Raw genomic sequence first — 72,089 nt, forward strand, 5'->3', positions numbered from 1 at the left:
ATATTTTATATTCACGTTTTCAATATGAGTTCTAATATAAGTTCAAAACGTTTTCACGCTAATATGAGTTATATGACTTCAAAAGGTGAATATAAGAAGTTATGTTTGAACAAAACAATAGGAATATAAGAAAACGTGTAGTGAAAGTGTTTTTTTTTTTTTTTTTAAAGATAAGATAATGATATGGAAAGGATAATGATAACAAAATAAGAAAACCAAATATAGGAAAGCAAATACTAAATGACAACTCAAAAAAGCAAACGTAATAGAGAGAATTCAATACGCATGAGGCGTTCTAAATAGAGGTCATAAAAGATACTTACATTTTTGTTGTTGACTACACTTCAAGTCTAAAGTCCAAATAGTTTGTTGGAGATGGAGGACAGAACACACGAAAATCTTTAAGATCAACACCCTAGTGCAAGTTCCTTGAAGTTATACCAAAATCTTGAAGATAAACACCCCAGTGCATATTCCTTAAAGTTTAAATACCAAAATCTTAAAGATAGGCACCCCAGTGCATGTTCCTTGAAGAAATATGTGAAAGAAACTAACGGTGAGGTTGAAATATAAGGGCTATTTTACACAAATATTTGATTTGTTTCTAGAAAATAAGAAGTTCTTCATGAATTAGAAAATCAAATAGAAAAGACCAAAGTATATTGACATACACATACCATTGAGCAACAGCAAATTTGAGTAGAGCAAATAGAAAAAATGATGATAATGGTGAAAAGAAGATTAACATAATTGAGAGAATTGGAGAACTGAAGAAGGAGCAATTTAAGTTTGAAAATCAATGTGAGTGTACCAGAAGTGTGGTCCTATTTTGTAGATAGTGTTTTACATGTGAGTTTTCATTTAGAAAAATGATCCAACCAAATTGTGGTGATACGGTTAGCAATTTGAAAACCAACAGGAGAGTAGTAGTGTCTAAATTTAAGGGATATGGATGAAAAGTTATAGTGATAGTTTTATTGTATGAAAAATAAAGAAGAAATTTTATAATTTTTTTTTTTTAAAAAAAATTGTTATAAAAAAAATGAAGAAGAATTGATTTGAAAAAAAAAAAAAACGTGAAGGGAGCATGAGTTAAAAACGTGAATTCAAAAGAGAAAAAAAAAAATTTTAAAAAGAGTAAAAAATAAAATAAAATAACCAACTTAGGGGAAGTTAGACATGGGTTTAAAAAAATGAAATAGATAACCAAAAAAAAAAAAGAAAAAAAAGAAAATGAAGGGATAAACCTTAATAAAAGGGTAGATAACTTTTTTGATAGAAACTTGAGTTTTTTTTTTTTTTTTACTAGGCTTTCTCTTTTTAATTTTCAAAAAGAAGTTAAGAAAATAGTTTAAATAAATTGTAATATATATCTATTTAGTTTTTTTTTTTTTTTTGGATAAACTTGAGGATGGTTTTTTTTTTAAAAATTGATTAGAAGATAACTTTTTTTAAAAGGAAAAAAAAAATAACAAACATTTAGTTGCTTTAAAGAAGTGGGTTAGTGGTAGAGTGATCCTATTTTGTAAGAAATGTTTTAAGTGAGAGTTGAAGATATATTCTTACTTTGTTATCCTCAAGTTTTGCCCCTACTTAAACGTGGACTGTAAGGGTATTTTGGAACACAAAAAGATCCGGTCCAAACAAGGGAAGCTCCTTAAATAATAGTATAGATATATATATATATATTAGAATCAATAGGTTGGAGTGGATGGAGTTAAACCCTAAATGTCTTCATTGTAAATACAAAGAAGTGTCAACCAGTTGAGTTATAAGGTTCTTGAAGGTTTGAAATAAACTGTGAGCTTGAGATAGTTCAAAATGGACTTGAACTAGTTGTGAAGTTTATATTTTTAGGTTGGCAACCATGAAAAAATGTAAAATTTTAGAACTTAGTTTGTCTAGTTGATTAGTGTTGAAATTATCTTTGGAACAAGACAAATGAAGTTTAGAACAAATGAAGACTCAAGTAATCAGAAAAGTGGACTACTGAAGACCAATTTTCCATTGTAGGCTTGACTAATCAAGACCCACTTATCTCGACTGATTGAGATTCATGCAGATTGTGGATCTAGTTTTCTACTTAGCTGTTTAATCTAGGGTTTTGATGGATTTTAATTATATACAAATACAAACCCTAGAGTACATTTTTGCACATTCAAGGGGGCAGTGTTCTCTACACAAATCTAGAGGTTTACTTATGCTTTTAGAACTACGAATACAACTAGGAGTGTCATGAGGCTAGCTTCAAAAAATGAACAAATATTACACGTTTATTTTGTAGCAAAAAAAATCTAAAAACACTTATATTGAGTCACATATCACAAAAGCAAATTCTATACAAAATATAATTATTTTCTTAATATTAACAATTATTCCAAATATAGAGGCACATCGAGTATCACAATATTAAATTGAAACATAAACCAAAGGATGCTTGACTCTCTTAAGGAATAAATAGGAATTGAGGAGTTTATGCAAGTATATTACAATTCTTGAATAAATCTGAAAATTCAATTTGCTAAAAGAAACATTTTAAACACCATTGGAAAATAGGAATTTGAATTTGAAATCACTTGGTTTTAGACAAATTTAAAGATCAAGAACTTTTTTAGAAAACTTACTTTGAAACTCAATTATTTTGGGAAAATAATTTAGTTTAATAATCATCTTTTAAATGAGATTCAGACGTTCAAAACGTTATTTACAATTTGAAGTTTCTCTTTAAAACATTATTTAAGAGTCGAAGTTTCTCTTTCAATGATGTAAAAAATCTTTTGATAAACTTTAGAAAATGTATGCTTAAAAACATAACTTTTGAGAACCTTTGACTTCTAGGAACCTAATGAACAAAATTGTGCATATTATGCATAATTACTTATAGCACTTAAATCACTCTAAAAGTCCAGCTGAAACATCCTCCAAATAGTCTCAAAACAATCTTAAATAGGACTTATAATCAACCATGAAAAATACTTAATATCCTCTACAAAAATTAAATCATATTCATGTTAAGGACATATTTTATGTAATTGGCTAATCCTTTGACAAAACGCACTTTACTTGTATTTGGGTAGATCTAGAATTTTTTTAATACTTCAAGAAACAAGGTTTCAAGATCAAGTGTTAAAGCCATGCAAGTCTATCTAAGAAACAAAGTGAAGAAGTGTCTGTCATTAAAGCTCGACAACTAGCATCTATCGAGCTTAAGAAGTTGTTCCAGCCTTGTGGCTCGACAGCTGCTCGACAGCATCTCGATAGATGCTATCTGTCAACGTTTATGAAAAACAAAATTTCAGATCTGTTTTGACTCCAATCCGTGATTATGCGTTTAGGGCTTCTTTTCTCACAACCCTAGACATATATAAGGCTTATTTTAGAGGTTGTCACATAAGAGAATAAGAGAATACAAGGAGAACATATGCAAAAGGTGACCGAAGCCTTATTTTCTCAAAAAGAAGCTATTGCGTCTTTGCGCCTTAGGGTTTTATAACCAAGTGCTTCTTGATCTTCAATGTTGATGAAGTGAAGAACTTTGCAGCCAACATTCTTCTTCCTCAAGTTGGTGAGTGAGTCACGTACTAAGATTCGTGCAAAGATGTTAGTCACGTACTGGGATCCGTGCATCAAAGGGTGGCATTTATATATTCAAGAGTTCAGAGATTCTGAAGCAGTAGAAGATTTCTGCTGTAAGTTCATCTACGGGGATTGTAGAGTCTAGGGACAAAGTTTTTGTACTAGATCTGAAACTTCTCTTTACTATAGTCAATTGTTTTTCCAGAAGGTTTTCCCCCAGGGTTTTTACTGTGAAACTAGTTGGTTTCATTGGTTTTCCTGGGTCATCATATCTTGTCTTATTTATTTTTCCGTTACACATGATTTTGACATGATATTGATGTTTGTTTATATTAACAAGTTTATTCATAATAAATCTAATTAACAACTTGGGTTTAAAACTTGTTAATTCTATCAACCGGGATCTAAATTTCCCATCAATTGAATTATACAAACTAACTCACTAAGGTTATACTTTACTAAACTAATAACACTTTTAATACTAAATTAAAGTTTCTCTAACTAATGATATTCTAACCAATAATATTCTCTTGCATTAATTGAAACTCATATTGCCATGAGGAAGGCATTAACCAAAATATCATTGACCTAGGATTTAATATAAAACCCCAAAGAAAACATTAAACCATCCAATATATATAACCAAAGAAAACATTAATTCATCCTAATATATATAATCAAAGAAACATCAACCGAACCTAATGTATATAACCAAAGAAAACTTTAATTATATTAAATAAAAATTACTTTAATTTAACCTAATGTATATAACCAAATAAAGACGTGGCAAATCTAATATGACTTAATATAAACATATCCGAAAGAAAACATGATGGCAAAATTCACTTGTTCTAGGGACGGACCGTGGCCAATTCTAGGATTTAATATATATACAGATATGTCTCCCAATGGGTTTAATAGCATATAACCTCAATGAAAAACGGAGGGCAATATCATTGACTTTTATATATATATATATATATGAAAGAAAAACGTGAGCTATATTCATGGATTAGAACTTGTAATTCCATGGCTCAATTCAAGAATATACGTAGTGGGCTGGGCAATTTAATGTAAAATTTTAAGTCATATTCTAGGAAAATCCCTTTTAAACAATCTCAATTGTGTGTTCTAAACTCCAAGGGAAAAATATATCTTCTAACCTCTTTAGTGATGAATCCCTTTCTATGAAAGCCTTAATTTATCTCTTCCTCTACCCTATACTTAAGACATTAGAGATGTGAACTTAGCAGGGTAGTGGACAGCAATTACTAACAAAAAGTATTTATGGCCCATCAATTATATATATATATAAAACCTCAAATAAAGATATGCGAGGTATTACAGTGAGAGTATTCCAATTATTATTTCAAAGAGTGCACCACATATTAGACCCTCAAGCTCCCGTAATGAGATTTTTGCTTTGATATCTACTAACTTATATTCTATAAAATATATATATATATATATATATATATACACGTACACATGCACAAACTTATAAACAGCATTACTTTATTCATCTTTAAATATTTAGTCGACAAAATATATAAAATCACTTGATATGTACTTGTGTAGAACTAGCTAACACCATAGTTAAATCTTAATACCTAGATAAGGCGTTAAAATATACCATTGGTGATAATTTTGAAATGTATAACTAAATTTGATTGTGTACTTTTTAAAAAAATAAAAAATAAAAAGAATCAATTTAAATGTAAACTAATAAAGTAACTTATACCAAATAAAAGCATCATCTCGGTCGAAAGATAAGGGCTATTTAGATTTGTAGTTTCCAACTCATAACTCTGTTTTTATCACTCATAACTCAAAATATGTGGGTCCCACGAAAAAAAGTCTATTTGGTTTTTGTTTCTATCACTCAATTTTCTGATTTTTGAGTGATGAGTTATGGAAACTAAAAATACCCAAAACTCAGTTTCAATAGCATTTTCGTAAATATATTCACATGGTGGCCCCCACTTTCTGTGTCCTGTCTCATCCTTCAGACCATCTCTTTTCTTTCTTTCTTTTTTTTTTTTTTTTCCTCTTCCTCTTCTCTTCCCAAGCCACTCTCTTCTCTCCATACCCATCTACCGCCCATCCTTCAAACCATCTCTTTTCCTCATTCTTTTCTGAGATCATCACGAATTTTTTTTTTTTCTTCGTTGTAAGCTTTTTTTTTGTCTCAACTTTGCAGCTCTTTCTTTCTTTCTTTCTTTTTTTTTTTTTTTTTTTTGTTCTTCATCACAGAAGGTATTTTGGTCTTCGCTGCACTCCATGACCGGGTAAGGATGGGTTTGGATTTGGATTTGGGGTTTCAAAATACAAACATGAATGGGTTTCAAAATACCCATTCCTTGAACACAACAGTTAGGGTTTCGGCGGTGGTGTCCCAGCCAAGATTGTGGACGAAGATCTTGCGGTGGGCCGGGTCCTCATCTGCCACCTTTCGGATCCGATCCACCACATCACAATGCTTATCCATCGCTTCGCGAAGTAGGTTTATAATCTGGTCCTTACTAAAAGGTTCCAAAAGGTTCTGTATCGGCTCGCCATTGTCATCGTCGTCGCCATCAACGCTAGCTGAGGTGGAGGTGGAATTAGCCGTCTGATTGACCGCATTTTGTTGTTGCTGTTGTTGTTTTTGTTATTGTGGTTGAAGTTGGGTTTGGGTTTGGGTTTTGGGAGAGCAACAAGGGTGAAAGGGAAATGAGAAAAGGGAAAAAGGTGGGTGGGCAGGCTAACAGCTTTGCTCTGACCAGGTTACAGCAATGGGCCCACAAACAATTGAAAATTTTGAGTAATGACAAGTTGAGTGATGGTGCCAAACAGACTTCATGTAGGGAGTTAAGGTATTTTAAATGATGAGTGATGAGTAATCAGTGACGAAAATTGAGTGAGGAGTGAGGAGTGATGAGTGATGAAAAAAAAATCCAAACAGGGCCTAAATCTTCATATCATTTCTGCTAAGACTCTTGGTGTTTCCAATAGGCTCAAGGTTCAAACTTCATATCTCTCCTCTCCCAGTGTAATTATCAAATTTATCCAAAAAAAAAAAAGTAAACATAGTCACAATCACATACATCCATATCACTTCGGCTTAATAGAGGATAGGTCATAGGATCTGAAAGTCATTGTTTCAATCCAACCTTTACGTCCATTTATTGTGATCCAATTTTATGCCATCATTTTCAGTGATATACTTATTACAACCCAATTTTTTGTACTGATTTTTCTTTTGGAAATCACTCAAACTAAACTAGAAGAACAAAGTTTAGCTACAACTTGGCCACAATCAACAATAGGAAAATAACTTGCATCTCTATCATGTTCATTACACATGACTTACTAAACCATACTTAAAGTGATTGTATACAATCATTTTAAGTGAGTCATGTCATATGCATTACACATTACATGGACACATGTCATCTTCTGAGTTTTTTTTTTTTTTTTTTTTCTGTAGCTAAACATTGTCCAAACCAGATATACCAGTTTCAACTTTCAACTAAATCTAAGTTTGCACTGTAATTATATAATAATAAAAACTGAAAATAAGAAATTAACTTGCAAGGAATTGTTGAAAAGAAATTTAATAACAAAGTTGTTATTGTTATAACTTGAACGACGAAAATCACATTTACCACCAATCCTACAGTAACACTAAGCAAAGCTTCTTCACCTTCTGAAAAGTGCTTCATCAAGTACTTGCAATTCTTTGAGACCCAACGAGCTTTGCCCTTCATGGACTAGGAAAGAAAGTACCAATATATTTTGAAAGATGGAATTGGGAATAAAACAGGACAATTAGTTACAATGAATTTGAAGTTTCTAATTATTTTTTTAAAAATGTATATTTGTTATTCAAAGGAAAGAATTAAGATTAGATATTAACAAATATTAATCTCAACGCCAAGTTTTCTAGCTGTATGTAAATGTTTTGTCGAGTTTTTCTTTAGTTAGTCTGTAATTGCCTATATTGCAACTTTGAACTAAAATTGTTATTGAGACATATACCAAAAGACTCCTATTTAGGTAAGGTCACAGCCAAGTTTCATTCATTTTATCAGATAAAATTGAGGAGTCTAATTAACCTTGACCTCATTCAAGGAATCAATGTTCCTCTGTACCTTTGATTATTCAAGTGGAAATGTGGAACTGGTTGGAGAATATAGATTGCTAATGATAATAAATATATAAATAAATAATAATAAGTCAGTACCTCATGAAACAATTACATGATGCGAAATATTATACAGTATTATGCAAAAATGAACAATCACAAATTCCTATTTAAATCTTTGCTTTTGTCATATGCTCATTATGTAATTCTACAAACAGGCACACCCTTTTCTTTCAAACTAATAATACAAAATATAAGAAAAGGTTAAAAAATGTTAAAGGACATATAATGCTGAAAACATCTCAAAAAATGACTCAGATTGTGTGTCAGCTTGATGACAAATAATAATAATAATAACAAAATAAAAATCCACATTTCTCCTAAGAGCCAAATTATAAGTTTGAGGCAAATTTTCTGAGATAATATCATAATACCATATAGATTTTAGACAGAAAGTTCAAATGAACCTTTGTAATGGTCATAGAAAATTTTTAAGGAAATTTGTATTGCTTGATAATTATACATTCCTAGGGTATTATTTTTACTCACTTTTAAAGAAAAAGGGAAAAATAAAATAAAATCATCAGATGTTTGTATTGGAATCAGTTATAGACATATTGGAATACGTTACATACCAAAAATCAATTGTTATATACAAATAAATATGAAAATAAGGGTTAAGGCCTCCTTGATCTGACAAAATGCTGTCCCAATAGATCAACTTATATTGGATCTTACAGCTTCAGATGGAAGGAGGCAACGGGGTCCACTAATCAATTGTATCACCAATGGGGTGAGCTAGTCACGAGATGCACTGTCCATAGCTGCAGACATATGGTTTAAAAATATGATCTGAGGTTCAAATCATCCTCGTCGTCATCGTCACTATCATCATAATTATCATCACCACCAGTTCTATCAGCAACATAGGTGTCATCGTCATCTCCACTAATATCAGATTCATCGTTAGTGTCTACATTGGAATAAACATCTGAAGTATGCCGAGAGTTCCAATCAGGAGGGAAAGTCTTCTGCAAGGCTTCTGTAAGCTCCCCACCTGTCCTTTCAATCTTGCGTAAGCACTTCGACCAGTGAACTGCAGTCCCCATATCAATAGTCAACCCAGATTCTATCATCTCTCTACAAATAGACAAAACTCCAGAATAAATGTAAGCTTCAGCAACAGTAGCCCTCGACAGCAAAGATGTCATCAGGCAATGATACACAGCTTTATCCGGCTTCAATCCAGCCAACTTCATCTGTTCAAAGCATTTTAAGGCCTTTTCTGGAAGAGACGCACGTGCCCAACCATGTATTAATGTGGTATAGGTTTTGACATTTGGCATCACCCCCAACGCTTCCATGTCTTCAATTGTTTTCATTGCTCTCTAAAAATTAAGACATACGATAATTAAAAGATGAACATAACAAAGGCATTTACATGGAAATGAAACCATTTGATTTTGTAGTTCCTGTACTGTCTAAAACCAAACTGAAATGGCATCAGCAACAGAAGAAGCAAACCAACAATTTTGGAGGTATACAAACAAGATCTTTTGGTGAGGAATTCTCAACATGTACAACTGAAATCATTTCATTTAATTTCTAACACTTATTCATAAATACATACACACTCAATAGGTTATGACCCATAGCCTCATCCTCTACCTTACTCTTATGGGAGGAGGAGATGCCATGAGCAAGAGCTTATTAACTAATGCATTTTGTTTTCTAACTAACACATAACAAACACAAAATCCATCTGACAGAACAAAATCCGACAAAATAAAATCAGCATTCATTTGACATGACATAACAAAAGAAAACAATGATACAAGACAAATAAAAGTTTGGTTTTGAAGAAAAATTCTAAAGACTACAATCAAAAAACAAATTATGTTATTCATAATGCTTTGTGAAAAAAAAAAATTTAATCTCCAAACACCAAATAAAATCCTTAAATAACATTTTAACGACAAAAAATGAACTGCAAAATGACAGTAAACTGATTTCATATGTTATAGAAATTAAAATGGAAGAATTTCTCTATCTTATAGGTTTCCAACTACCCCAAGAAATACTCTTCTTTTGTGATTTGGTAAGTTAATGATAGATATACATACCAGCATGTCTCCAGCCTTGCAACAAGCATTTATGAAGGACGTGTAAGTATGGATATCAGGTTGAACCCCTTCCTGTTTCATTTGTTGCATAAGGTCTGCAGCCTCCCAAACATCACCTCTTCGAGCCCATCTACAAAGGAAACAACAAAATTAGCATATAGGCAAGAAAGCAGACACAACATGACAAATTAAAAAGAGGAAGATTAAAAAATAATATGGTAAACTAAGTTGAAACCAGTTCAATCTATCTGTACATATACCCTGAACAATAAATTAGGAAAAGGAAGTTAAAAGAAAGATTAAAGTGATAACTTTTGCGTATATCCTAGCACTCCCAAGATTATATAGAACCCATACCCATCAATTAATATGTTATAAACAAAGGTGTTCCTTGGAATCTTTTGAGAGCTCATTTCTTTTGTCACTGCCAAAGCACTCTGCATTCTGCCTGACTTGCAACAAGCCTTCAGCAATGCCTCATACGTATACACATCAATCTCCAAACCTTCATTCCTCAATTTAGTAAAATACTCAAATGCTTTTCCAGTATCCCCTAATGATGCATAACCATGCATAATGGTTGTGTATGTATGCTCATTTGGAATTATGCCTGCCAGTGTCATCTCATCTAATATTTCAACAGCCTTATCCATCTGCAAGACAAACAAGATAAACAATTGCCTTGAAAGAGAAAAGGAGGCAAGCAAACTGAAAATAACATTTTAAGCAAGAACGAAAATAAAATTTCAGATAAAATAATCCAGGCAAGCTTCTAAATTGGTGGCGGGGGGTGGGGTAAGGAACCACAAAGAGTCCATAATGGAGCCATAAAAAAAAACTTTTTACAGCAAGTAATTTGTAGATGATACAGAGACAGAAAGAATCTACAAGAGTGGCAACGAATGACAATATAAATGGATATAAAGCATTAGCAACAAAAACAGTCAAACACAAAATTAAGCCCACCCAAGGAAACCAGTGGTGGGGAGAGAGAGAGAGAGAGCTTATTCCGCATTTTCAATGGATAAAAAGCAGCAGGAGTAAAATGGATTTATCCAAAGAAAAACATATAACAAACCTAAAATTGTCCTAGGAGAAACAAAGAAAGAAACAATGTATCACCAAACATTATTATTTTGGTAAATGAATCACTTCAAAATTTTGCTTGTAGGGTCTAGAATTAACTTATATTTAACAGGTCATTGAACTCCTGTAACATTGGCAAAAGATACATGATTAGGAGTGTGCATTTAGGTGCCTAGACACATAAATTTTATCATGGAGGCATGCATCATAAGCTCCTTTAACTTCAACAAACCAAGACACATAAATCAAAGATATGGCACAAGTGGTTATTGACCTTTTTTCTATCTCTTTTATTATTAAAGTATAATTTACCTTACGCTTCTCAACAAGGCCAAGAATCAAAGCATTGTAGGTATGCACAGTGGGAATGCATCCACTCATCCTCATCATATCAAAAACCTCTAGGGCTTTTCTCATTTCTCCTGCTCTTGCAAAACCATGTATAATGGGCATAAATGTACGCGTAGTAGGCCTATGCCTCTCCTTCTGCATTTCCTTGACAGTACGAATGGCTCGATCCATGTTACCCATCCCACAGAATGCACTGATGACGTTATTGTAGAGCACCACATCAGGCTTCAGTCCATCCTCAACCAAATCTTCAAAAATTGCAAATGCATTAGCCCAATCTTTTAACTTTAAAAATCCATTAATCAACATGGAGTAGGTCTTCATGTTATGTCTAATGCCAGATGATTCCATCATTTTGCTAACTTCCAAGGCTTTAGAAACCTTCCCAATCTGGAAGAGTGAAACACACCATTTTCAAAATAATGATTCAATAGTCAACTGTAAAGTATACCAAAAATGAGAATATAGATGTTTAATGACCATAAATGCATAAAATTTTAAAATATCTTGAAATTTGCAAGAAGAATTTTTGGCTAGTTCATAATTATTGAACCTAAACAATAAAACATCACACCTAAGTGGGGTCTTGGAGGGGGTGACTTGGATACAGTCTAGCCTCAATGCTTTTTTAGTGGCTGCTCTCCAAACTCAGAGCTGCACACTTGTGCTTCACAGCCAAAGCCACGACCATATCATTGCACTACATAATATCCCCAACAATGTATATTATACATGTGTATATCAGTGGGCGTGTAGCAAGCACATATGAGACATATTATTGGTCTCAACTACCTAATACCACAATTGTAATTGCCATACAGCTCAGCTCAACTTAAATTGAATTCTGCTAATGACACGTAGGACAAAGCAACCGTGTAAGTAGGGGTGACAAAATTGGACGACCGCAAATCCGACATGACACAATACGAAATTAGTAGGTTATGGGTTAAGTTTTAATGGGTTCGTGTCATATTCAGATGACTAACCCGTTTAATAAATGGGTTGGGTTAACGTTCAACATATGAAACTCGTTTAACCTGTTTAATCAAATGATATTTTACCAATATACCCTTCAAATTCTTAGTATATAAATTAATTAGTTGTTGTGATTTATTTTCTTCGACATATTGTGATTGATTATTTGTAATATTGAGATATGCTTTAGTTTTAAATGATTATTTGTGATACAGTTACTCGTTAGTTTTGAATTTTATATTAAAAATATTTATTTGCTTGTTTTTTCATAATTTTTTTTTATTTTGATAAAATCTAATAAATAAGTTGACAAGACTGACCTGTTTAATAAATGGGTTGTGTTAGAGTTGAGGAATCTTGACCCGTTTAATAAACATGTTAGGTTAGTGTTGACCCATATAGTTGGATACTCGTAAGTTGAAACGACACAAACTCAACACGCGAACACGAATTACCACCCCTATGTGTAAGATATGACACCCAATCTTGCAAGGAAATGTCTAGCCTTGTGCAAACACAATAAATTTTTAATAAAAATTTTTATTTATTAAAATCTTTAATTCCTAAGAAGAGTAATGCTCTTAATATTAAAGATTTTAGGCCCATTAGTCTGGTGAGCAGTATGTATAAACCATTATCTAAGGTTTTGGCTAATAAATTGAGGGCGGCATTGAACAATCTCATCTCCGAGTCTCAAAATTCCTTTGTTGGTGGGAGGCAAATTTTGGATTCAGTGCTCATTGCCAATGAATGCCTGGATAGCAGGTTGAAGAGCCGTGCACTGGGTGTGGTTTGCAAGCTTGACATTGAAAAAACCTATGATCATGTTAATTGGGATGCTTTGTTCTATCTATTGCATAGGATGGGTTTCGGGGTGAAATGGAGTGGGTGGATAAAGGCTTGTGTGACTTCAGTCCGGTTTTCAATCCTAGTGAATAGTTCCCCTGTAGGTTTCTTTGGAAGCTCTCGAACTTTGAGACAAGGTGATCATTTATCCCCTCTCCTTTTCCTTTTGATTATGGAGGTCATAAGCAGGATTCTGAGAAAAACTGAGGAATGTGGTCTGATTCATGGTTTTCATGTGGGACCAATGAACTCTTTTAGTGTGTGCATTTCTCATTTGTTGTTTGCGGACGACACTATTTTATTGTGATGCTTCTAGGGATCAATTGCTGTCTATAAGTTTGGCCTTATTGTGTTTTCAAGCTTTTACGAATTTGAAGGTTAATACAGGGGAAAGTGAGGTGAATAATCTGGATGCTTTGGCTAATATCCTTAGTTGCAGGGGGGCCATTTGCCTATGAAATACTTAGGAATGCCACTCGGTACATCGTTCAAGATAGCTTCTATTTGGAATCCCATTCTGGAGAAGATAGAGAAGAAATTATCATGATGGAAATGCATTTATTTATCCAAGAGTAGTAGGCTCACTTTATTGAAGAGCACTCTTTCTAGCCTTCCCTACTTATTTTTATCGTTATTTACTATTCCTATAGTTGTAGCTACTAGGCTGGAAAGAATCCAAAGAAACTTTTTATAGGGATCGTCTGAGGGGAGTTTCAAATACCCTTTGGTGGCATGAGACAAGGTTTGTTTACCTATTGAAATGGGAGGTTTGAAGATAAGAAATGTGGTGTCCTTTAATCAAGCTTTATTAGGGAAGTTGTTGTGGAGATACGGGCATGAAGTTACTCATCTTTGGTAGTGGGTCATATCCACTAAATATGGGGAGGGTCAAGGGGGTTGGAGTACTAAAGTTTGTAAGAGAACTCATGGGTGTGGTTTGTGGCGTATTAATGAAGGGTGGGAAAGCGTTTCTAAGCATTTTTCCTTTGTTGTGGGGGGTGATGATACCCAGATTTGTTTCTGGCTTGATAGATGGGTTGGGGTTGATCCCCTTAAAATCCACTATCCTGAGTTATTTGTGATTCCAGCTAATAAGGAAGCTTGTATTTATGATGTTGCGAGTCATCAAGAGGGGGATGATGTTAGATTTTGGAACTTGAGATTTTATAGGGATTTTGAAGACTGGGAGCTTGTTGCTTCTTTTTCTCTTCTTGATTTTATTCAAGTTCATCTTCCACGTGGAGTAGGCAGCGATTCTCTGTGTTGAGGTCTTAATGGAAATGGTAAGTTCGATACCCGTTCCTTTTATAATGAGTAAAGGGCAACTCCCAACTCTATCTTCCCTTGGAAGGGCATTTGGAAAGCAAAGGTTCCCAAAAGGGTGGCTTTTTTCTATGGACGGCAGCCCATGATCACATTCTTACATTGGATAATCTCATACTTAGAGGTCGCCATTTGGCAAATCAGTGTTGTATATGCCCGTGCAGTGGGAAATCTGTGGATCATCTCCTTATTCACTATCATATGGCGAATTCTTTATGGGTTTTTATGCTTCAGGCTTTCGATATTCAGTGGGTCTTGCCTAGCCCTATGGCGGAATTATTATTTGTTGGAATCATTGGCTTGGGAAACATGATTCAGATATTTGGAATTTAATTCCAAGCTATTTGATGTGGACTATATGGAAGGAGCATAATCGTCGGTCCTTTGAAAATTCAGAGGAGTCTTTGGTTGAGTTAATAGGCTTGTGCCAGAGAAGTATTTTTGATTGGTCTCGATGCTGGGGTTTTACAGAATGTTCTTCTATTGTTCAGTTTTTTTCTTCTCTTAGTTTAGTCTCTTGATTGTTTTCATTTGTGTTTTGTTTTGTGCTTTGCTGTGTTCATTCTCATGAACACATTGTATGTTTCTTTTTCAATTTTTCATCAATAATAATTCTTATATTACCTATCCAAAAAAAAAATTAAAACTTCACACAAATGACATCATTTACAGTGCTATCCTATGTTAATTTTCCCCTTCATATACCTTCTCCCTCTTTTAAACTATATGGTCACACCATAAACATATTGTTTCTCACCACACAAACAGGAGAGGCCTTTAAAAGAAACACAAAAACTTGAAGCCTAATAACAGACTAATGTAAAGTAATAAAGTTATACCTTAGTGTAAAGATTGATGAGACAGCCATAACTGATAACTGATGGTGTAAAGCCACATTCCTACAACAATTAGAGAGTGTCAGTGCACAAGACAAGACAACATAAGATAAGTTATGACTAATGACCTACACAGAGCAGATTCTGTATAGCAGACAGTAAAACATTAATGCCATGTTTGGAATTTTAGAGGAAAGGGAAGGAATAGTTATCCATTCTTTTCTGTGGATTTTAAAATAATAATAAAAACGAGAGGGGAGAGGAGGGGGTATCCCTCCCCTTATTTCGTTGTAGGGTGAAAATGAGAGGAGATGGTAAGATGTTATTTGAATTGACAACAAAGTGGGACAAATGATTTTGGTTTGATATTATTGAGATTTTATCAACCTGTTAAGCCTAAAAAATGAAGCACAGAGAATTCATTAAACATAGTCCCTCTAAATTCCCCCAATTCAAGGGAATTAAAAGAGGGGGTTTAAAGGGGAGGTACTCCAAATCCTCTCTAATCCTTTACCGATAGCCTAATGAAAACATCCATACAGGGGGGAGTGTAACCACCTACCTATTCTCCTCTCCCTTATACGAATCATATTGTTACAGTATTTCACTGGCTCAAAAGGCAGATGTCTTAAAGTTTTCAAGCAACAGACAATCTTAGAAGCTCATAAAGGGATAAATTGTATGCTACTCTTTTGTTTTTTATATGAGATGATTTCATTAATGAAAAAGAACATACAAAAGACAACGGGAGAACAGGTATTTGTCAGCAATATACCCCACATTCCTTTAATGCTCAAAATACAAAGAATTTAGGTGATCATACAAGCTAGACAGTATACTACCATCCACCGACAACCAAAAGAAAAGGGTTCCAACAGAGTGTGATTTTATCATCTCTAAAGAAAACTACTAACCATCAAAATTCCTGCCATTTCTCTCCTCTACACCTACCACATCAAGTATAATGGTACATTCCATGCACTGTTCAGGAAAGAACTTGACCTCCCCCTTGTAGAAATGCACATAATTTGTAGTCTACTCTGGTTCTTATGTTTTGAGTTTCTTAGTTTTAGTTATCTGCAGGGTTTACTTCAACATCATTAAGTTTTAAAATTTAAGGGAATTTAAAAAATAAAATAAAAATTTTTCCTCAACATGGGCTTAAGTGGTGGGCCTGGTGGCCTTTGGGATCACACATACCCTATATAAATCAGCTTAACTCTTGCAAATCTACAGAGATCATTCAAAAAAATTCAGTAGTTATGAAACTCCATTTGAAGAATGTATGATGCATGCTCAACCCTACATATGATGCACTAGCTAAAAGAATCAAGGTGTGATGCCTCACACATCGTCATCTTCTTCATTTTTCTTCTTTACTTAATCTTAAAACAGCCCTTAATTTCTTTGGATTTTAAGCAGAAAAAAAATTACTTCTATGACTCAATACTTTCCATATCACTAAGCCTCAACGATGATTGAGTTTTAGGTCTTAGATTCAATCCCATATGGGTGTGTGAAAAGTATCCATCTATTAGGGAAAGGGAAAACAAAAAAAAAAAAAAACCAAAATAATGCTTGAGAATTAGTAATAGGGATGAGTTCTATGATCCTTTATGAACGAACTAGGGTCAGCTATATAAATCTTTGCTCTCCATTAGCTCTCTATTCATCATATCCATTTTCTTTTTTTTGATAAGTCATCAAATCCTTTTTCACCACATTTAAACATGTTATCTTAGGCTCCCTCTTACTCTTTCACTTCTTCGAACTTGAATCATTTCTCTTTCTTGCCTGCGCAGCCACCAGTCTTCACTACACATGGCCGGACCATCTTAAGTGACTCACAGTCATCTTTTTCTCTATAAGAGCCACCCACCTTTGCAGGGATATCTTTCTTCTTAATTGCACATATTTTAATTACAACACTGACAATCCCCCTAAAATAATTGTTCTCCAGATTCCCCTGCAACAAATACTTTCAATTTCCAGCCATCATAACATCATTTTCAGTCCCAGTTAGAATTATTAACTCCACATTCACTCTTCCACCCTTCATAACTAAAGGGGGGAAATTTCTCCAGAGCCATCCCTCCATGTCATGCCTTGTATGCAGCATTGTCTATATTACCATTGCTGTCCTATTTCAGTTCGATTTCAAACACTATCCTAAGTCACTAGCCCTTCATGAATCTTTGAAGCTATCTAAGTCCTCATATTTAATTTATAGGTTAACCTTGTGCTGTAAAACCTTGATACCTGTAAATAATTTATTTACGACGAAAAAGCAAACAAACAAAAATCTAGAGCCATATGTATGTCAAGCTGAATCCAACACATCTACATGCATGCAGCATCACTTCAACAATAAGCTGAACATTGATGCTGTTATGATTCTTTTAGACAAAAGGGGAAATAACCATAAATAAATCCAGTGCACAGGATGTTCTCAAGCCAAAAGCAACATCACTTCTTCTAACTCTTGACAAACTTATGACAAGGGAACACACATGCAACATATATGTATGTGCACATGTGTGTGTATCACCCAAAACAAGAAAATTTGATCACCTATACTTTTACCTTTAGTCGCTCAAACACAACCAGACATTTCTTTTCATTCCCAACCATTGTGTAACCGTCCATCATAGTATGATATATATCAATAGGGGCATCTATGCCTGATTCTTCCATCTCCCTCACCAATGCCTCAGCTCGATCCATATTGCATGTTTGACTGAAAAGTTTACAACAAAAGAAAAGTAACATCATGAAATTGGAAAGAAAGAATTGCACTAGGCTCAAGGCAAACATCATTTTGAAGAAAACCTAGAAAAGAGAATGATATGCAAACTGCCAATGAGCTCTAGCTCAAATAAAATCTTCATCCCCTATAAGAACAAGGTAGAGAGTGATGTTGTGGGTTCAAGACATAGGAGTGTAGGTAACTTACCAATCAATTAACATAAAGAATGTTGTGCAAATAAATAATAAAGCCCGTATCCCAATGAGCATTAACTCAAATGGCTCCTCCTTGCCTTGTAAGAGCAAGACAGAGAGTAAGGTCGTGGGTTCCAGACCTACCTAACTTACCAATAAAAAATGATAACAATAAAGCCCTTACCCAAAGAGAGAGAGAGAGAGAGAAAGAATAAAACCAAGTAAAAGAACCCATGTAAAACAGATTATACATTTAATAACTTTCTCTTCTTTCAATTTATAGAACATGGTTTGTCAAGCACAGAATTCAAATAAAGAAAATGACTCAGAAAAGTTACAACAAACCTGAATTTAGAACACTCACCAGTGAGCATATATAATATTCCCATAAATGATTGCATTCAGAGTTGTATGTCTCTCTTTAGCCTCCTTGAACCAGTTATCTGCAGCTCTTCCAAAACAACATCAGAGAATGTTAGATTATAGAGATACAAAATTGCCTCCTCACACATAAGTCATTAATACAAACAATTCATGTCCTCAAAACAAAATGGATTAAAACCAAAGCATTACGGTTACACCAAGTTGCAGGTAAGGAAAAAAGGTCCAGTAAGGCCCAACAAAAGCTTTGCTTCAACCAAGGTCAGCACAACCAGTAAAGTGTGAGCTGTGCAAGAAGCACAAGCATTGCACTTCATTAATTGTAAATGTGCCTAAGAAATTTTCAACTATAGTCTACAATTTTTTTGCTTCACATCAATCCTTGTTTTATGCAGCATATGTTTGAGCAACTAGAGATCTTAAGGCATTGAGTGCACTATAGCCTTTAATAACAATAAAGAGCCACCACTCACAGTTGTACAGAAAGACAATAAAACTAAAAATGACTGTTACTTGAATCAAAAGTGGAACAGAAAACAAAAACATGAAAAATAAAAAATAAAAAACAAGGAACTCATATAAGGCTGCAGAATTCACACACACACACACAGAGCAAAAGAAAATCAAACAGCTGCAGATGAATCCTCCAACAGAACTAGACAACCCTAAAATCCTAAATGAGAAAGAGAAAATAGTGGAGATGAAACAAAGTGATTTACATTCACCAAAAGACTAATGGTCATTATCAAATTATAACATATATTTCTAGACAGACCAAAAACTCCTTTTTTTACAAGGACTAATAAAATCCATTATTCCAAATGCATTATCAATTTTTAATGGATCTGACATTAAAAAATGCAGTAATTTCTGTACTCCAGAGGTATTGGTTGGGTAAGAAGAGTGGCCCAGCAAGTTTATTACGCCCATTTAAGTGCCACCTCTGATATTATAAACAATTTTTTTTTTTAAGAGTAAATAAAGGTGACAAGTTTCTGCCACTCAACAATAACATCATTGCTTGCCTCCACATAGATCATTTTGATACACGTTTCTTTTTCTTCTTTTTTTTCTTTTTCTTAGGGGGAGAGGGGGAGGGTTATTTTTCCTAAATTTTCAATATTATATTTAAGTTGAGATGCAGTATGATTTCAAACAAGATTTAAATACTTAACCATCAAATAATTTAACACCTGAATTTCTAAGAATTGCTTCTTTAGTTCAGTTTTATTCTTTTTTTTTAAATATTATTAGCATAATTTCTAATGACTTACCATACCATTCTTCAAATATAGAGGTGTATCAAAAGAGATGACAAGGGAAAATTTTCAGTGACTATTGCAATAATAAAAGTCAGATAATGTAACCGCACACAATCAAACAGAGACTTTAAAATAAGTACTAATACGTTTTGTTTTTTTCTTTTTGGCTAAAGAATATTATATGGTCCACTTACTGAGCATTGCCAAGTTTTGCAAATCCCCCAACAATAATACTATAAGTCACCACACTCATTTCAATGCGCTCATCCTTCATTTTCCTGACACAAGATAATGCTTCTTCCATGTCTCTGCCAACTGCATAAGCATGAATAAGGCTGCATGACATAAACAACCTTTAATGTTGAAAGGAGGACATGAAAAATACATTACCCTAAAACTGTGGGAAAAAAAGATTATTTAATAATTAAAAAACATTTTATTAGATCTATTTGTAATATGCTTAATAAACAAATAAAACCTCAAACACTGCCATATATGTAGATTTTCAAAACACAAACTCAGTGGATCTTGGACCCAAAAACTCACCCTCCATCCCCTTATTATGGAAAGAGGAAGTCCTACTTGAGCTAGAGCACAATGGAATTTGGATATATTATAATAAAAAAATCCCAATATATACAAATCCTGAATCCTAGAAATTCTAACATGCTCTGCAGTTAAAGTGCTAGGCTGTACTAATGTCTTTTACTGAGCATGCTGAGCAAATATAGCATGCATCATCTAAATAATATGTACTTGTTCCAATCTAGAAAGGTGGCCGTCAGCTGATAAATTAAGAAACACAAGCTCGGCCAAATTCACAATGTTGCATCAAGAAATTTCAAAGCTTGGATACAGAATATTGAATCACAGATTATTACCTTGTGTAGACATGTGCACTTGGCTCTATTCCTCTTGCTCGCATACTCTCAAAAGTTTCACGTGCACGATACATATCCCCTCGCCTTGCATAATAAGTGACCAACAAGCCATACTCTCTTCTAGAAGGCTGATATGAATAAGAAAAAGAAAATAGGAAACAATCATATTGATGTAGACATGAATGAGTTAAAGCTATTAGTTTTTATTTGAGGAGGGTTGTTGGGGGGGGGGGGGGAGTAGGGGGGATGCAATCGTTCCACGGATTTGGATTTATTTAAAAAAGAATTAGTCATTCCTTGGATAAGTTCCACATGATAGGTCTGCATGTTTGTGTGTGGCATGGGAATACAATCTCAAGCAATAACTACAAAAAATTTCAATAATTGGGTCAGAAGAAAAGAATCAAAAGATGTTATCTATTTCAGGAACTTCTAGAATTCTGTTGGCCCATATACTCTTCTAGAACAAAACACTTCTAAAAACTATTGATTTTGATTTCTCTGAACTTGTTTATGTTAGATATAAATTATTACACTGATTATTGTAGCATTAAAAGTCAAGTAATTGCTCTTTGAATTTAAATTTTTAAAAAATATATTATGTTTTTGACCCAAAACATTAATTTGTTTGCCAAAAGATCCCTCCCAACAAGCCAACAACTCCATGACAGAATAAGGCATAACCCAGGCAACCCCATACACGCAGAAAATCAATGACTGCAATTCACAAGCCATATGTCTTTTACTCATAAAACACTAGTCCATAATGATCACACCACTTTTTCCACAAATTATATCTAATCAAGGTCTGTCCTAATGTCACATAGCACAAGAAGAAAGACAGCCTTGGAGTTGGAGATACAAAAACATTCCCAATGCTCTACTACTGTTGTAGCTACTCAAATACCCACCTAAAACTGCTCCACATCAATCTTACACAAGAGCCCCGGATTTCCAATTTTCAGATGACTATCCAAGAATTCAATGGCTATTAACATTGAGGTGAGGATTTATCTATCCTAAACAAATGCATTCTATGTGTTAGACACTATTCTGCCTAGTACTCCCTTCAACCATTTGCCAGCACCTTGGCCTATTTTATAAACACTGCCCACAAGACTATTAGGTCTAAAATCCTTCACACTTTGCCTAAATCTGAGAATTTATACCTAAACCCAATTATATCTATCCTAACCTCATCCTAACAGCAGTCAAAGAAGACTACAAGGGCCATGCTATAAAGTACCTGTCTCTAAAAATCAACACTATCCTTAATTTCTGCACCTACAAATCACATTCCCATCGATATTTTTTTATACATTCAAGTCAGGGACAGGTATTCGACTCCATTGAAAAAGCCAGGAAATGTCGTTTGATCTAGAGGTCATTGGCCACATTACCATCGATATAACAAGAAATACTCAATGCTGATAAGCCTTAATCTAGAGGCTCTCACAGTTAAAAAGAAAAAAATAAATTTTTTGATAAGTAAACTTCAATCAAATGAAATTTTAATTGCCTCTTGTACGATAACAATAGACTTTATCAGCTGAACTAGCTCAAAAAACTTTGTCTCGCCACACGTTTTTTCCTCGGCCTAAGTTTGTACACATTCTCTAAAGGAATTAATCATTCTTTCTCTTATCAAACTCACAATTCATCACATAAACCTCAAATGAGTCAAATATCACATACTTAAAATACAAAATGCATACAAATGAACTGTGTTGATGAGCTATACCTTCCTAATTCTCTCGAAAGACTGGACAACAGCCTGCCAATTCTCCGGCTCCGTCTCCAAAACCTTCCGGAAGCTCCTCCTCGAGCTCTCCCTATCTTCGTGCCAGTTAGACCGATACTCCACCCGGTCATCGCCCTCAATATACCGCGCTCTCTCCTCCGTTTTCTCCTTCAATCTCCTCCCATCATCCAATTTCACAGTCAACACTCTCCCATGGAACTCCACGCCATCGAACTCCACCGCCTTCATGGCCGACTTGGCCGCCATAGCATTGTTACCGCCATATATCACGAACCCAAAACCGGCAATTCGGTCGGTTTTGTTGTGAGACTTGATGAGAATGACGTTATTTATGGGGCCGAATTGCCGGAAAAACTCGGCCACCTCGTGCTTCTTTATCCAGTTAGGTAAGTTCCCCACGAAGATTTTATTTTCCTGGCGGAATTCCACTTCCTCGGGATTTGAATTCTGGGATTTGGCTTTCAGTGGTGGCGGTGGGGGTGGGGGTAAAGGCGGTGGTGGTGGCGGAGGTGGAGGTGGTGGGGGAGAGAGTTTGGAGGTGAGAGAGAGCTTGGTGGTGAGAGAGTGAGGAGTGGGGCTATGGGTGGGATTGCTGAGGTTTTTGAGAGGGTTAGAGGGGATTTTAGGAGTGGAGGAGGGCTGAGTTTTGTTGGGGCGGCGGATGTTGGAGGTGGTGGTGGTGGTGGGATTGTGAGAAGAGTTTGGTTTGAGGGAGAAAGAGATAGAAGTGGTGGTGGTGGAGGAGTGGTGGGTGGCGGTGAGGATGGTGGCGGGGAAGTGTGGGGTGGAGAGTGAAGAGAGCCCATCCATTATCGTTGGGAGTGGAGTGAGTAAAGACTGAAGAGTGATTTTTTGAAATTTTCGGTTGATTTTGTAGGCTCCTTATTTACGAACTCATTTTACACACTTCTCATGTCATGTGTTGTCTTTACTTTTAATAGCATCCGGTCCTTCAAATAAATTAAAAAAATAAAAATAAAAATAAAAAAATTTAAGAGCATCCCCATTGACTTTGCAAAAAAAAAAAATCTATTTTCACACACCAAAATGTTATTTATCTATTTTAATACATTATTATACCCTACACCACATTTCTTATTTTATCACATCACCCATTAAAATAATTTAAAAAACACACACACACACACACACATCACCACACCCGGTGGTGAAGCTAGAAAAATTTCTCAATGGGGGGCTAGAAGAGTAAATTAGAGCATCCACATCAGTTCCTTCATTTTACACATCCACTTTTACACTAAAAACCTACTTTTTCTATTTTACACATCCAATTTTACAAAACACCCACATCAGTTCATCTATCCTACCACCCTTTTTAATTAAATAATCAATTTTCTTTAATTTTTTATTATTTTCCCAACTACTTGATATAATTAGCGCGCTCTCTCTCCCTACTCATTTCTGATTTTTGCTCTCTCTCTCTATACGCATCTCTCCAACTCTCCCTCTCCCTCTGCCTCTACCTCTCGATCAACTCTCCCTCTCCCTCTCCCTCTCCCTCTCCGATCACGAGCTCAAATCAGCTCTCCCTCTCCGATCACGAGCTCAAATCACCTCTTCCTCTCCGATCCACGATCCGCGAGCTCTGATCACGATCCACGAGCTCCGATACGTGATCCGCAAGCTCCGATCACGATTCGCGAGCTCCGATCGGCAATCCGCGAGCTCCGATCCAGCGTCCGCGAGCTTTGATCCGCGTCCACGAGCTTCGATCCTCAATTCACGAGCTCCGATCTACGGCAAGACCCACGAGCTCCGACCAGTCAAGCACTGATCTGTGTTTGTATATGTCTGTGTTTTTTTTTTTTGAGCAAAGTGTATCTCTGTGTATATTGTGTTGAGAAAAAGATGAGAGAATTGAGTTTGTTGAGCACGGATCAGAGAGAGAAAAAAAAGGAGCGAACGTGAAAATAATAAAATATTGTATAAACGAGCTACAATAGCCGTGTGTATTTACACGGTTACTGTAGCTCGTGGATGGTTTTGCAAGATTTTACACAGTTTTAGTTCCACTGATGTAGGAGATTTTTTGCTCAAAATGTGTAAAATTGAGTAATTTTTATATTATACATGACTATCCACCAACTGATGTGGATGCTCTAACTAATGATTTGTATACATTGTTTAAAGAGAAAATTCAAAAGCCAGGGGAGGCCATGGCCCCCTAGCCACCCTTAGCTTCGCCTATGGTCCACATCCACGACAGAAGCTAGCCAACCACCATAATGACAACCCAAAACATGCCAACACCCAATCATCGAACGGCAGCTAGCCAGCCACCACAATAACCACCTATGGATGCCCTCAAAAATTAGATTTTTAGGTTTGGTCATACATTGGGTCCTTAGTGACATGACTTTTTATCTGCATGTATTTCTAGGATGAGGTGTGTGTGTGAGTCCCTTTTTCTTATTTATATTTTAGGAGTTGTTACCAACCATTGAGTTTGTATTAGGTGTGATCACCTAATTGTCTAATTCATTTTAAGTTACCTAATTAACTAAACTAACTTTAAGGGTTTATTAATTAAGGGAAACCAAAAGTCTCGAACCAAAAATCTTGGACTCGAAAGTTTGGTTACGTGTGGGGTGCTTAACACTTCCACAACGCCTATCCAAAGGATAGTAACTAATTTTAATTTATTTATAACGTTATCTTTTAAGTGAAGAAATAAGATCCTTGGCATTTTTTTTAGGTTCTCTTCAAACAATACACACACACATATATATCCATGTGAGTATTTATTTGCGTATAACATATCATGTAAATATATATTTCAAGGATTTATTTACAAGCAAAACATGTGAGATGTAAATATACATAGCATGTGAGAAATTTTTACCACGTTATAAGAAATAATATATACAATAGCAACTGAATATTTATTTACTATATAGTTAACATGTGTATATTACATATTAAACAAATACATGACAACGTAAAAATAAAAGAGCAAGGGGGTTGGACAAATAGTACCTTGTTGTTATTTACCACATTTTCTAATTTTATCATGCAAAAACAGAACACAATGGAAATTTGTTAGTGCCAAAAAAGAGGAGGGACAATGTAAGCTTGATTGGTGCCTATGGGTTTAATGAAATTGAACCATAGGCACAAATCTCTAAAGATACAATCCTAAGAAAAAGTTTTAAACAACAATGCATGAATTATTTTGAAAAGGGTTATTCTTTAGTAAATTCACATATTTTGTAAAAGAATTTTTTTTTTTTGAAAAAGTTTTTTATTTTTTAATTTGGAAAGGAAAGTTTTGGGAAGAGCATTTTTTTTAATGAGAAAAAGTCTTACTATTTTTTATAAAAGGAGAAAGTTTTACAAAACTAGTTTCATCATTTTTTTTTTTTTTTGTGAAAGAAAAGATTTCCTTTGAACAAGCAAATTTTGAAATAGGAAACAAATTTTCATTTTTTTAAAAAAAAAAAAGGTTTTTGAAGAGAATTTATTTTGAAAAAAGAAGTGCCATTTAAAAAAAAAAACGGGGGACTCTTGAAAATTCTAGGGCACTTAAAGTTTACTTTTAAGAAAATCGTTTTTGCAAATATACCAATTTTGAGAAGACAAAAGTGTCAATAATATATTTTGTCTGACCTCGATTCATACATCAAAACAAATGCCAAAATCTGAAGGAAAAAAAAAACAAAAAAGGGGTAAATTGCAAATTTCAAAGCCAAAAAAGGGTAACAAATAAACACAACATGATCGGATAGTGGATCAAAGGGTCACAACATTTAAAAATCATTTGATAGAAATTAAGACCAAAAACCCTAACCGGGTATGGTCAAAAGGTTGACTTTTTGATCCAATCCGATTGAGTTGAATTTTGGATTGTCTCGTAGGTCATATTTTTCCTTTTGAAAAAATAGTTCACAGGCAAAAATCAGTGTTAAAATTGATGAGATATCAACAAAATACCAAAACTCTAATTAAAAACTTCACTTTTTTAAGGTTAAACAAGATGTTTTTTGGACTAACTTTGTGCAAAAAACTATACTGTTTGGGCAAGAAACAAAGCGATCTGGTTGAACTAGCTTGAAGTATGAGGTCTCGACCACCTCTCACAAAAAGAGCTCGATGATATTTGCTATGGATTGGAATGAATAAATTGTTTAAGGAAACATGTCACAGAATTTCCTACACTGCATCACCTCCCTTCTGTACGCGATATCTTGATGATCGTAGCTCCAAATCTCACAAAGTTAGAACCCATGGAAACTAGACATCCAGAGCTTTCTATAGATATAAAGTTTGAAGAAAATGGAGCTCGGAAATACCTCCAAATAATCGCACAAATATCAGACCAGAAATTGGGAAGAAGACGAAATAGCCAACTTAGGTGTAAAAGTGGAAGGCTATATGATGGTGTACCAAAACACCATCACATTGGTACACCATCACATAGCCTCCAATATTTTTGGAATCTCTATAAATACCCTCCATTTTTTGTAACAAGTAAGAAGTTTTTGGGAGAAAAAAAATAGAAAAAAAAAGGATAGAAAAATACTAGAAAAAGCTATAAAAAAAAAACCCTAGAAAATTTTGAAAAAATATTTCTCTCTCCTCTCGTTAGGAAATCCACCACAAAAATTCAGCCTCCCTCGTCTTATTTGTAGTCTTTGTGGGTAAGATGTAGGGATGGGATAGTTTTTTAATAGGGAATAAATTCAATAAAGACTTGATGTAAACCCTTTGGTTTACACCAGCCAATAAAGACATGCCACATCAATTTTTTACTTAAAACTCATTGTAAAATAAATACATCCTAATACACCTAATAACATCTCAAAAATGCCATATTTCATGTTTCTAACAAGATGCGAAAAAAGTCCCTAAAATCTCATCTCCCTCCTCTGCACTTTCTCTTGGCCTTAACTCTCTCGCAGACCTTGAGCACAAAAGAGAAAGTAAAAGTGTCAGGGCGAGAAACCAAAGAAGAAAGCATGTCATTATAGTAAAGCTTCTGATAATGGAATTCCAAGCTTGTGTTTGAGGATTATCAATGTGATTGAAGAGAAGTTGTGCGTAGGACAAGGAGCTAGAAACCGAGACAGCACAAGAGTGGACGATTTTGGTGGAAATGGCGGGACGCGTGCAAGGATTTTTTGAAACCTTTGGGGACTGTTGCATTTGCAACAATTTAAGGATGGTGTCAGATTTTGATATGTCTCTTGTTCTCTTGTTTCTCTGTCACGATGTTGTTGAAACATGAAAAATGCTATGTCCAAAATATTTTTACAACACTTTCACAACAAATCCTAAGTGGTAAATTTTTACTAGTTGTTATTGTTGGGGCAAAAAAGTAATCTTAGTGTTAGATTCAAATTTGAACCAATAACAACTAACCATTTATAATTTGTTGTAAAAATATTATAGACGTAGAACCTCTCCTAAAACAATGAGATTTCAGTTTTTTTTTTTTTTTTTTTTTGGTTAGGAAACAATGGGATTTGGGTTTAAGTTTGTTATGAAATTGAAGATGTTGGTGAAAGTGTGTACGTGTAAGTTAGATTTGAGCTTATGAAAGGAACTAAAATAAGTTATTTAACAGTACATCAACATATAAAAGCTTAAAAAGATGTCAGCTTCAACATGACACTTGAAAAAAAAAAAGTGATGATAGGACATGAAAAAGACACAAGATGTACGTGAAAAACCCTAAAAAATTGATGAAAAACCACGATTTGAGCAAGAATGGAATGTTCTTGCTCTGTTTAGATCGTATTATGTGTGAAAAAAAGGTCAATCTTGTACAATAAGGTTGTTCTATCCTACCAACTTTCTACTCACTTCTACAAATATCTACTTGGGTTCTTACCCTCAAAATACAGCTACATGTTCCTCTTATAATCTGAGGAATATGGCTGAGTACAAGACAGGTGTCAAGCCATCATTTCTCTGGACCCTTCCACAGCTGTGATATTATCTGTTGAGTATAGAGGATAAAACTTGCACCAACGTGGCACTGGGACCCATGGGTAGGTGACTTTGCCTCTAATTGGGAAACCAGTCCTAGACATTGAGAAGGACATTAGAAGCATTGTGAGTGGTGCACGTGTCTCAGAAATGGTCCAGCATGTATTCAACCAATAAAGGGTGTCCTCATAACTTTGACCTTAGAAAGTCACTATCTCCCTTTTTGTGAGTGCTTAAGTACTATGACAGGTGCATATCTTACTTCCTTCCCAAGGCAGTCATGCCTTTGCATGGACCAAGAATAGGAGCCAACACTTCCTCTACCTTTGCTCATAGCCATTCCACGTGCAAGGTACAGATCCAACCACATATACATTATCTCATGCCTTAGTGGTGTTATGTACAAAGTGAGAGTTAATTGAGATGTTATTAGGTGTGGTAAGATGTATTTCTTATTAAGTAAAAAGTTGATACGGCAATCTATTATTGGACGTGTAAAACATGGGTTTTACACCCCATCCTTACCAAATTCTTATTCTTTTTAATAACTATACCAATCGCATTTCTCTCTACTTCTTCCTATGTAAACATCATCCATTTTTATATATGAATTTCCATTTGTTTACTTTGTCTCTTTACTTTGTCGCTTTAAATTCCCAGCGCTTTATTGTTATGATTGTGTATATTTATCTCTCTTTTTCTTAATGCTTATATTATTTGTTGTTGATTGTGATGTTATTGTTATGTTCCTAGATGGGTATTGAACCATCACCTAGGCCTAATATAGAAAGTACCCTGAGGGGAAGAAATCTTATTTCTTCTAAGCATCTAGAAACCTTTTATGTTCTTGCTCACATATTGTTATCCATTTATTTTAATGTTACCCCCCTTCCCCTTTACTTTAACGTCATCCAATTTAATATTTGCTAATCCCCATTCCCCTTTTATCTATTGCAATTTTTATTTCCCTTGTTCTATATATATATATATATATATATAGAGAGAGAGAGAGAGAGAGAGAGAGAGAGAGAGAGAGAGAGAGAGAGAGAGAGAGAGACTATCTCATCACCTAAGAAAAAGATTTTCTATCTATCCCTTATAAATAAATTTTAAACCTTAAGTAAAGTACAGTATAGGTATGTTGTCTTAAGGATGGTTGATGGCTTAAAACTCCTATCTCTTTTTGATGAAGGACCCATAAGACTTGAAAGAGATTAAAACTTATTTAAGAGAGATCTCTAAAAAAAAAAACTTTTTTTAATGAATCTTTACTTTTATTGTCATTTAAATTTCAACACTTTACATTTATTTGTCATTTAAATTTCCTAACAATTTTATTTTCTTGCACTTATTTACTTGTCTTTAAATTTATAGCACTATACTATTGTTGCTCTTTACTTTTTCTCATCAATAATATTGTCATAAATTAATTGCTTGGGTAAACAAATTCTTTAATATACTTTTCTAAGGAAATGATTTTTCAAAAAAAAAAAAGAGTTTTCTTCTCTCTCTCAAAAATTGTTTTAAAAAATAAAGCCTTTTCTTGAAAATCCTTCTCTAAACTCTTTTTTATTAAAAATGTTCTCTTTCCATTGAAAATGTTTTCAAAAATATTTTTTTTCCTTTTCTTTTAATCCGAAATTGAGGCAATTTTCCAAAAAAATAATAATAATAAAGCTTTCAAAAAAATGTTTTCCTTTACCACGTTGGAAATTTCTTCTTTTCAAAATATGTTGAGGGAAATCTTTTGAATGAGCAAAGTTGTAAAAAGAATATTTCTTTTTCTTCAAAGTCATGGGAAATTTTTGTTCAAATCTTTTCAAAAAGAAAACCCATGAATATTTTTTTTAATAACAAAAGAGCGTTTTCCAATCCCCTACTTTTGTAAAAATATTTTCCAAAATAAAGCTTTTTCCTCCCAATCTTTTTCTCAAACAAAATCATGTGATCTTTTAAAAGCTATACCCTTTTTCCTAAAGAAAATAACCCATGAATCTTTTTAAAACTCCCTTTTCTTTAGTCTTCTTAAAATTAATGTTTTTCTTTACCAAAAAAAAAAAATCTTTTTAGAAAACCTCAATTTCTCCCCCAAAAAAAAAAAAAAATCGGTTTCCCTTAGAAATTGACATTTTCCAAAAAATAAATTTTATAAAAAATGAAACTTATTTTCTTTTGCTAATTTTTTTTGTTCAAAAGAAATCTCTTCTTCCAAAAATGTTGAAAGTAGTTTTTTTTTTTTAAAACCACCTCTTCTCAAAAAAAAATCTTTCAAAAAATTGTGATCTTCCAAACGTTTCTTTGAAAAATAATTGGATTAACGTTTTCAAAAAAAAAAGAATTTCTTTTTAGAACTTGTCCATGCATTGTTATTTCAAAAGACTTGCTGCGATTTAAATAATGCTCCCAAGTGCGGGATTGTCATGAAATAATAACTTGGTAAGTCCGAGGTCAAATGCCCAAGGAAAAATGAATTGATTAACAAACTACAAGAGAATCAAACTAAAATAATAAAATATTAATTGAAGAGATTTTTTATGATTTAGTAAAGTTAATTTAAATTGAGAGAAAATAGCAATATATTAAGGTGCTAAGGTTTAGAGATCCACACACAACACATCTATTAGTAGTCCGAACAATATTTATTTTATAACTCAACTAAAATTTATATGAAGAATGGTCTTAGTCAGATAATTTAACAATAAGAACTCAAGAATTAATTGTCTAAGGTAATTTTATGAAATTGATTGATTTTTGGCAAAACAAAACTAGTGAATTAGTTCGTAGAGAATGTTAAGCATTTAACGTGCTCGGAATCTATGATAAATCAAAGGATTATATAGAACTAAACACTTTTCTAGATGAGTAAAACAATCAAAAACATAAAAATATAAGTATTAAAACCAATAAATAATTGTTAAGAACATACCAATAAATGATTGGGTTTTACCCCTTGCCTTAACAAGGCTTCTAGCAAGCCATAACACAAATAAAACTCTAAAAACTGTAAAAAAACTGTAAAGAAACTTTAAGAAAACCTAAATTATGTTCTACAACAACTCTCTCCTGAATTTTGCCCTAAAGAGTCCTTAAATAGGTCAAAGAATCCTATTACAAGTTGAAATCTCATTTGGAGAATATCTCAGGTTTTTAGGCTTTACTTAACCGACATTTTCAGCCCATTTAACTTCAGAGTTCGGACTTTTGGTAAACTAAAAACTTGTAGCCCTTTAAGTTAAATTTCGAGCCCAACTTGAATCATCTCAATTGGATATCTTAGCCAAAGGTTATGCTCCAAATACTAAGTGGTGCGCAGGCTGAAATCTTAATCCGAATTGGACTTGGATTTGATACAAATTTCCTTTGATTACTTGCTCCAATTGGACTCGAATTTGATTGGGTTGGCCTTCTTTGACTTTATCATGGACCTTGTAAAAGTAAAATCCATTAGCATTCTTCTTTGCTCAAATCCACTTATTTAATTTCATTATCCTACAAAAAGACAAATTCACTCATTAAAATTCAATTAAGCACAAAATTGATTATTAAGCATTATTCCAAAACCAACTATAAAATGCATGAATTAACTAAAAATATGTATGATAATGCTTTCTAATAATGATATAAATATGCAAAATTAAACTATTATCAAAACCTTTCCTTAGAATTGCATTTTTAAGGATTTATGTCTATGGTTCAATTCCATTGAACCCATAGGCACTAATATATTTCCATTATCATCTTTTTGGCACAATGAAAATGAGGAAAATTGTGGATGACAACAAGATGCAATCCTTCCAACTCTCTTTTTATTTTCATGTTGTAATTTATCTAATTTCTTCACAAATTAGAGTGCAAGGTTTGTACATTCAATAGCCAAGCTTTTTTTAAAAATGTACAAAATTTTATATATTCAACGTACACAATTTTTCAATGAATGTACACAATTTATATGTTCCATATACACAATTCTGTATATTTAACAAACATAACTTTTTGATTTGTGGACATTTTTCTTCACGAATCTTGAGAGTGTAAGGTTTATACATTCAAGAATTTGCTAGATTTAGAACCGCTATGGAATAAGGTAGAGGCAAAACAACTAAGTCCAACTAGCCTTGTAATTGATGGACTTACTCAAGGAAGTGTGGGTCTTTCTTAGCATGAAGCAAAATTCACAGAATTATCTTGCTTTGGTCCCCACCTTGTTACTACCGAAGCTCTAACAGTTAAGAAGTTTCGTAAAGGGATGAATTTCAAAATCAGAGAATGTTTAACTACTTCTCAAATTCAAGACTATAAGAATTTTTGTAACACTTGCTGAAGTTGTGGAAAAGGACATTCAAGAATTGGCTAGAATCATGTCCACTATGGAACAAGGTAGAGGCAAAACTACTAGGTCCAACCAGCCTTGTAAGGAAAATTCTCTCCTAACTCCTCCATAAAGACAACTCCTTTTCAGTATCCACCAAAGGCATTAGAGAAATGTTTAAAGTGTGGAAAGATTCATCCTGGAGAATGTCGTGTTGCTAATCATGCTTGTTTCTGCTATGGGAAGTCTGGTCACTTCATAAAAGATTATCCGCAATAATCCTAATAATGGAAACTCAACATTTAGAAGTGGATCGCAAAGGCCTAAGGCTCAAGGAAGAGTTTTTTCACAAACCATAGTGGACCATGTCTACAAAAAGGGGTGAAGGGATGGTGACTCACCCTTTAAAAGCTGAAAATTTCTAATTACCACCTGTATTATACTTTATATTCTAAAAAAAAGCAACTAATTAAAGAAATTTAAACATATACCCTTAAGTATTTAAATTTCAAATGACAAATTGGTCTTCATTTTCCTAAATTCTCAATTAGCCCAACCTTATTAAAATTACATCTTTACCTTTAGCTTTATAATTTTTTCCTAATGCTTCAAAATATTAAAGTCTTAAGCACCTCACGTAATTAAAAGAATGATATATATGTAAATCCATAACAAATAATCAAGCAAATTGGTTGGGATATTACACTTTGGTTGCAACCAAAGTTATTGTCAAACGCTATTATTTTTTAATGGTTTTTATCTATCTTCATACATCACAATCATTATTCAATCTCGCTCTTCATCCTTAGAAAATGCAAAGACATAAAAAAAAAATCATGCAGAATATCAGTGCCTGTATATATTTGTACAAGTACTATAACAAAAATGCATTTTGTATAATATATACAAAGACTAATGTGGATGACTTTTGGGGTTAGTTGAGTATAATTTAGCCCTTAATTCATTTTTCTATAGCTGATGCGTCATGTGAGTGCTCTTATGAGATAAGTAACACTAATATTTTAAGGGTGACTAAACACCCATTTGGTAATTAAAGGTGAGACCACAAATAAAAATAGACCATAGAATCTTTTTGAATATGGAACCAAAAGTTGTTAAGTTTCAAAATTAAACTTTTGAAGCATTAAGGATTAAAGTGAAAACAGTACTTCATAAAAAAATAAAAAATAATGAAAACAATACCAAACATTAGAGCATTCGCATCAACTCATGCAAAAATCTTTTTATTTTAACATAAGAACCTACTTTTTCTATTTTACATATTTACTTTTAAAAACACCTCGTATCAAATTATCTATTTCTCACTACATTTCATTAAAATATCAATTTTTTTATTTTTAAATTCTTTCTCCTTCTTCACACAAAACAACTACTATCCAATCTCTTCCTTCGTCCTCGAAATATGTAAATAAAGAATAAAAAAATTAAATATAAAATAAATAATGTCAGTATAAATTTATACAGTTACTGTAGAAAACTTGTAAATTTACACAATTATACACAGACTGATGTGAGTCAATTTTAGGTATAACTTTGTAAATTCTACACATTTTTCTATTATACACGGATAGATGTGAACATTCTTAGAGCATTTACATTAAGGTTGCTAAAATAACTAAAAATCTAATTTAGCCCCCCAATACAATAAAAACACCCACAACATCAAAGCTCTCAAATTTAAAAAGATTTTACACTTAGCTTCAATGAACTATGATCTCTAGCTCATTGTAGATAAATTTTATAATAAAAAAAATACTATTTTGGTCCTTTAACTTTGTCAAAAGTTTGTGTTTCGTCCCTAAATTTTTAAAAGTTTATTTTCCTTTCCTAAACTTTGTAAAGAATTTTTTCAATAGTTTACAAACAAAAAAAGGGATAAAAAAAGAATTTTGTTCAATAGTTTAGGGATGAAAAACTAACTTTTAGTAAAGTTTAAGGTCATAAATAAAACATTTTCAATAGTTTAGGAACGAAATGTGGAAAAATTTTAATAATTTAGGGACGAAAAATAAACTTCTCAAAGTTTAGAGATGAAAATCAAACTTTTGGTAAAATTTAGGGATCAAAATAGTATTTTACCCATAAAAAAATGTTAGGTTATTCTCATCTCTTCTTTTCTCTGTCTTTTGCTTCTCTCTCCCTTCATGTCTCACTTCACTTCTCCCACTCTCCTTCTCAACTTCTTTCTATCTCTTCTCCATATCATCTTCTCCCTTTCTTCGTCGCCCTTCTCTTTGTCATCATGCTTTGTCTCAATCAGATCTAGCCAAGATTAATGATCAAAATTCAGGGAGAGCCACCGCTGATAGTGGTGACATGCAGTGGTGCCACCACCAACGGTGATTGCCTCCTCTTCCCTTTCTTCTATCTTTTTTTTTTTCTTTTTTTGCTATGGCCAAAAATATCTCTCTTTTCCTATTGTGTGTATGATCTTTGGTTGATTTGAGTTTGAAAGGTTGAATTTTGTGGTGGTTATTGGTTTAATTTTTGCTTATGGGCACTATCGCGGTGGTGAATAGGTTGTAATTATGGTAACGGTTAGTTTTTTTGTGGTGGATTGGGGTTTGCAGTGGTAGTAAGTGGGTGGGTGAGTGGGTTTTAATTGATGGTGGTTTATGGTGGGTGGATACAATTTTTGATGGTGGTGGCTAGTGGTGGGTATCCGTTTGATGGGTTTTTTCTAGGTTGTGCAATGATCGGTGGCTGTGGTTGTGGCTGTGGTTAGGTGGTGATGTGGGAGTTGTGAGTGGCAGTGATTGTGGTGGTTTTGGGTTTTTTCTGGTGGTGGCTATGGGTTTAATGGGTTGAGAAAAATAGAGGTGTGGCTTTGTTGATGATCTTGATTAAGAGAAGAGGGAGAGACAACGAAGAAGGGAGACCAATGTCCCTTCTTTTGTTCTTTTCTCTGTCTTTTGCTTCTATCTCCCTTCATGTCTCACTTCACTTCTCCCTTCATGTCAAACTTTTAGTAAAGTTTAAGGTCATAAATAAAAAAATTGCAATAGTTTAGAGACAAAATGTGGAAACTTTTTAATAATTTAGGAATGAAAAATGAAAATATTAAAATTTAGGGATGAAAAATCATACTTTTGAAAAAGTTTAGGGACCAAAATAGTATTTTACCCATAAAAAAAATGTTAATTTATTTTCATTCTTCTTTTCTCTATCTTTTGCTTCTCTCTCCCTTCATGTCTCACTTTCACTTCTCCCTCTCTCCTTCTCATCTTCTTTCTATCTCTTCTCCATATCATTTTCTCCCTTTCTCCATCGCCCTTCTCTTTGTCATCATGCTCTGTCTCAATCGGATCTAGCCGAGATCAATGATCAAAACTCAGGGAGAGCCACTGCTGATAGTGGAGACATGCGGTGGCACCACCACCAACGATGATTGCCTCCTCTTCCCTTTCTTCTTCTTTTGCTATGGTCAAAAATATCTCTCTTTTCCTATTGTGTGCATGATCTTTGGTTGATTTGGGTTTGAAAGGTTGAATTTTGTGGTGGCTATTGGTTTGATTTTGGCTTATGGGTACTATGGTGGTGGTGTATAGGTTGTAATCACGGTAGTGGTTAGGTTTTTTTGTGGTGGGTTGGGGTTTACAGTGGTAGCAAGTGGGTGGGTGAGTGCAGTGGCGGTTCCAATAATTTTTCTCAAGGTGTTCCTTAAGAAGCATAAATTACACAATCTAATAAAAAGAGAAATTCATATATTGACAACAGCAACAATCAAAAAACACGTAAATGCATAAAATTTACAATTGTCTTCTACGAGTTTTCATATTTTGAAAGCGTTGCATGATAGTCTCATTATCAATGCTACAAACTACATCTCTTTCAATGTACCCAACCAAGCAATCATTCATCCACTAATCTCCCATTTGATTGCGCAATTCATTCTATATATATATATATATATTTCATTTTGGAAAAACTTCTTTCTACTGTTGCAATAGCGACAAGAAGGGCCAAAACTAAATTCACAACCAAATAGACTAATGGATAAGTCTCATGCTTCCCTGTCTTCACTAACTTTTCATCAAGTTCACCAATTCCTTGAAGCTCTAAAAACAAGTCATTGTTACACATATCAAAAATGTAATTCTGAAGTTGAGAGCCAAGTGCCAAAATATCTGTCCCAAGAAAATCAGATAGATAGAACTTTGCTAGACGTATCAAATTTTCCTTATCAAAAGCCACAAATGAATTACTTGGGTTCAAGCAAGCCATACAAAGTAGCAAATCGATATTCACCTCTGAAAAACGGTTGTTAAGCTCTTGAAGTTGCAAATCTATGACTATGTAGAATAGCTCAACACGATAATGATGTAAATTTGTATTTTGTTGGGTGTCGCGTCGCGGCCTCCCACTAACTACAAATATTTCATCCATGTTCAAGATGAGAATATCATGTGTGGTACAAAATGAAGATACTTCAGTCAATAAAGATATTCATTTATCATCTCTCATCATTTACAATCGTTGCTTAAACACTTTAACAAGATCCATAGCATTTACTATATCTTGATTTTTTATTTTTTATTTTTTTGCAATGCTATTGACAACTCATTTGTGATCACTAAAATATTTTTCATCAAGTGTAGAGGAAAGACAAATTCAAGAGATGGAACTGACCTCATAATAGATCGAGCTTCAACTTTTTTGTTTGAGATGCCATCTTCTTCAATAACCTCAAGTACATCAACAACAGTAGAGAACATCAAAATCAAGTTGAGAATAGTCCCACAATATGATCCCCAACATGTATCATTAGGATGTTTAGGATTTATCTCTTGATTCAAACCTTGCCCACTTCTACGCACATCATTCTCTAATTCTTCTTTCATTTTGGCAAATTGTGCATCTCAAAGAGCATCTCGTCTTTTACAAGAGCCTCCAACAGCAGTTACTAACCCCATAAAAAAAATTCAGCAATGTTAATGTGATTTTTAGCAAAGGCAACAAGTGTCAATTGAAGTTGATGAGCAAAATAATGGACATAAAATGCTAACTTATTCTCTCTCAAAATTAAAGTTTTGAGACCATTGAAATCACCTTGCATATTACTAGCCCCGTCATAACCTTGCCCACGTAGTTTCGATAAACTCAAATTATGTTCACAAAGTAAACATTCAATACATATTTGAGTAATAAAGCAGTGGTCTTTGCTACACGTACAATACCAAGGAACCGCTCTATAATAATTCCTTTTTTGTTCACATAATGAAGAACGAGGGTCATTTGCTCTTTCAATAAGATATCACGTGACTCATCAACTAATATTGAAAAGAACCTATTGTCAAGATCCTTGATGATGGCTTTAGATGTTTCACGTGCAATTGCATTCACAATGACTTTTTGAATTTCATGGTAGGTAAGCTTGCAATTTTTCGGAGCTCTTTGCAACACTTCATTGATAGATTCATTGTGATCCGCCAAAAATTGTAGAAGCTTAAGGAAATTTCCTTTATCATTTGAACCTTGAGATTCATCGTGACCATGAAAAGCTGATCCTCGGCATAAAAGGAATCTTATGCAATCAACTATTGCATTTAATTGAACTCGATATTCAATTTTATCTCTATTTGATTGCTTTACCAAAACACTTTCTATATGTTGTTCTTCCTTCATTAGATCTCCACTCTTCTTGACAGCTTGGTTATGAGCACTATTAACTCCTTCAACATAGGATAATAACTTATCTTTCTGATTCCAAAGTTTGAATCCCTTCGTTACAAAAGTCTTTCCTCCTCCTTACTTACCAACATCTTGCCCAAATAGGTAGCAATATAAACAAAATATTGAATCCTTGTTTATACTATATTCCAACCAGTTTGTATTTACATACCATTCGGATCTAAATCGATTGGGCTTTCCAGAAAAATCTATTAGAAAGTAATCATGGTTTTGGAGAACAGGTTGACAAGTGCCTTTTTGTAAATATAATCTTCTTATTTCATCATGATTATTAGGATGATAAGATGATATATTTTCTCATAGCCCAGGATCTGAAGGAAGATTTTCTAAGTTAAAGTCAACATGAATTTGCTTAGAAGATGTAGATAAATCTTGCATAGGAAATGAACCTTGCACAGGAGATGAATCTTGGGCACGAGGTTTTCTTATCAAATATTTGTCCATAATTCTAGGAAAAAAATAAACAAAAAACTACAATAAGTTCATTTAAAATATTAATAAAATTATTAATTACTGTTTTTTATTTGTTTTATTATTTTTCTTTACTGACTACTAACAATTTAACACACACCCCACTGTGCATTATCCACAACTCAACCCACTGCCTAACATAATTTAATTTGTTTGTCTTTTATAATGTATTGATTAATTAAATTATTAATTATTGTTGTTTAGTTGCTCTATTATTTTTCTTTACTGACTACTAGCAGTCTAGCACACACTCCACTGTGCAATAGCACACACCCCATGTGCATTATTCACAGCTCAACCCACTGCATAATGCCTAACATAATTTAATTTTTTGTCTTTTATAATGTATTGGTCAGTTAGCCTTTACTGCCTCTGCATGCCTTTACTGCCTCTACTAGTCCATTTTCTCAATTTAAATATCCCACCCCCCGGCCTCATTGCCCCCATCCACCCCCCACTCAACAGACAGGAGTCACAAGAGCCAATCAACATTTCACAAAACATTAAACATATAATATTCATAACACACAAAATTCACAATACACAAAACTACAAACTCACAAACTAATAAAGTCAAAATGTCAAATAAAGTTATAAAGTAAAGGTAATTAGACATGGAGAAACAAATAGAGAAAGAGAATCTCATTTCAGTTCAAAGAGAGAGAGAGAGAGAGAGAGAGAGAGAGCTCCACTCTCACTTTTAGATCAAAGCACAGCAAAGCCAAAGATGTAAGATGAGATAGACTGATAGAGAAAAGAGAGAGAAGTAAAGAACTGAAATACCTTGAGGCCTAATGGGCAGCGCTGCGGCAGCACGTTAAGGCAGGGACTCAAGGCGACGAGGCCAAGCCAAGCAATCTCTGATTCGATCTTCGATCTCGCCATCACTGTTGCTCGAGTTTGAGGCCCGATGTGCTTTGTTGCTCAAGTTTGAGGTGGTCCAGGCGGAGGCACTATCGCGCCGATGTGCTTGGAGCTTGGTTGTTGATGAGGTTTTTTTTGTTTAAGTTAGGATTTTCTGATTTCAGTTTTGCTTTACCATTTGATGATTTTGATCAATCAGCGGACGCATATTAGGTTTTGGTTGGGTTTTTTCTTTTTTTTTAAGAATCCTTTTGGGTTGGCCCGATTCGGTATTTAGTTAATAAAAATTTAACAATTTTTTTTTTGAGAATCCATTTGGGTTAGTTTTGTTTAGAATTGATGTTGAGCTTTTTTTCCTTGGGGTGGGCTTGCTATGTTACAATTTTTTTTTTTTTTTTTTTCAGATTTTAGTTCAAAATTTCTTTTGGGCTTTTTCTTTTTGCTTGAAAGTAGAACAAATAATGGAGCAAAATTTAATTTTATTGGCATAAAAAAAACTGAAAGTGTTCCCAAATTTTATAAAGGGTAGACAAATAAAAAAATTTAAATTATTATATATGTATATATATATATATTTTTTTTTTTTTTTCAAGTCAGGATAGTCCTGACCTTAACATGGCGCCGCCACTGGGTGAGTGGGTTTCAATTTAAGGTGGTTGATGATGGGTGGGTACGGTTTGTGGTGGTGGTGACTGGGGTATCCGTTTGATGGGTTTTTCTAGGTTGTGCAATAATTGGTGGCTGTGGTTAGGTGGTGATGTGGGAGTTTTGGGTGGCAGCGGTGGTGATAGTTTTGGGTTTGCGAATGCTCTTGAAAAGTGGAATAAATCTAAAAGTTAAAAAAAAAGAGTATATGAGCCACCAAATGTCAAATATTGATTGGCTCTTATTGTAAAGTCCACGTGACTGCATCCACAGACAATAAAAGCTCAGTGTGGGGATTCATGAGAAACCCTAAATCTAGTCTCTCTCCTTTATATCTTTAACCCATATAGGCATTCGTTTTCCCCAACCCGTCTTTGGCAGCCGCAGCCTCTTTTCCTCACTCTCTCCTTCTCAGAGGCTCCTTCGGCTCTTCATCTCTTTCCGGTGAGTTCTCATCAAAACGTAGAAACAACAAAATTCCCTGATCTTATGTTTTTGTTGTTTCGAACCTAACTGGAAAAATGGAAGATTATGATACTATCATATTTTTTTTTATAGGCCCATAAATTGATACTAGTTATTTGTGTCACTTAATTTAATTTTTGTGTTACTAAGGAAAAATGCTTTATTGGGTATGAACCAAAAATCAAACTTTAGTTGTCTCTTGAAAGATTAGAAAAAAGGGTTTTGGGATTTTGGAAATAGAGGTAAATTTGATTGTTGTTTGTTTTCTTAGTTGTATTAGTGCCCAATAGTAGAATCCCTGTTATGCTATATGATTTTAAGGTTCATTTGATATTAGCTGTTTGTTGATAAATTTAAGATCCATAGTGTTTTATTTTTTCTGGGTTTTTTTTTTTTTCCTCATTTTACCTTGCAAACAAACCAATGAATAGTTTGTTTTGTGTTTTAAATATTCAGCCTTTGAATAGATGTTTTGCCAACATAAAACTGAGAGTGAGAACTTGTGTGATTTTAAAGAGAATCGCTTTTATTATTGCGTAATTAGCTCATTTTCTTTTCATACATTTGCAGATAGTGTTTTTTGTTTACATTTATCCTAGATGGTCTCTTTGACAATAATTGTATCAATGTTGATGGGGTGTGTATAAACTAATTGTTTATTTTGGCGATGTGAATCAGCATAATGATATATTAGTCGTAATTTCATTTTCATTGTTTGTTACCTAGATTTTCTTTGAGAAAGTAAGAAAAGGAATTATAGTATCTTCTATAATTGTCTTTGTAGGAACAGCTAATTTTCTAAAATGGGTCGTGTTCGCACCAAGACTGTGAAGAAGTCTTCCCGCCAGGTCATCGAGAGGTACTACTCGAAAATGACCCTAGACTTCCACACTAACAAGAAGATCTTGGTGGAGGTTGCCATCATACCCTCAAAGAGGCTCCGTAACAAGATTGCTGGATTCTCTACCCACCTGATGAAGAGGATTCAAAAGGGTCCAGTGAGAGGCATCTCATTGAAGCTACAAGAAGAGGAGCGTGAGCGCCGTATGGACTTTGTGCCAGAAGAGTCTGCCATTAAGACTGACCTGATTAAGGTTGATAAGGAGACCCTTGACATGCTTGCTTCTCTTGGCATGTCTGATATGCCCGGGCTTGAAGAAGTTGAGCTACAGCCTGTTGTTCCAGCCCAGGTGTTTGGTCGGGGTGCTGGTGGTGCTGGTGGCCCTAGGAGATACTGAGGTAACTCAGTGGTGGTTTTGATAACCAAACATTTTAGCTGATATTGAAATATTGGGTACTTTTTTTTTGTTAATTTTTATATTGGTACTAGTGATAAAGTAAGCAGATCTTATTTTACGGTTGTTTGTGAACTTTGAATGTGGTACCCCTAGTTTATTTAATGGAGATTCTGAGTCTTGTTATGTTTCATGGATATGTGCAATTGTGCTTGGCTTTGCTATCAATTGGTATCATTTTGTGTATGCACATTTGAGATAATTAATGTGGTTCAATTTGTGCTTTTTCCGAAGTGAGAGGAATATAGTGTACTTTTTCACCAGTGCTCATATTACATACAATTCTGAGGGAGTGACAATCATTTGGCCTCCCTAACTGGTTTTCTACTAGTTTATATGAACTTGTCGGTTTATATGTATTTTTATGTTGATCCTAAGCTTCTTGGAACTTAGAAGAGCTCCATTATTATTTCATCAAAAAAAAGAATAGCTCCATTATTCTATTACGGACACATCTGGCCCTGAGATGATGAAATTTCTAGGTTATTGACATATTTTTATGTGCTTTAAGAGCTAGGATTGCTATTTTATCATAATTGTGTTCATAGTTGTCAGAATCATACAATACGCTATGATTTGTATTGTGTCGTGTGTAAAAAGTTTTGTATTTTATTGGTGTATCGTAAGTGGTTATGAATTGTATGATACAGTGTGGATATTGTATGAATCATATCGTATCGTAAAATTGTACATATCATATGATGCATAGGCAAATGCTTTAAAATGAGATTTTTGTTAAAATTTGTACTTTTATGTGACGTTTGGTACGGGGAATTTACATTACTCTTGGCATCCAGATTCCTAGGAATATGATTCCTAGAAATCACATTATTAAGAATATAGTTATTCCTATGTTTGGTTTAATTGGGAATATCTTAAGATTTCTAAAAATGTGAGATGATAATATTTGGTTTATTCTTAGGAATCTTAAATGAATTATTTATTTTTCCTATTCTATCCTTAGATTTGAACTTGAACTATCAAGTTCTTAAAAAAAAAAATTGCTCTAAATAAATAATGAAAAACCAAATATAAACTATTAATTATGAAAAATTTATTAAAATTATAGTCTAACATTTTAAAATGATAGGTACAATACAAAAATAACTATATAAATTCTCAAAATGCTTTTATTCTTAATAATAATTTTAAAAGAGTTTAATCCATATTAATTTGTTTAATATTTTATCTTAATTGCTTAAATGATAATGAAAAAGGGTTAAAATTGTCAATTTATAAATAAAAAATATATATTTTCTTTAAGCTTGGGAATTTAGATTCCCACCTGTTTTAAAGGGAATCCACATTCCTACTGAGAGGGGAATTCACATTCTCTTGGCATCTAATTCCTTACCATGATTTGCAACTAAACATGAGAATCTTTAAATATTATTGAGAATCTTAAAACATTATTCCGTACCAAACGCCGCATTATTTGAATCTAACAAGTTGTTAGACTTGTTTTAAATACAAAATTATTAGGTTACTTAATTTAACCTAATAAAATAACATATTCATAAGTTTTTCTCCCTCTCTTTCTTCTACAAAAATTGGACTGCATATTACACACTTACACTTTACTTTAATATTTACAAATTTATTTTCTATACTATGAAAAAGATATTAATTGAAAATATAATTTTTTTTTCATTATTGTTATAAGTCCAAGAAACTAAAGTGGCAAGAAGAATTTTTTTATTAATTATTAAAATAAATAAGAACAAAAAGAGACGGTAAATGTTAATGGTGAGGAAGAAAATTTTAATGAAGAAATAAATTTGCAAATGATAAACAAGATTAACTTAGATGAGGTTGATTAACCAATATGATGAATATGATGAAAATAAATTAATTTTTGGGGCATTTATAATATATTATCACTTTTGAATTTAAACAATTTGAATGTGTATGTTATAAACAAATACTAGTTTGATTTAATATATTATCACTTTTGAATTTAAACAATTTGAATGTGTATGTTATAAACACATACTAGTTTGATTTTTTTAGTTAATTTGATAAATATTATTACATAAGTGATGAATTGAATATATTCAAAATTTATAATGTATGTACTCATTATATATGTATATCTATAATTTTTTATAAATTTTATTAAGTATTTGTTTATCTTACAATACATTATACGGAAAAATAAAAAATCGATTCATGATATGATTCACGTTTTGACAACTATGGGTGTGTTAGTCTCGGTAATATTAGCTTGTATAACTTCTATCAGCTCTCATTTTAGATTAGATAGGACTTGGGTGTAAAAACAAATTGGTTAAAAAAATAAAATTTTAAAATGTTGTACATAAGACAAATAAATCGAATAAACTGAAAATAAGTAAGCTGTGGCAATCCGGTTGGATCAAATAACACCTTCAGTCTGCACATTGGAATGTTATCTATATGTAACCTTTTACTCTGCTATTATCTACAAGAAGGCTATCCGGTGCTGCTACTAGTGACCAAATAACACCTTCAGTCTGCACATTGGAATGTTATCTATATGTAACCTTTTACTCTGCTTATTATCTACAAGAAGGCTATCCGGTGCTGCTACTAGTGACCACTGGTTACGTGTGGCTCTTTTACTACCATTGATTTCATTACTGTATGAAGGCATGTCAGCAATGCGTATAGGCGCTTCTATATTTTAAAAATCAATAAGGATGATTAACAACAAAATGGTTGGATCGAGTCTGCAAAGCTAGGACTCACAAAAAAGGTGTTCTCAAAAAATAATTTACTGAGTTAGGATTATGTCAAAGAAAAAAGATACACTTGAATTGATAAAATTTACCTCCAAACCAGTTTGGTATGGTGGACTCCAATAATGAGTACTTTCAGTCCTTGTGTATTTAATAGTCATGTAACGAGGGGATGAGTCATAAATCCTATATATATCTTCATATGAAGATTGGTTTTCAATTTGGGGGAACTATAATAATCAAACGTACCACTTATAACTTGAAAATGATGCCCATCCATTCCATAAATTAAAAAAAAAAATAAAATTAAAAAGAAGAAAATGGTGAAGACAAATGTTACAATGTTTTTCAATGCATTAGATACAGCTAGACTGCATTTGAAACAGAAATTACGTTTCCCCAGCTTTTTGCTCCAGTATGGTGCTAAGGCACTATTTGAACTCCCACAAACATGAACCTGAAACACAAGTAATATATAACATAAGAAGAAATTTCATAGGGGGTTTTTTCTTATAAATTTAGTATACTAATTTTATAATGATTGAAGTATTTAGGGCCCTGTAGAAAAAGATCTAACGAAGGTATTATGCAAGTGCTTTTGGGTTTAAGCAAGTGAGATCTCTCATTGATTTATTAACAAAATGATACAAGAGTTGGTCAACCATTCAATACATGAAGTAGATAACGTCTATGAATTGTTTTTCGCAATAGATCATCACTTATTATGCGGGCTGTGATGAGTACCTGAACTGTGTCGACCTTAAGAAGCTTCTCAATTAGTTGATGAATTATATCTCAAGAAGTTCAGTGCTTATTCTAACAAAATCTGAAATGTATTTACCAATGCAATAATAGATGAAACAGGGATTAATTTATATCATCAAGGTATTGAAACTAATTTCATTTTTTCTAGACAAAAAAATGGCTAATGCCAACATGCACAAAATACCAATTGGGACATAATTCAACAAATCAAAGGGAAAAATAGAGGTAGAAAAAAAGGGCTTACTTTGGTGAATGGCACCAGCGGATCCATAAGTGGCAAATGCATGAACATTAGTCTATAAAGGCAATTGAGAGAGAGAGAGAGAGAGTTTGACATTCATGAGACAATTGTTCCCCCAGTGTTTTCCCTAGTGTTCTGAGAACACAAACACAATTACTGAAACCAACCAAAAATACCTTCTTTTTTTTTTTTGACAAACAGAAAACAATTTTTTAGGAACCATTTCAATTCCATATATTTTCTTTAGACTATAATGATCGCAAGAACAAAATATAAACATAAGGTTGCAATACAAATAAAAATATGTAATTGGTAGGCAACTAAAGTAAGGAAAAAACAATCTAGACGTGTATCATTTGACAACAGAGCAGAGTCACGAATCTCTTGGGTCCTTAAGGAATAAGAGGTGAAGACATTCATTTTCCTACATTCCGTTGACCTTAAAAGAAATAGGTCTATGCCTCAAGAAATTAAGAACTGGCCAACTCAAGCAAAGGATAATAAGTTGTGTCTCTAGGGAAATTATGATCTTCATTTTTATTTTGAAAATTTGATAGTTACAACAATGGGTGAGAGGGGATTTGAACCCTGGTTCTCCCAATAATGTCCCTCTCTAGGGCCATTATTAAATCCTCTTGATACGGGACAAATTCTCAAGCTGCTATACCAGCCAAATAGATAGAGAGCTCACATTGAGGTTATGATAAACTAGACTGGAAAAACAAAAAATCAACAAATAAAGAACGAGAAGAAATGGGAAGAGTCAAAATTTGGAACCTACATAGCCATAGGCTATGCAATTGTATAGCACTTTAAGGGTACTGAAGCCACCCCAGTTTTGCACTCCTGCCTTCTCTTTTAAGTTGCAAGCACTAATTCTTTACTTGCTTGAAACTGATCTTTTGGATGATAGAGGAAACCAAACCTCCATGTAATGTACCAAAAACTTCTCTAATATCATGAGAATCGGTTCATAGTCATTACACTTGGACACACCCAGATGCAGCAGGGCAAATGTGTTAAACCCACAAGTGGTATGTTTGGATGGGCATCATGTTTGATCAGTCGGATCAACACCACAAGTCGGATCATGTTTGATCAGCACGGCAAATTGTCAGTCGGATCAACACCACAAGAGGGTAAGGTAACCAACTTGTCACCAAAAGTCTCCACAAGAACAGTAACCATTCTTAAAATGGTGAAATCGATTTGTATCCCGAACAATAATCTCTCTCCCTGTAAAACTTGATGTAAGCTTCATAAAAGAATGGCAATCCCCACAGATCCTAAGATTCTTCATAATCCTGATAGGCACATTTGAAGGTAAGCACATTAAACCAAAAGTAAGAGCAAGCTTCTCACTATGGTGCCTTAAGAGTTCTTGTTTTCTGCCCTCTTCCACATAGTGTAGGTCATGTGCAGTCTCAGCCTTGTAATCTAGCTTCTCCAACTCTTCGATTAAATTATCCAACTTTGAGTAAATCTCAGCAATTTTAGGATGGTTTCTCTCTCCAACCATAAATGAATGAACCTTGTCTTTGATTCCAATCCAACTCTTACCCCTCTCCTTCTTCACCTCACTTTCGTTAAGAAGCTTCCTTGCTCTTGCCACTTCTTCCCACTTTTTATTTGCCGCGTATATGTTTGAAAGCAAAACATGATTCCCTGCATTATGAGGTTCCAGCTCAAATAATTGCTTAGCTGCAACCTCAGCCAATTCAAGATTTCTGTAGACTCTACAAGAAGACAAAAGTGAACCCCAAATTGAAGCAGTCGCATCAAATGGCATGTTCTTTATCAAATTATAAGCTTCGTGAATCTGCCCTGCTCGACCAAAAATATCTACCATACATGAATAGTGAAGGACATCAGGTGACAAACTGTGCTCCCTTGTCATAAGATCGAAATATTTCTTTCCTTTTTCAACCAAACCCATATGACTACATGCTGATAACACAGCAATATAGGTTACTTTATTTGGACAAATACCTGTCTGCTGCATTTTCTCAAATAAAGTCATCACTTCTAGGGAGTGAGCATGCCTACCAAACCCCGAAATCACTGCGTTCCAGAGAACAATGCTCTTCTCTTCTACACCTTGAAACACAATGTATGCTTCTTGAATGCAGCCACATCTGGCATACATGTTAATAAGCGAGGAAGCAACATATATATCGGAACCAAGTCCAGTTTTACATAACACAGCATGCACCTGGTTCCCTTCAATCAGAGCTGCCAGACTTGCACAAGCACATATTATAGATGAAATTGTAAACTGGTTCTGCTCCAACCCCATCATTTGAGCTTTACGAAACAAGACCAAAGCCTCCTCATAAAGCTCATTTTGTACATAACCTGCCACCATCGAACTCCATGTAACAGCACTCTTTTCTGGCATGCACTCAAAAACCCAGATTGCATCCTTTATCAAATTGCACTTGGCATAAACATCAAGCAACGCAGTTCCCACAAAAACATTAAAGTCCATGGCAGCCTTTATAGCGAAAGCATGCAACTGCTTACACTCAAACATAGCACATTTTGCAGCACAGGCACATAAAACACTAGAAACGGTGAATTCACTAAATGAGTTTCCTTCTCTTTGCATCTCAACAAAAAGACTAAGAGCTTCCTGTTCCTCACCATTCTGTGCAAGTGACCCAATCATCGTATTCCATGAAACCAAGCTTCGTTCTGGCATTTTATCAAACACTTTACGAGCACAGTCAACTAAACCACATTTAGCATACATTGCAATAAGCATGTTTGCTGTTATAATGTCTGCTTGCAACCCAACACAAATTACTTGTGCATGGCAAGCCTTCCCTTTCATGGGTACTCTTGTTCTTGCAAATAACTGCAACATTTCATGCAAACTTGAAACATGCGCAACCCTTGCACTCACATGAACAAGGTCCTCTAGTGTTGGACTCTGAGGTTTCACATTGGCTAATACTGAAAAGTGTCTATATTGAGGATCAAAACTACAGTATAGTCTAGTGTATCTTATTAGAGTTTTCATATTATTGTTCACAACTTGGTGCAAGCCTTTGAAATGGACATGACCAACTCATTGTGTTCATGTAATTAATCCATTCCAGACCATCATACATATATGTAAAGGAAATGTCCAAGTGTATCACCTCTCCCATCTGGGTCAAGATGGGAGAGGTAATGTTAGAAAATAAAGATTGTACATTGGATTTGGTTGAATCATGAATGGCTTAAGAATGGGTTCGGTACAGTATAGACTAGAGACTAGAGACTAGAGACTAGAGACTAGAGACTAGAGAGGAGAATATGTTGCTGAAAAACCAAAAAACGATGCTAAGGTCTAAGCCTTTGGGCCTAACCAAGTATGATTTTGGGATCAGTCATGCAAAGGCCTAGGAGAAGTACACATGCTATGGTCTAGCCCAAACGTATTGGGGTTAAGAATTGGGCTCAAGTTAGAATGCATTCCTTTAGAAGAGTTTCCGAGTGTGTTATTATGTACTTTACAAAATATTTTTAATTTTGGTTTCATGTTATACTTCCTTAAAAAAAAAAATTTCCATCTTTTATTCATGAATTTTTGTTTGATTAGTGGAAACATGCTTAATAAGATAAAAGCAATGATAATGTAATTTTATATTTATAGGTAGATAGTGGGCGAGGGAAAGAGTTGTAATTTATATCATAAACAGGGTACCACAAAAGATATCATTATCGTTAAGCTATCAGTTGTACCTCGATAATGCATTTGGTATGAAGTTTCCAAGTAAGACTATGTTTGTTTCATTGAAAATCAATGGAATACAGATTTTATGAAATCTTTATTTTTGATATATTTATTTTGGATTTAATTAGCCTTTTAATCGCATGCACTGCGGGAATGATTTTATATCTGTGTCATAAAACACTTCTAATCTAATCTAGCTTATTTAAATCAATCATAACAAACTAAAGACATTACCAACTCAAAACTAATAAAAATAAGGCAGTTTCTCAAATAAAAAATATAATAATAATAAATAAGACACAAAACATGTTACTTTTTTCTTACTTCTTCCTCTATTTGGTTTCTCTGCCCACTATCTCATTGTTGGCTTTTTTTTTTTTTCTTCATTTTCATTGAATCAAGTTTTAGCTCCATTCTTGACGAAGAGCGTTCCCATCCACCTCCCTAAAATAGGATAAGAGACCAATTTAAGGAATGAATCCAAAAATAATCCACACATTGGCTTCCCTACACATCTCCCAAAAAAAACACCATTTTGTTTCAATGAATCCTTAAATTTAGAGAACATTGTTCATTCCCCAAACAATTTTTTTTTATAAGTACTTATTTTGTTTATTTTTTAAAAAGTGTGTGAATATTTTGAAAAGTGGAGGAAATAGTAAAAACAATGAATAAAGAAAGAATATTTGAATGAAATGACATTTAGAATAGAGAATCAAATGTGAGTATTTTGAAATTTTTTAGCTAAAATAGAAAAAATAAGTTATTTTTCTGGAATAAAAAGAAAATTTTGCACAAATCAATGTGAATTCTCTAAAAACCAAAATGACTTCTTTAATTTTTAACCTTTTAATTTTTCCAATCAATTAGGTTATTGTGTGTGTGTGTGTGTGTCTATACCTTATCTGGCTAGTATATAGGGCTATAAACGAGCCGAGTTGAGCCAACTACTTAAAGTTTAAACTTGTCGATTTAATTTTTTTTTTTTTCAAAAATGAGCAGAGCTCGAGCTTTTTACCATACAAGATTTTATGTTCAAGCTTGACTCATTTTCTTGCCGAGCAAGCTCAAACTTGTTCACAAGTTACTTGGTTAACTTATTATTTTCCTATATATTGTGAAACTATGATTAAAATGTTTTACCTTTTCATATTTCTATGACTTTCTACTACAAATAAATAGTTTATATCATTAATAAGTTATAAATAATAATTTAATATCATATGAACCTATCGACAAACTTATGCAATCTAATCTCAAGTCTATATAAATATATTTATAGACATATACAAATATAAAAATATAATATTATATATAGTTAAATTGAGCTCTTATGTTCATGAGTTTGTTTACGAACACAATATTATATTTGAGTTTGACTTGTTTAATAATTGATCCTAAACGTAAAACTTGAACTTAGTTTGTTTTCTTTTTTTTCTTTTTTTTCTTTTTTTTTTTTGAGAACCACTTAGTTTGTTTTCTAAACAAACTAATATAAACAAGTTTTTCCTAAGCTAATCTCAAGCTGTTCATAAATAGCTTGGTTCATTTGCAACCCTGCTTGTATATTGTGTTCAACCATACCTAAATTTTTAAAGGATTTAACAAATAATGGCTTCTATTTTAAAATAAAAGGTTTGTTGACCTTTATTGAAAATCTTCAATTATATAATGATATTAAAATATTTTATTATCTTAATCAATCCAAAATGATAAATGGTACATCCATCATTATTGTATGGTTGGAGCCGTTGGGCAAACACTAATTATTATTATTTTGAATATATGGACAAACACTATTTAGGATAACCAAATGCATCCTGATACACGTTCATTGATTAATTAATGGCTACCAATATATTTCATTTCTTAATCAATCCAAATAACGAACCGTAAGGTCAACATTGTATGTTTCACGGACAATCACTATTAAGGATAGTCATTCCAAACACATTGCGCATGGAGTGACTACAGTTCATTGATTAATGAGCATTTAGGTCTATCCACTCGGTAGAGTCGGTAGAGGCGGGTCGATGACAGAAAGTCTCGTGATTCATGTATTGCGAGTTTAAGATAATAGATTCAACTAGTAATAAATTTTATTATTGTGTAATGATTTATAGCTATTCATAAATAGGGTTTAAACGAATGAAAAGCAGTAACCGCACTTGTGATTTTTATTTTAAGGTAAAAAAAAAAAAGGTGGTACATGTTACAGTCTCAGAGATACTTGGATGATTTTAGTAGGGTCACAAGAAGATAACTATTTTGACGTGGTCCAACAACTTGATAGGTCAGATCATAAAAAAGAAAAATCAGATGATGATGGCTCTAATTGATTGATTTGACATGGACCTTATCAGGAAAAAAAAAATCGTAAGGTTTAAATTCGTCAGCTACACTTTTGTAGAATATGAATATCTCGAAGTCTTTTACATAGGTCAATGACTAAATAGACCGATTCAGCCATAAATAAATAAATAAATAAAAGACTAAATAGACCGAATATTGAACATTATTTATTCTTTGCCCCCATTGAAGCTTTGAGAACCACATGGTCCACTTCAATCTGCAGGAGCAACTAAAATGAAAAAGAAAAGCACTCGTCATCATATATCACTGATCAATGGTTTTTTTTTTTTTTTAATATAAATTTGATTAAAATATTTAGTCCTAGTTAGTCTCTTACAATTTGTCAACCAGTCGAAATGTTTTGTGATTCACTGTCCAAGAAATGTATTGACATGGAACCCATATATAGATGACCCAAATAAGTTGAAATTTTAGTGAACATGTAAATGCACATAGTGGGAGATAATCAAATTGTGTGATTGAATATAGTGTCAGCTTGACATGACAAACAAAAAAAGGAGAGCATGGGAGGGACCTATGAAGCACGGGTGCGTTTCGGGATTCGGGTGCGGGTGCGGGAGCGGGTGCGGGACTCGGCAATTTTTGAAAAAGTAGGGTGCGGGTGCGGCGGGGTGCGGCGATTAAAAAATTATTAAAAATATTTTTATTTATATTTTTAATATATTGCTAAACATACTTTTTTTACATTATATAAATATATACCAAATTTAAGAGCAATGGTAAATAATAACTAGAATACAGAGAATAGGAGAGAGCCTAGCTGAAGAGTGAAGGTAGAGAGTGGGAGAGAGGCTCAAGAAAAATGAAGAGGGAGAGGGTTGGGTCTTGGTTTTTTTCGAAACGGTGCGTTTGCACTTTTTTTTTTTTTTCCAGCCATACGCACCTGTTGTTGTTGTTGTTATTTTTTTTTTTTGAATTTCGGCCGGTATCGGCCGATTTCGGCCGATATCGGCAGATTTCGGCCGGTATCGGCATATTTCGGCCGATATCGGCCGATTTCGCCGGTATCGGCCGATTTCGGCCGGACCGATTTCACCGATACCGACCGATTCGGGCCGAATCGGCGCGATTTCGCGCGCGTCGGCCCGAATCGGCGCCGTATCGGCGCGAATCGGCGCGAATCGCGCCGAATCGCGCCGAAAAAAATGTTTTTTTATTGCCGGACGCGGCACGGACGCGCAGGCAGCGGCGTCGCCTGCGCGTCGCCGCGTCCGGCCGCGTCCGACGCGGGTGCGGCGGCCCAAACGCCGCACCCGTGCTTCATAGGGAGGGACAGAAATTGAGGCATAGGATTTGCAGTTCACAAACATACAAATTTTAGCATTATGATCAGTACAATTTAGTTTTGGTTTGACTATTTTTTCTTTTTTTTTAGAAAGAAAAAGGTCATTTCGGAAAGATTAAGCATATCTTAACCAACTGAAAGTAGGAATAAAGAGCCAAATATTGAGAGATGCCCAATTCAACTCCAAAAACATGACATCCTCCTCATCTCATCGCCTTTTAATACCTTCCTTTTGGGGATGTAGTTTTCATAGCCATTATTGAAAGGTCAACTCAGATGGACGGCAAACTATAGTGTGAAAGTATCAAACAAGTTCTGGGGTTGGTTGATGATTAGACCACTTTGTTAGGTACCACACAGTTGTCTTCACTTGCCTGACGATAGCTCAAATGGAAACCCTACGACAGCAGGAAAAGAAAATAAAAAAAGCACTTGGGAAATTCAAAGTTTTTTCTATTCCCTCTTTTAATGGCCCAAAAAAAAAAGCCCTTCTAATCCTTATAGAATGTATTGTCCATCTAGATATTGCTTTTTTTTTTCTTTTTATTACTATGAAGAAGTTAAAAAGAAAAAATATATGTTATAGTTATACTTCTATTTCAAATTAAGTCAAGAGTTTTTTATTTTTTTAATTAAAATTTTATTATTTTTAGACTATTTCAATGTTCAGTTTCTTTCTACTAACATATCTTGATAACGTCGTTTCTTACTTGAATCCCCACATTCAAATTCCTTTGTTTTTTTTCTTGCGGTGTCCATGCATTGATTTAACTCAAGTTTAGTGTCAACCCAACAACTGACTCGTTGACAATAGATTTGAGAAAGGTGAACTTATTGTTGATTGTGACAAAATGAGTTGTTAACTGCTATGGTAGCTAGGGAAATTAGATGGATGAATTGGGTCCAAATAACTTTAGCTCTCCTATGTTCAAGAATTTGTAATGTCAGCCAAATTTGGTGGAGATCTCTTCGGATCTCTAAAGCAATGCTCGAGCAACTAATGATGAAGCTCCAAGGAAGAAAGGTATCACACGGTGAAAGCCCAACATAGCACTTGTAGATATTGCTTTTTTTTATTATTACTATGAAGAAGTTAAAAAGAAAAACTATACTTTATAGTTATTCTTCTATTTCAAATTAAGTCAAGAGTTTTTAATTTTTTCAATTAATTTTTTTTTTTTTTTTTTAGACAATTTTAATGTTCAGTTTCCTTTTACTAACGTACCTTGATAACGTCATTTCTTACCCAAATCCCAATATTCAAATCCCACAATTTTTTTCTTACGATGTCCATGCATTGATTCAACTCAAGTTTGGCATCAACCCAACAACTGACACGTTGACAACAGGTTTGAGAAAGGTGAACTTGTTGTCGATTGTGATAAAATGAGTTGTTGACCACTATGATAGCTAGGAAAATCAAATGGTTGAATCGGGTCCAAATCGCTTTAGCTCTCCTACGTTTAAGATTTTTTTATGTCAGCTAAATTTGGTAGAGATCTGTTCGGATCTCTAAAGCAATGCTCGAGCAACTAATGATGAAACTCCAAGGAAGAAAGGTAGCATATGGTGAAAGCCCAACATAGCACATGTAGATTCAAATAGGTCGATTTCATCAAGTTCTAAACAAAAAACTATCTACTTAATCTGAGATCGTTAGGATTTGGTCACAAGACTTGCAATCAACCAATCCAGCATTTACATATCGCAATGTTTTACTCGAATACCCACAAGTTGAGCAAATTAGTCAGGTGCAAATCTAGGTTGGACACCCCTAATTTTTCCACATTTACTCAATAACCAAACATATCACACACAAAAAAACTCAAACACCGTATAACCTAACTTTTTTCCCCTAAAATAATATTCTCCACCATCAACTCACCCAAATTTTCAACCAAGCTAAAAAAAAAAAATTTTTAAAAAAGAAAAATATTTTATTAAAAAATATATAAAGAAGCTATACACAAATTTTGAAACCCTAAAAAGCACCATGCTGCCATAACCATTGATCATGGCTAAACCCACCCACCCATGGCCAAACAACTTCAAGCGAACGCTCCATCAATTGCACGTTCTTTTGGGCTTGAACTTTTAGGCCACATGCTTCCAAAACCACCCTCAATATGTTCTTTAACTAAATTAACAAACAAAAAAAGAAGTATTTTTTTAATAAAATTTAAATTGTTCTTAAATGGTTTGGTAATAATAATAATAATAATAATAATTGTGGGGATAGAAATTTGATAAGGTTACATTGCCACGTGTCATGCTTGAGGCGAGGAGACCACTGCAGTTTCGAGGAGATCACACCCTCAGACAGCAAGGTCACGTCAATGGCATATTACTAGAGAAGGTCATGCTGAAGAGAAAGAGTTTTGGAAAAGGGGTTAGCACTGACTGAAGGGACGGTGGTTGCCACCACATTTAATGCATCTTTCCAAACCTCCTGCCTGCATTTATGTGGAGAAGATCCATAAACAGTGCTACCTTAGTCACCGCAACTCACAAGGGATTTAGGAAGGTGTCTGATGAGACAAGCACTCAAGTAGTAACCTAGGCAATCAACAAAATGGATGGCCAAAATTATCTAAAGGGAGCTATATAATGTTTGAGACCTTCCAGGGAGAGGGGATCGGGAAATCTGTAAAAAAAAAAAAAAAACATTATAGCAACAAGAATTGAAATTGTATTTAAGTCTAAAAGAATTATATTTAAGAACCATTCTCCTCGAACTTCGCCGAGGAAGGATTTCTTTGCACAAGAGTTTGTCTTTCTTTGCTTTCTTATTATCTTTAATCTATTGTGCGTGTTACTTGATCCATTGAAGCCTAGTTTTTAAGCCTACTCTCTACAAATTCATTGTGTTAAGCTCATTGGGCCTGAATGCTTCTACCTCTTGGGCTCAGGAATCAAAACGCCGCCCATACAATGATCTTACATGTGAAACGATATTCTTTTCCTAGGCCAGGTGAGGCAAAAAAGGATGAAACAAATATTGACATTGTTACTTTAAGAAAGAATCCATTGATCTAAGGAATATTATCTATTATCCGAATAATTCCTAAAAGGCTAAAATTATGTATTAAAGGGAAGAAAATGAAAGCAAGAAATAATTAAGTAAAGCATTAGAAGCAATTATCGTATCGTTGAATCCTTTTTTTCTTTTCTTTTTTTCTTTTTTTTTTTTCTTTTTTTTGCATTGGTCTTCATCATTTTGCCTTTTTCCCTTTCGACTTTAGAATCCAAGTAGTGGAACGGTGGAACCGCCCAACCCATTCCAAAATCCACTTGTGGAGGAATCCACACCCTATATTTTTAAAATTAATTAAAATATATATATCTGAAGATGCTTATGTATCTTCAATTAACCAATTAAACCAAATCTCAGATTGGACTTCTAAAATTAGTAATGCAATCATGCAGTATCGTCGGTAAAGCACTAAAACCTAGTTTGATTGCTGAAAAATTAAGAAGTTAAAACAAGAGTATGACTAAATAAAATAAAATAAAAAACACTAATATGTAAAATATACATTATTAGTTTGGAGTAATTTTAGTACTTTTATTAATGTGATCTTTTGTTTAAGCCTTCCAATTATCGATGTGGCAATTACAGGGAAATGGGCATTTACCCCTAACTTACAAACTATACAGCAAAATGTCTCTATTTTGAAACTATTTAGTAAAATGCCCTTATTTTTTAAATTCGATTTAACAAAATCGAGTTATGTGTAATATCGAGTTTTATGTATATTTTTTGGTGGAACTCAACATTTGCTAATATTGAGTTCCATTTAAATTTTCAAAAAAATTTAAGTTGAAAAATATGCATAAAACTCGACATTAGATGTCGAGTTCCACTTATAACTCGATTTTGTTAAAATTGAGTTTAAAAAACAAGGACATTTTGCTAAATAGTTTCAAAATAAAGGCATTTTGCTGCATAATTTATAAATGGGGGGCAAATGCCCATTTTCCCCATAGCAATTATATACCACCTAAGTTTGTAACGTGTGGTGGTTGGTTTAATTAAAACATACAATGTTAATTAAATAGCAAAACAAAAACTAAAAATTAAAAAATAAAATAAAATAACTTGGTTAATTTCTTTTTCTAGTATATTTTTGACATCCAAACAAAGAGTTGGAAGTTGGAACCAAACTATACCAAAGTGCTTACCAAACCTTCTCCAAAATTGATGGTGTGATGTATTAGATTTCTTCTCCACATTTAAAATAACCTAGAACTTTAAATTCTCCATGCAAGATATATAGAATTGAAAACCACAAAGCATACACTCATTGATACTCAAGAATTATGACATAATATATAAATTCAATTTTTATAATAAGTGAAAAGGAGAATTTGAATCTTGTTTAATTCTTGGCATAAATCAAAATATAAGAAAACCATGGTTGTCAAAATCTTGATCTAGATCCTACGATTTTACAATCTCACTTGCCCAAAACAATCTGGATCTTTGTGATTGATTAGGATCGGTAGGATTGTACGATTCTGACGATCCCAAACAATCTTGGTTTCTTGTAATCTTTTTTAACTTGACAGAAGGCTTAGTTGGACTCAAATAAAAAAATAAAATCCTAATAAATCAAGTTTTTCTACTCTAATGTAGAGAGAGTGTCTGTTGGATCCAAATAAAAAATATCCTAATAGAGTGTCACATTTTTCAAGTTTCTGGCCTCTTTAAATAATGCTTACAAATGAATGTGGTGATGTATGGTAATTATATCAATGAATGTATAATTTATGTGATTATTTAACATACCAATGTGTATTTTTGTTTTTTTCCCAAATAATATGGGATCTTACGATCCACGATCCCACCTACTTCCCACGATCCTACGTAGAATCCCGATTTTGACAACCTTGAAGAAAACAGGTGCTAAAGGCTTTTCAATTACAAAATGTGTAAATGCACTTTTAGTCCCTACATTTTGGCTTTTTTTCATTTTGGTCCTTACATTTTAATTTCACCACTTTTAGTTCCCAAATCAATTTACACGTGTTATTTTGATCTTTTCCATCAGTCAACAGACAGAAATATTTGAGGTGGCTGACAAGGAACTTAAATATTATTAAAAATCCACATCACCCACGACACATCAACAATTTTCGAATCCACGTCAACCTCTAACTTAAAAAAATAAATTTATCAATTTTAAAAATTACAAAATTATAATAAAAAAAAATTAGATCCCAAATATACAAGAATTCAGGTCTTAAACATGAACACAAACCCAGAAAATTCAACCACAATAACACAAACCCACTCTCTGTTGATGCCTCTATACCATTTTGAAAACAAATGCACTGAAACTATATTCATCAAATACATGGCTCACAATACACATTCAAACCCACTGCATTTCTCTCTCTTCCATCACATTACTCCGTCGTTGATGGTGCCCAAGCAAAGAAGGACCAAATTGGTCAGGCTCTCTCTTTCATCAACAACAACACCCTTGATGACGACAAACCCACCATAGTCAATCGCTCTCTTTCCTTGTCATTCACCGCCACGAGCCACCATCAAGGTGGTATACTTGCTCTCTAGTCTCTACTTTTCTTGGACTCACCCACTCAATCTCCCTTCTTCAATCTATGATGGTGTGTGGGCTTGGGTTGATGGTTAATATATCTGAGCTATGGTTGAAATTGGTTTTAGGGTTTGGTTGTGATGGATCTGGGTTCGGTAGTGGTGGATCTAGGTTTGGTATTGGTGTTGGACTGTGTGGTGATAATTCAGATTTGGTGGGGGTGGTGTTGATTAGGGTTTTCTGGTGGTGGATCTGAGTTAGTGGTGGTGAAAAAATTTCTCCTAATCTTTAAAATTGAATAAGTTTTTTTCTCCTAATCTTTAGAAATGGTGATTCAAATTACAGAGAGGACCTATGGCCACACCCACTAGTTGTTGATATTTGAACACAAGATCACAAACACAAAGAACACAAATCCAAAAAATTTAAAATCTGAAAAGAAAGATACAAACAGAAACACACACACTGAGAGAAAGAAAGAGAGAGTCATGGATTTGAAAATAAAGAAGAAAAAGAAAGATACAAACACGCACCAAGAGAGGGAGAGAAGGAGAGAGTCGTGAATTTGGAAACAATGAATAAAAAGAAAGATACGAAGTATAAACACAACACACAAGCCAAGAGAGAGAGAAAGAAAATACAATTATGAATATGAAAACTGAAAGAAACACGAAAATGAAAGATTCGGTTCTAGGCTTGTGCTTTATGAATCTGCGTTCGTGCTCTATGCTCTTATATTGATGTATAAATCTGTGATTGTGTTCTTATTCAAAATGAATTAGATCTGAATTTATATATTTTATTGTTTTTAATTTTTTTTTTTCTTTTTTAATTGCGTTAAAATTGATTACATTTTTTTTATATTTAGAATCTGACATGATATTTTTTTTAAATGCTAATTAAAAATTTTTATTATTTTTTAATTGGCCACGTCAGCATTTAATGTGCCAACAGTGCACTTAGTTTGCCACCTAAGTAATTTTCGTTACTGGGCTAATGAAAATGACCAAAATAAAACGTATTTTTTATTTTAGGAACTAAAAGTGATAAAATATAAATGTAGGAACCAAAAAAAAAAGTCAAAATATAAGGAATAAAAATGCATTTACGTCCTTACAAAAACAAATCTTCTACGAAAACAACTGTACAACAAAAATTCAAAAAATCTCGTCAAGATTCCATTTCAGAAAGTAGAAGGAAAATTTTGAGTTATAGAAGATTGGAATTTTCCTTTTTATATACCAAAATTCATTAATCAAAACAGTGTGGGAATATTTTTACCTCTTTATTAAATTTGAGTAGTCCAATGAGAAACAGTAATAGAATAGGAGATGCAAACTAATTCTACGTACTAGGGAGGTCCCACTCCCACCCATCCAACAAAAAATACAAACGGGACGAAAAATTGGGTTGAGACCAAGAAACCTCTATGGTCAACTGACTAATGCAGCAGACAAAAAGGATTCAATTAGGATATAAAAGCAGACATGTAACCAACATGATGACCCATAATTGTTTGTCCCTATGTTTATTTTGTCAAGAAGGAAAAGAAAAGGATCACTATCTTTCAATTAACAAAGCAATGATACACCTGCCTCGCATTTGCATTTGTTCGTGCAAATATTTTTTATCTATTTTTAGTATAAAATTTGCTTTTTTTATATTTATTTTGTACTTACTTTTTAAAATATTTGACGTCAAATTATTTATTTTACACTGATTTTATTAAAGCGTAATTTTTTTTATTTTTAAAATTATTATTTTTTCTTCAAACACAACAATCATCTACTATTTTCTTTTATAATTGAGATATATAAAAAGAAGAATTAAAAAATAAATACAAAATAAATAATACCAGTATAAATTTACACCATTACTATAGCAACCATATATTTTTACATAATTTTGTATGACCTAATATGAGTGAATTTTAGGCTTGATTGGCTAAAATATTTTTTTTTTCTATTATACAAGTACTAATATGAGTGCTTTAAATTTGTGCAAATGTGAATGATTGACAAAAAGTAATAAGTTGCACAAATTAATAGTTAAAAAATATCGGCCGCTCATAATCATATAAATTAACAGATTGTTAAATTAGATGTTAAATTGGGTGACACTAAAATTATTACTCCATTGAGAAAAAAAATAGGTGCGGCATGGTCCAGCTGTTTTTCTGATTTTCTATTCTTTCTTCTCGTTTTATATTTGGTTCAATGATTTTACTATGAGACTATGGTATATGTCTTAGACAAAAAATTGCTACTTTGGTACTTTACATGCTACTTTTTTTTTTTTTTTAATCGTTATGCTGCCGGCACTGAGACAAAGAGGTGGGTTATACCAATAATTATGAATTGTGAGACTTTAGGAAAAAATATATATAACTTAAAAAAACACAAATATGAATTTATTAATGAATAGAAAAGATGGAAGTTTTTCTTGCATAAAGCCAAAGTCAGTTTTGAACAGAAGTAATGTTATTCTTAGGGCCTAGGGGAAAGGGTCCGTGGCCCCACATTTTTTTTTATTATTTTAATTATATATAGTTATATAAATGTTAACTATTTGGGTTCAAAAAAATTGCACCTAACCCCCCAAGAATTACACCCATGCCTATGGTCCTCCTTATTAAAAAAACACTTAAATAAAACATTTTACAAAGGTTTTGAGTATATATATATAGCTTTCTTGATCTTGATTCCTCTTCTTTTTCAATTTTAGAGAAGTGAAAGAAATACTTGAAATTCTAGTGTTACTCTTTTATTTTTATTGTAAATAATTGTAAAATAATTTGTCGCTCTTAATTACCTACGTGTATGTATGATTCCTCTAATTATTAAATTTCATATTTACTCTTTTCTTTTTAAAATTTTGATAGTAATTGTATTAAATTCAAACCAGACGTAATATATATTTTTTTCTTTAAAAAATTAGATTCTTTCTCTCATTGTCACATCATCAATAAATCATTTTTTATTCTCAACTTTGCTTCTTCTTTTTTTCTTTTTTTTTTTGAAATTAGGTTTCATATAGGATATAATTGTGTATAATCTTAGTTGTGGGAGAGAACTTTGGGCTAGCGTTTTACTAGAAAAACTACTCAAATAGGGTCTATTGTAGATTTTGTGCATTTGACAAACCCAAAAAAAGGATAGCATTTTAATGTTTTTGAGCTTATTTTGACAGGTTACAAAGAAAAAATAAAAACTAAATTCCCTCGCCTTTTTCTATTATAGTTTAAAAAATAAATAGTTTAAAAGATAAACAATCAGTAAATTACACCTGAAAATACACTTATATTTATATGTTATAAATTTGCTCTTAATTTTTTAAATTTTAGTAACGAGTTTTGATTTACGAATGTATAATATATAAATTGTGATTTCTTCTAATAATGAATTTTTTTATAATGATTCTAATTTATTATTTATGATACATGAATTTAGAATGTGATTTTTTCATGCTGTCTCTTCAAAGATTAAAATTTTCCCTCCTCCCCTTCCCTCAAATTTTCTTTTATGGCATCATGAACCACAATTGCTTGAGGGGAGAGAGATATTACCACTTGTGTTTCTTTTATTTTTTATTTTCAAGGAAAAGAGAGAGCAATCATTAAGTACAAAGTTGATGACATGTGAAATGATAACTGTAATTCGTCTGTCCACTATATTAAAGTGAAAGAAAAAAAAAATGTATATAGTGCAATGTATATGGATTCCTGAATGCTGTCCACTAAATTTAGTAAAGGGAGAGAAAAAAGGCTTTGGACACAAATATCATTCTTGTTTATTAGCTACAGCATGTTGAAATCAGAATTATCCAGAATTATCTTTAATTCTCCAATTACGTTAACAATCTATATATCCACCAATCGTTTTAGTAGTTCTATGAGGGGCATCTTATCATTTTTATCACAACGATATCATATACTTTTTTTTTTTTTTTTTTTTAAGTTGCATGGACCACTTTTCTCAATCTCAATTGATCCTCGAAGCTTCGGTCCCATTATTCGCAGAATTTTCAAAAACATGCATTAGTCAGATGCCAAATATTTCATTAATCACAGAATGATCTCAGACAGAGAACACAAAATATTCCATGAGGATCAAGCATAAATTCACTGTTCTAAATTTACCAAAAGAGACCTTTATAGCTTTTTCGTTTTCCATCACTCTTTTCTTTCATCATGGACTGTCAAGGTCAAAAATCCAACTCTCAAAGTTTGATGGATTATATGACCCTAATGTACAAAAGGATCACAAACTAAGCCTACTTGTGGCCTCACAATTTTCCATTTGTGCAAAAATTGCAGCCTAGCTATTATATTCTATTCTATTCTCTTCTCTTTTACTTTCAGCCTCTTTTGTAAGTACCCATCAACCCACAAAAAGTTGGCAAGTCCAGAGAAGAAAAGGGAAAGCAATTTCTACACTTTAATAAGGTCCACAATTTCTTTTGGTTCCACATGAATTTCAGAATTCTTTTGACCCAGAAACCCATCTTCTTCGGCATCAAAGCTAGCATGGACACTGTAAAAAACATAGACAAGCACTGCAAGAGCTGAAAATATTCCAAATCGCGCATAGGCTCCTCCATCAAAAGACCCCAGCAAAAATATGTTCAAGAAGATTGAGATTGAGGGTATCCATGGCATCAAAGGGACACCCCAAAACTCAGGCTTTCTAGCTTGAGGGACCATGCAATGGAAAATCTGTAATATTGCAAGTGCTATCACACCACAGGCACCTAACATGAAGGCTTTAAGCTTGCCTGTTGGGGCAAATTTCCAAGTGAGGGTGAATAAGATGGCGGTGAGGGTAAATGAACATAAGAAAGATAAGGTTGGCCGCGGATTTGTTGTCCCCACCGTGACATAACGTCTATAAATCACAGCATTCGCCACCATGTAGTAGACAAAGAGAGTGCCCATGGATACGAGTTTTATGAGGACATTCAAGTCAGTGAAAAGGGCAATGGCAGCCGTTAAGATTCCTGAAAATGAAGTTGAAAATGTGAGAATATGAACTAGCACAAGTAACTTAATTATTGCTACACAAACCTGTATGTGACATTTCAATTAGAATGGCGAAAAAGTCAAAAGGACCCACTGACAATAAATTTTGAAGGACGATGATATTATATGGAAGGTATATTTTTCATTAAGTGGCATGCCCTTTGGACCAAAAATGATCTATTTCAATTGCTTTCAGCGTGTTCTGAATGCAGTGTTTCTGGTGACCTTTTCGTTACAAGCTATTTTCAGTCACTCAATGTAGAGATGACTGGGCCATTTTGGACCGTTTATTATGGATTTCAAAATCAAATATGATAGCTGTAAGAGACGGCCAAAATCAACAGCCGATCCTCTCAGATCCGTGAAAATCTTATTGCTTTTCTTTCATATGCCCAACCACTTTGTACAATCACACCTATCAATCTTTGCCTGATTTTAATTCCAAACGTAATTGTTTTAGACACAAAAATGAAATGTATTTTGAAGCACTTCACATGGATAAGGCTACAACTACAAACCTAACAAATGCTAAAATTACCACCAATCACAACCGCTAATAGTTTCAAAACAATAAAACTAGAACATGCAATCCCTCTCAAGTGACTATAATAGCTAACTTTTAAGAGTGCATGCATTCTCTACAAGTTATTTTAAAACAAAATTATCTAGTGCTCCAGGTTCAGTGTTTTGAACTCTCACATTCAATTACATAGACCTATGCGTGAGTTTAGTGTGATTAAGAAAGGTCAAGAGAAACTGTATCTAATGCACAAGATACTGTCTCCATTTAAAGGAATCCAAGTTAGAAGAAGACTTCCAATTTAATCAACTATGTATTGACAATTAGAAAAAGTACTAAAAGTCTGATACCATAAAAGGAGCCCTTGACAAGCTTCCCCTATGGCATATTTCTAGCGATCAGATTGAATTTCCCCAAGTGGACACTAATAAAATCATTTATTAACACCTGGACCATCATCTATAGGACTTGGCAAGATAGACTCAGTTGTTACAAAGACCGTCATCTCCAGGAAAAATGCTAAAGGTAATATAACTGTTATTACATAAAAGCTTGCAAATTGACTTGTCGGTTTTCTTTTTTAAAGGATAACACTTGGGTCTTGTTTCTCAAAAAAAAAAAAAAAAAACACACTTGGGTCTTATTCTAGTTAAGAATAAAAACCATATCATAAATGTGGTGGACTCCACACAAATTGATGTCCTATTCAAAACAACATAGAAGTCTTTTTGCTACACACAACTTCATCTGATAAATTTTTTTTTTTTCTTTTTTGTTGTTGAGGAAGTGAAACGTGTGTGATACATGATAACATATAAAGTACAAGAGGATGGCTGCCCATCTAAATTTCCTTTTCCCAACCAAACAAATATATACATACTACTCTCAAAATCTAATCTCATCCAAATGACAACAAAAATGGTACAAGTGGGTCCCATACCCGACGACCAAGACTTGAGAGAAGTGAGATGCAACAAAACAACCAAACGACAGTGCAGATTGCGCTGTTCCAAAGTGTTCTAAAAGCGTGCGCAGTGCACACTAGACAAAGCGCCACCCTCTCTCTCTCTCTCTCTCTCTCTAACGCGTAGAAATAGAACCCAATAATTAAAGCCTCATTCATATACTTCCAACTTTTTCACATTTAGATAGTACTATTAAACAATCAAATAAATATATAGTACTCCCAAGTAAAAGCAAACCACATTTATAAGTGAGAACCCACCAAAGCTTTACAGCCTAGGAGTTCACATAATTAACGTGGTCCAGAAACATCGTCAACTACGTTACAGATTCCCTTCCTCCTCCGAGTTTAATAAAAAAGATGTATAAGAGTGTAACGTACCAAGAAAAGCCGATGCGTTGACAGGCGTAGATGTGGTTGGGTGGACCCTAGCGAACCAAGAAGGGGCCACGCAGGACCGTCCGATGACGCACATGTAACGAGCCTGACCCAACATCGACACCAACAGCGACGTCAGAATCCCAAAGCTGGCCCCCACCCCGATCACATTCGACACCCACTCCCAACCCTCCGATTTCTCTCTGAATGCACCCGCAAATGGGGCCACTGAGTCTATCTGCGTCATGCTCATTAAAATTACCATTACCATTTCATTCTAAATATAACTAAATTCACAATCAATTCCATCGTCCACAACAACAACAAATATTTCACTATCAACTAAACAACTACTAATAATTTAGGCATTCCACACGCGCAAAAAGTCTTTAGGCATGCCAAAATTTTGACAATATGCGTGAATAATAAAGTATTGTCAATTACGGATCTATTTGAAAAAAAAATGTTATAAAAAAAATGTTATAAGGGTGGTTGATAGATTAGTTTGAGATGAGAATTTTGTACTTTTTTTTTTTTTTTGTAGTATTTTAATATATAGATGAAAAAGTATGTGAAAATATATGTAATGTTGTGTAAAATGTAAAAATATAAATTTGAGATCGGAAACAAACGGACCATAAAGTCATGATCTATTTTACAAATTGTTATCGTGATTAATAATTATTAACTAATAAAAAAGTAATATTAATAACGAGGTCAAATAAAAATTAAAAAAAATTGTCATATTAATTTGTAAAAATAATATAAAATATAAAATAGTGGTAGATGATTATTGGTAACCAGTCGAAGACTGGACAAGAAAAAACTTACCACATCAACCATATGTAAAAATATTATTTAAATATTATAAAATAATTTGTCTAGCATTACAATAATATGTCAACTCATGAGTGTGGCATGTGGCATATGGTTGACAGTAGATAATAAAGAATTGTCAACAGTAGTCCATCATAAGATTCAACAATATCTTCCAAAAGTTATCCAAAAAATTAAAATAAAATAAAAAAACCTTTAAAAAAACGAAGAAAAAGATTCACCGATAAGCTCAGCCCCAATTGGGCAGGTGTGAAATTTGTTGCGAAAACTATTGTTTGTAGTATTTTTTTTCTTGGACTGAATTTTTTTTTTTGAGTGAGACTTTTTGGATTGAATTGTATTTGTAGTATTTAGCTAAAGTACTAAACTAACTGACGGTCCATCATATTGCCAACTTCAAGCACATTTCGGTCTTTTTCATTCTAAACATATTCACAATAAACTATAAACGAGGGTCGTCAGAGAACACCAAAATAGTCTCAAAAAATCACAAACCCACTCAAAATAATCTTAAAAAATCTCGATTTATTTTTAAGTAATTTGTATAGAATCTTCTCCAAAATAATAATAATTCGGATTAGGATAATTACCATATCATAAGGGAGAAGCATAGACATTGAAGCTGCCATAAGACAATAGAGGAGGGTGACGATGACAACGGAGCCAGACACACCGACAGGTATGTCTTTCACCGGGTCACGGACTTCTTCAGCCATGGTTGAAACGGCGTCGTACCCAATATAGCTCACATATACCATAGATGCCCCGTGGAAAACACCTTGAGCTCCGTGCGGGAAGAACCCAGATGGGTTTTCCTGCTGACCCGGTTTCGTAAAATTTTTCCACTCACCTTGACAAAACCCCATTATTATTACAAACGCTAGGAACGAAATGTGCAGCGCCGTCAACACCATGTTCACCACCGAACTCTCCCTCGTACTAAATAAAATATATATACATTAAAAAAAAAACAGAGTTTTAAGGATTTGAGAATGGATATAAATTTATGTTGGATTTGTTACCTGTAGCATATAATAACGGTCATGATCAAAACGATAGCGACAGCGATGAAGTCGATTTGGTTGTACCCATCAGGGAGTCCCGGCACAGTGAGTCTCCATTTGTCGGTGGAGACTCCGATGATTGAGCCTGAATATGAAGTGAAGCTTCTGGCCACGCCGGCGTTTGACATCACGTACTCAGTCACGAGATTCGCGCCTGTTATAAAGGCCGCAAACTCACCTGCCCCCCAAAAAAAAAAACCTAATATTAGTACATTTAAAAAAAAAAAAAAAAAAAGAAGCTGAACTGGCAGGCGCTTCTCGTGTTTTTCAACGAAGAAGACGTTTAAGGTTAAATTTTTTTCGCGAGAATTTTGGAAAAACGAACCAAAAGTCACGCGAAGGTAGCTGAAGGCACCGCCAGCTACGGGCATATCGACAGCGAACTCGGTGTAGCAGAAAGCGGAGAGAAGGGCGCAGAAGCCGGCAATGGCGTAGGAGAGAATGACGGCTGGACCGGCGACGTTGGCGGCCATGCCTGTTGTGACAAACACGCCGGAGCCGACCATGCCGCCGAGGCCTAATCCGATGAGGTCGAACCACCGGAGAGTTTTCTGCATGTGCACGCCGGAGCGGGCTCGGACTCGGCTCATTTCATCGTAGGAAGTGGAGACCGACCAGGCTCGGCGGGCTAGTCGGGTTGGGGTCTGAGCCAGGGCTCGGATATAGGCTTTTGGGCTTGAAAACGACGAGGTATGGTTCTCCATTGAGAAATGAGAGAGAGATGGAATTAAAGAAGAAGTGTGGCCGTGTGGGTGTGGATGTGGATGTGGATGTGATTGGGTTTGGGAGTTTATATAAAAGGAAGGGGGGGGGAGGGGGGGAGTTAAGTGGAGACTTTTGTAAATTACGAAATAATGGTTTATCTGACAATGGACGGTGAATATTGAGTCCACTTTGTTAATCGGAGAGAACCCGAACCGAAAGATTTGTAGGGGCCTTTTTTTTTTGGGTGGGGCCCTTACATTTCTCAGTGAGAGAGAGAGAGAGAGAGAGAGAGCGACTGAGAGACAAATTAGTTTCTAGTATGGTAACTATTCTAAAATCTAAAAGGTTCACATGAAACCAGCCTGTCCACTTATTTAGAATTTCTTTCTCAACAATATATATATATATATATATATATATATATATTATTTCTTTTCTTGTAATGAACAATGCATCTTAGATAGTATTTTTCAAAGCAAAATTTTATAATTATTGGGTTGTCAATGTTATTTTTAATGACACCAATAATACCACTTTCAACTTTAACTTATCTTCTCCGTTGTTAGTACGATGATCACTTTACAAGTATAAGTTCTTGTAGGGTGTGGGGGTAAGAGTTGGGATTCAAGTTTCTATGAGGAAGTTTCACACACATATACATTTAGATTATATTAGAGTAAAATTTTCATCTTGTATTTTAAAATTTTTTTTTAAAAAAAAACTTACTGTTACAATCTTAGTTAATGTGAAACAAATTTGGCAGTCTTAACTTATTTAATTATTATAGAGTAGTAATGGATAATCAATGTTTTCACATTGCAAGTTGTTTTAATTTATTTGTGCAAGTCTAGTGTTCTAAGTTGTTTTAATTTATTTGTGAGTCTAGTATTCTTGCATATGGGTCTAAATCATTTTTTTGTTTGTTTGTTTGCATTATGGATCAAAATAATTTTTAAAAAGGTTCTAACCTTTGTAACTTTCCATGTCATTTTGAGAATAGGATACTATGAGGGTGTTTTTTTTAATCTTTCTTAAAATCCTTTGCCTAACAAAGGATTATGTAATTTTTACAGATAATTTGAAGAATGCTTTGATTGCATAACGTAGAATTAGAGGTAAAATTTTTAAGTTCCATTGAACATGGTGAAGAAACAGTGCATTATTGTTAAGATCTTACTTTTTGAACTTTGAATTTTGGGAGAAAAATCACCAATCATTTGTGATTATTTGATGTCAATCGATGAATGATGAATCTATTCTTCTCTCTTTTTCTGAAGACTCACTGAATCTATTCTTACTTTTCAAAATCTTAGAAATGAATATTAATATATTTTACTTTAGACATAATTTGCATGCGATTCAGTCTGGAGATATTCCTCTTTTATAAATTAGGTGATATTGGACTCAAGACACATGTCAATATTCTAAGTTGCTACCTAACTCAATATGAAGAAATTCCTCCAAGCTTGTCTACATATAAACTTTTTCATTTTAGTTCTCCCCCACAAAAATACAAGTAATAAAATAAGTTTTACACATTTGATATTTGAAACGAAAAGAGACTCCCTCGTTTAATGGTGCAATTTCATCAATTTTTAAAGAAAGGCAAAAGACATTTGGAATTTTTCTCTCTAGTGGGGCTAGTAGTAGTTCAAATATTGAACGGAAGCAACTCAAACAAGAAAAGGATGCCAAGGCCAAGCGTTTCGTTTCAACTGAAAATCAGAGTCTCTGACAGATCGAGCCAAGTGTAAGGTACGTTTTTTTCTGATCTCACAATTTAGGACGACTACCAAACAATGACACGTAGGAGATAGTGAAGCTTTAGGAGATAAGCATGGATCTACTGTAGCGCAGACTAAATAGATTGGTATGAAGTATGAACTGTGAATTTTAATCTTGGAAGTAATTATTGAGTATTTGAAGAAAAATGCTTATTTTTCAAGTAATAAACAGGTTGTAGTAATAAATATTTTCAGTACATAAGTTAATTTATTAAATTATTAATTATTTCAAAAATTTAAACTATTAAAATATAAAAAACTTAATTATTTAACTATATATATATATATCTAATATTCTTCTATATGTGTAGATCGAAATTATATTTTAATATGTGAGGTTCAATAAGTGAGAATTTAAATTTATATAATAAATTTAATTATTTAATTACATACTACTAAGATTATTTTCTAAAAAAACAAAAATATCATACGAGAAAGTGTTAATTGAGCAACTCCTGACATAATATTTTGTTCTGTGTACAAAAACAAATCAGCGAAGCACCAAATTAAAACTTGCACACTTAGTAAATTAGTGTTATGTGCTCCCAACAGAAAAATGAACATTGCATCATAGACTCATGGTGGCCACGCCATGTCTTAAAGTCTACAATTTAAAAACTCTATTAAGGGAAAAAAAGATTGGTTTAATCATTATTTTTCAAGCCCCAACTCAATGCTAATAGAGCCAAAAGACAAAAGTTGAAGGCAAGAAGTAACTTCTTGAAAGTAACCTTGTCTTCCTGTTTTTTTTTTTTTTTTTAATATTTCTTTTTATAAGGAAAACGACGAATTTATATTTCTTTAATGTAAAAGGGTTAGATCTCTTTTTTTTTTTTTTTTTTTGATAGGAAGGGTTAGATCTCTTTGAATGGGAAGGGTATGACCCTTATAGGACCTTTAGGTAAAGGATACAACCTTTCTTTTTTAATAATAGGGTGTGTATGTGGTAATTTACCACCAATATGAAACAAACACCAAAAATAATTTACGAATGAATTTAGAAACTTACAATATCTTATAAGTTTGTTCATGTCATAATGTGTAGACAGCACAATAAAAAAAAGTCTATAAATAAACCAATTAAATAGATAGCCTTTTGTCTTTCTGAAAATCATTACCATATAATAATTTTTAAATGTGATAGAATCTTTCGTACCTAGGTTATCATCTTTTTGTAATATATAAGAATTCATGTAGAGGAAAAGGAAGTACTTCTCAGTTTTGTCGGTTTTGCCCCCTACCTCTCTTTTGTGCCTTTGGTAGGTATTGAATTAATTTGTAGGGATTTGCTACCAACAACACCTTTTTGTTTCACTCTTTTAAATTGAAGAATACTAAGTAGGGATTGGCTTATCAAAATTCAATTATTAAGATATTGAAGAATATGCAGTTGTTGAATTAATTCAAGTATTAAGATACTTACTATGTTTAAAAGAAAAAATAGTAGGTTAATTCCACATTGAAAAATAAGTAAGAGTTAAAGAAGTTTAAAGTTTATACTGTGTATTCAAGAGTTAGGTCAATTTAAATATACAACACTGTAAGTTTCTTTAAAAACATTTTTCCTTCTCTCTGTATGTGTGTTAAAAATAATTAGTATTCTAAAAAAAAAGTTCGATTTATTTGTTTGGTAATTAAGCGTGAGAGAACTGAAGTTTAAAATATCACAACGGACCTGGAGCTATTCAAGAGTTTGGACAAGTTAGTTAAAAAATAATAATTTACTACAGCATTTACTTAAGAAAACTATGTTTCTACCTTATAAGACATTAAGACCATCAAAAGTTCAAAATACATTCTAAATTTTAACTCTCACTTGGTTCCAAACTTGTACTAGAGCTTGCTTTATTTACTTAACAAAATATCTCAAAAGAGTATCTTATATAACGAGCCAAACGCAAACAAATCATGAGTATTTTGAATTATCCTAATTGTCCTAAATAGGGTTAGTTGCTTGGACAAACTGTCTCATGGTAAGT

General features: G+C 33.6%; 5 protein-coding genes across 6 annotated transcripts; 1 reads left to right on the top strand and 4 right to left on the bottom strand.

The window, feature by feature from the left end:
* Window positions 1–8,272: 8,272 nt before the first annotated feature.
* LOC142614461 (uncharacterized) lies at window positions 8,273–23,355 on the bottom strand. Its single transcript, XM_075786978.1, has 10 exons — window positions 22,448–23,355; window positions 20,707–20,834; window positions 20,020–20,160; window positions 18,547–18,633; window positions 17,826–17,979; window positions 15,246–15,305; window positions 11,224–11,652; window positions 10,183–10,478; window positions 9,826–9,955; window positions 8,273–9,090 (listed from the first exon to the last, which is right to left on the bottom strand). The coding sequence occupies exons 1-10, from the start codon at window positions 23,276–23,278 to the stop codon at window positions 8,542–8,544; spliced, it is 2,805 nt and encodes a 934-aa protein (XP_075643093.1). The 5' UTR covers window positions 23,279–23,355; the 3' UTR covers window positions 8,273–8,541.
* Window positions 23,356–34,896: 11,541 nt separating this feature from the next.
* LOC142616471 (uncharacterized) lies at window positions 34,897–37,588 on the bottom strand. The gene is made up of 3 exons (XM_075789323.1): window positions 37,377–37,588; window positions 36,677–37,110; window positions 34,897–35,009 (listed from the first exon to the last, which is right to left on the bottom strand). The coding sequence occupies exons 1-3, from the start codon at window positions 37,586–37,588 to the stop codon at window positions 34,897–34,899; spliced, it is 759 nt and encodes a 252-aa protein (XP_075645438.1).
* A 3,134-nt stretch (window positions 37,589–40,722) lies between these two features.
* Window positions 40,723–42,311, top strand: LOC142617239 (small ribosomal subunit protein eS17x). 2 transcript variants are annotated; one of them, XM_075790008.1, is made up of 2 exons: window positions 40,723–40,862; window positions 41,668–42,311. In XM_075790008.1, exon 2 carries the CDS (start codon window positions 41,687–41,689, stop codon window positions 42,119–42,121), a length of 435 nt encoding a protein of 144 aa, XP_075646123.1. In that variant the 5' UTR covers window positions 40,723–40,862; window positions 41,668–41,686; the 3' UTR covers window positions 42,122–42,311. The 2 variants fall into 2 exon arrangements, with proteins under 2 accessions (XP_075646123.1, XP_075646124.1); XM_075790009.1 differs by having other exon boundaries at window positions 40,728–40,862; window positions 41,674–42,311.
* A 4,035-nt stretch (window positions 42,312–46,346) lies between these two features.
* Window positions 46,347–49,179, bottom strand: LOC142615359 (pentatricopeptide repeat-containing protein At5g04780, mitochondrial). Its single transcript, XM_075788109.1, is given in 2 exon segments — window positions 46,347–48,929; window positions 48,931–49,179. Coding segments are annotated over 2 exon segments (1,995 nt in total). The 5' UTR covers window positions 49,054–49,179; the 3' UTR covers window positions 46,347–47,057.
* Window positions 49,180–62,972: 13,793 nt separating this feature from the next.
* LOC142614479 (cationic amino acid transporter 7, chloroplastic) lies at window positions 62,973–68,511 on the bottom strand. The gene is made up of 5 exons (XM_075786994.1): window positions 67,947–68,511; window positions 67,580–67,799; window positions 67,148–67,496; window positions 65,724–65,958; window positions 62,973–63,836 (listed from the first exon to the last, which is right to left on the bottom strand). The coding sequence occupies exons 1-5, from the start codon at window positions 68,323–68,325 to the stop codon at window positions 63,271–63,273; spliced, it is 1,749 nt and encodes a 582-aa protein (XP_075643109.1). The 5' UTR covers window positions 68,326–68,511; the 3' UTR covers window positions 62,973–63,270.
* Window positions 68,512–72,089: the final 3,578 nt, after the last annotated feature.

Source organism: Castanea sativa, chromosome 11 (assembly GCF_040712315.1).
Source record: "Castanea sativa cultivar Marrone di Chiusa Pesio chromosome 11, ASM4071231v1".
Taxonomy (NCBI): domain Eukaryota; kingdom Viridiplantae; phylum Streptophyta; class Magnoliopsida; order Fagales; family Fagaceae; genus Castanea; species Castanea sativa.

Coding starts and splice junctions, on each gene's coding strand:
- LOC142617239 (XM_075790008.1), top strand. CDS start 41,687: ATGGGTCGTGTTCGCACCAAGACTGTGAAGAAGTCTTCCCGCCAGGTC.
- LOC142614479 (XM_075786994.1), bottom strand. CDS start 68,325: ATGGAGAACCATACCTCGTCGTTTTCAAGCCCAAAAGCCTATATCCGA. Junction 67,800..67,946: donor CTACCTTCGCGTGACTTTTG/GTTCGTTTTTCC, acceptor TTTGGGGGGCAG/GTGAGTTTGCGGCCTTTATA. Junction 67,497..67,579: donor ACCGTTATTATATGCTACAG/GTAACAAATCCA, acceptor TATTTTATTTAG/TACGAGGGAGAGTTCGGTGG.
- LOC142614461 (XM_075786978.1), bottom strand. CDS start 23,278: ATGGATGGGCTCTCTTCACTCTCCACCCCACACTTCCCCGCCACCATC. Junction 17,980..18,546: donor AATATTATATATGCTCACTG/GTGAGTGTTCTA, acceptor TAAACTTTTCAG/TCAAACATGCAATATGGATC. Junction 11,653..15,245: donor TCATCAATCTTTACACTAAG/GTATAACTTTAT, acceptor TCACTCTTCCAG/ATTGGGAAGGTTTCTAAAGC.
- LOC142616471 (XM_075789323.1), bottom strand. CDS start 37,588: ATGAAAGAAGAATTAGAGAATGATGTGCGTAGAAGTGGGCAAGGTTTG. Junction 37,111..37,376: donor GAAGCTCGATCTATTATGAG/GTCAGTTCCATC, acceptor ATTTGTAGTTAG/TGGGAGGCCGCGACGCGACA. Junction 35,010..36,676: donor TATTGCAACAGTAGAAAGAA/GTTTTTCCAAAA, acceptor AATCTTGGCTAG/ATCTGATTGAGACAAAGCAT.